The sequence below is a fragment of the Quercus robur genome, chromosome 2 (genome assembly GCF_932294415.1).
Source record: "Quercus robur chromosome 2, dhQueRobu3.1, whole genome shotgun sequence".
NCBI classification, from domain to species: domain Eukaryota; kingdom Viridiplantae; phylum Streptophyta; class Magnoliopsida; order Fagales; family Fagaceae; genus Quercus; species Quercus robur.
Window position 1 is genome coordinate 5,607,526 of NC_065535.1, and position 66,985 is coordinate 5,674,510.

At 34.6% G+C, this 66,985-nt stretch overlaps 1 protein-coding gene and 1 pseudogene across 2 annotated transcripts; both read right to left on the minus strand.

Moving 5' to 3' along the window:
• Nucleotides 1-14,534: 14,534 nt before the first annotated feature.
• LOC126693832 (mannosylglycoprotein endo-beta-mannosidase-like) lies at nucleotides 14,535-16,925 on the minus strand (annotated as a pseudogene).
• A 17,507-nt stretch (nucleotides 16,926-34,432) lies between these two features.
• LOC126711039 (phosphatidate phosphatase PAH2-like) lies at nucleotides 34,433-47,789 on the minus strand. Of its 2 annotated transcripts, XM_050411236.1 has the most exons (13): nucleotides 47,688-47,789; nucleotides 45,761-47,362; nucleotides 44,615-45,536; nucleotides 43,630-43,937; nucleotides 43,420-43,493; nucleotides 40,804-40,888; nucleotides 40,224-40,310; nucleotides 40,047-40,119; nucleotides 38,785-38,828; nucleotides 37,978-38,106; nucleotides 37,792-37,890; nucleotides 36,443-36,579; nucleotides 34,433-34,810 (listed from the first exon to the last, which is right to left on the minus strand). In XM_050411236.1, exons 2-12 carry the CDS (start codon nucleotides 46,970-46,972, stop codon nucleotides 36,523-36,525), a joined length of 3,090 nt encoding a protein of 1,029 aa, XP_050267193.1. In that variant the 5' UTR covers nucleotides 46,973-47,362; nucleotides 47,688-47,789; the 3' UTR covers nucleotides 34,433-34,810; nucleotides 36,443-36,522. The 2 variants fall into 2 exon arrangements, with proteins under 2 accessions (XP_050267193.1, XP_050267192.1); XM_050411235.1 differs by having other exon boundaries at nucleotides 45,761-47,779.
• Between the last annotated feature and the right edge of the window lie 19,196 nt (nucleotides 47,790-66,985).

A 66,985-nucleotide genomic window follows, 5' to 3' on the forward strand; every position in this document is an offset into this window, starting at 1 on the left:
ATGTACCATATATCAGTATTTTTTTGGGTGAGAATAAGTATTAAACAATGTACTATCATAGAACATTAAAAACCAAACAATCATATTATCTACAAGCTTCATGTTTCTAACAAAAGTGGACAAGGAAAGAAGGTACAACCAAACGCAGACAACCAAGAGTTGGCATAATGTAATTATGTCGTATCTGAAACATGATGCCAAGAAAGTGCATTCAAATGAATTTTTGCATTCTCATTCCACAAATTTCATGCACCAAAAATTTTGTGAACTAAGTCTAGTATAGAAAGAAAACTAAAATCACCTTTATCTTTTCAATAAACAAATATTGTGCATGTAGAAATTGCACTAAGCACATTGATAGATCAACTCCTCGCAAGATTTATTACATTTATTACATAGAGGGTGGTCTTTAGTTTTCTCAATGAAAGTAAGGGGTATGGGTGACAGTCAATTGTATAAGCACCTCCAAACTTCAAATTTGGAAATTTCCCCAAAATACATTTGGGATGAGCAGGATAATCGCAATCTGCACAGTAGTAAAACTATTGCTTTAGGTTTCATTCTTCTTCACAAATATTACAATAATATTCATCATAGTCATCTTCAAGAGTATAAGAAAGAATGAAGTTTTGCTCATGTTGTTTATACCTTGTAGAATGTAGTAGTGTAGTGCACTTGAAGTCCACAGTTAATTCACAAGTGGTACACTGAAATATTGAGTAAGGTTTAGAATCACAACTACAATTTTAAGGAAAATCATTACCAGAGGAGAGAAGAAGTCGATGCTTATGACCAAGGTGGGTAAGAATATCTGAGATCAAACTACATTGAACATCAAGCGCAAAATAGCAGCATGTCTCACACCAATAAGTGAAGCCATTTCATCTACAATGACATGCATCATAGATAAAATATTCACTTGGTTTCATTGAGTCAAGGGTGAGTGAGTGTCGATGAAGTGGGTGTTTCTTTGTTTTGGGTAATTTAGCACAAGATTCATGAAGAAAGAAGCGACATTTTACACAACTATAAAATGGAGGAAGAATGGCTTGTACTCACCCGTCACATTTTTCATCATTTAGAACCTAATGAGTAAGCTGTAAGTCATGCTCATGACTGAAGTGAATGATTTCTATGGCTTGTTAAGTTCTATCCTCCCCCACAATGCTTTTTTTCACTTTAAAACTTGCTAAGTCGATGAATTCATTGAGCTCTTCCTCATCTTTAAGTTCCAACAAATTCATGTCCTCCCTGTTTCTGAAGTCTATGGCACAATCGAGGTGAGCAACAAAATCACATTTAGAGCAACAATAAAGCCCATAATGCGTTTCAGCTTTTTTAACACAGAGTTGACAAAATTGGGAGTCAAATTGATGACGTTTAAGAGAAGAATATGTGAGGTCGAGGGGGTGCTTGTGACGTGCAACTTTGACTTTGCATGGGAAATATGCACATCTATTATGAATCCAAAAACCGCATGAGACTAAGGAACACAGATTTGGCACACCCTTGTCTTCTTTGCCACAAAGGTTGCAAGTGAACATGATTGATTTACATATGGGAGTCAATGGGTGGTCATGGAATTCAGCTTCAAGTTGTAAAAAATCGCATTTGATGTGAATATTAAAGTCGCAACTATAACAACGATAACTGTATTCCCAACAAAATTCTTTGCAAACTTCACATTTGCTATTTTCTTTCTCGAGATAGCATGTCATTTCATCAAAGAGAATAAGTGAATGAGCAGGGTGCAAGGGATGGTATAACCCATGGGGTAGCTTTGCACATGATTTATGATGGTAGAACTTCATTTCTTTGCATCTTGATTCTATGCAACTATAGCTAGGATCGAATACCAAGGGAGACGATTTCGTACCATACCAGCTGGTACGGCCGAAATATCTCATTCTGGCAACCAAACCAGTACAGGTGACCCTCCCATTTCATATTGGTTTTTATCCCGGACTATTTCGAGTGATTTTGGCCATTTCGGGGCATTTCAGTCATTCCGACCAAAATATTGATTTATGGCCAAAATCATTTAAGAACAGGTATTACCTCTTTGAAACTAATTTTTGCTTGCAAAAACCCATAGATCCATGACACTGAGACAACGACGAAATTTCGGCGAAGCCTACCTCTGCATCATGGCCTCGTTCTGTTAATTTGCATCTCTCATTCTTACTTCTTCTTCTTCTTTTTTTGTCTTCTCCTCTTCTCTACTCATGAACACCAGAGACAAGACTTCTCGGTTCTGAGCATTTGGCTTCTCAGTGCATTTTCAAAAAGTGTGGGATGTGTATATTCTTTTTGAAAGTAACGTCTGGTTGTGGTAAGGCATTGAATTCTATTCAAAATTCACGTGAGAGTTAGGTGGGATGTTTGACCTTTTACACTTGTTTGAAGTTTTTTTTTTAATTTTTAATTTTTAATTTTTAATTTTTAATATAATGATTAGATAATTTAGATTTATTTGTAATGGCTTGGGCCATTGTAGAAGGATAAAGATAATGGTGAATTGGGCCTAAATATACTTAAAGACATAGGATTTAAATTCAGCAAATATATATATAGGATTTTATATGTATAGCAGTAAATCCGAAACTGTACACCAGTATTGACTGATACCCGAAATATATCGTACGGCTAGCCAAACCAATACAGCCTCTGGTACAGTATTGACTTCCTTGCCGAATACTGGTTCTCAGCACCCATAACAAGGATGTCCTATTCTCTCATTTCCATTGAAGACCAACAGATGGTCAAGATGGGAAAAATGTTGAAGCGCCTTCCTCTATCACATGCACAGTCATAGACAACATGCAATTTGTTTAGAAAAATTAAAGGTCCTAATACAATAGGGTTGTGTGCTAACCGAGAACCCAAATTTATATTACAAAAGAAACTAACAACGAAAGATGTGTGAGAATAATGAATTAAGACAATAAATTACCACCTCTCCCAAAAGGCAGAAAATGTGTAAAAAGACATTGAACAAGTAGTTCAAACTAGGAAAAAGCAAAAATCAAATCTATATTTAGCCATAAAACTATATAAGATTTTTTTATTTTTTTGGACAGGTACAAAAATGAGTTGTAAGTCTAATGAATTAACCAAGGGCAAGAATAATATAAAAAATTAGAAAATGTGACAATGCACACAGTTAAGATAAGATAGTGGGGTTCTTTGAAATAACAACAATAATAACATTGCACACGCAATTGAGAAAAGAAAGCAGATTTATTTGAAACCATATTAGGACTGAGTTAGAGAAAAAGTATTACTGCTGAAACATGGATTTTTAAAGGTTTTGAAGAACTAAATTATTGAAATCAAGTGATGAGTGATGCTAACTTTTACTTTATATTTGATACGGTTAATTTTAATTAAAATGCAAGTTTTTACTTAATTCAGGTCATCTATTACAACTCAAAACAACAAAGTTAATCCAACAAATCCTCTCACAGAAAGTTTAGTAGTAAATGTAGTATGGGAATGCCAAAATAAAAGAGTATAGTCTTTTAGAGTTTCACATAAACCTCACGAGCATGGTTCAATGTTAATCCAATTTAACTATGACAAATGCAACAAGGTAGTATCTTAATTGTATTTGTATAGTTTTAATTGAATAAAGGCCTTCCATATGTGTCTCTTTTTTCATTCTATCACTCTCTAAATCTTTCTTTTCTTTAATGCTTGATCTATCACTCAATCTTTTTGTTTGTAAATATTGTGCCAAAAGTTTTTTAACTCAATGGCATTGCCAAATTTTCATCATGAAGAGAATTTAGGTTCAAATCCTCTCTTTCGTGCATGTGATATATAGGAGAAAAAAAGATTTGGTAACTTTTGCAAAAGAATGTAAATTGTCTAACTATTAATATGAGACAAAATGAATTTATTATAGGGATTAAGTTCAAATTAGACTTTGGATAACATTTACAAATCTTATATTGCTCCATACCTTTTTTTTTTCCCATAATAATAGTTTCTAAACTCATTTTTGGAATAAATTTATTTCTTACAACTTATCATACTTACCAAATATTAAGGTGAGCTAGTATTTGTTCAAAATTTCGGGGCGGTTAAGCATTAAAAATTCACTATTCTATGGAGAGCTCTTATAGGGTTTATTCTTAAATATAGTGAAAGTTTTTTTTTTTTTTTCACGGGGAAAATATAGTGAAAGGCTAATCTTATAAATTTAACAAGAAATGGCAACTAATTATTTTGAAATTTTGTGTACTTGACCTATAATAAACCTACAATAGATATGAGATAAAAACATGGATTCAAGAAAATGACAGTTTATAAAAAGCAATTGGGAGAGGTTTATGAAAGCTATATTAAATGTAACATAAACCAAACCATTTAGCAATACACTACAACAAAATGTAGCTTCAGTGACGAATTTTAGAGAGGAAAATTTTTTCCTCACAAAAAAGTACTATATAGCAACGAAATTTATATTTTGTCGCTATTTATAAAAAAATTAGTAATATTTAGTGACAAAAATTAGATTTCGTCGCTATATGTTGTGTTAAACTCAGACGCCAAGCGAAAAATGTTGGCGCCAAACTAAATTCAGCTACAACGACGAACTTTTTCGTTGCTAAAAGTTTAAGTTTTTTGCGACGAAAACTTTCGTCGCTAAAGGTGTTAGTGAGAACACTATTAGTGACAAAAACTATTTTGTCGCTGAATATAACAAATAGTGACAAAAATAAGTCGTCGCTAAAAATAAAATCATAAATATCAGTACATTATCAACGACGAATCCGAGTTCGTCGCTAAAGGTAGCCAATAGCAACGAATCCGAGTTTGTCACTAAAAGTTTTATACTAATATGAGCTTCAACCCTTTTTTTTTTGTTTCACTTTTCTCTTTTTCTGGTTTTTTTCTCTCTTTCCCTCACTCTCCCTCACAGCCCGCCATCGCATCATCTTGCCCATCCAACCGCCGATTAGGCTGTCGATTCGGCTCGCTGTCGCTGCTGAAGTCTAAGGACATCGTCGCCGATCAACCTCCAGCGACCCTTCAGCACCCACCCACACCGACCCTTCGCCTCCCACTCCTAATCGCCAACCGTTCGCCTTCCCTTTGCCGATTCAACCCCTAACCAACCCTTCACCTCCCATTTCCAACTGGCGACCCTTCGCCTTCCCTTCACCGATTCAACCTTTTTTCTTTTCTAACTACTTCAAGTAAAAGACTCTGAAATTATATTTATTTATTGCTTTTCTTTTTTGGTTTCTAAGCTAATCAAAATTCCATGTTTTGCAGCAAATTTGGGATTCCTTTTTTGGTTCAAGATGTTAGGATGTTTGGTTTTGTCACTTTTGTTTATGCGGAGACTGTCAAGCAAATTTTAGCCAAGGGGAATCCTCATTTTGTACAGAGAAAAGTCAAGGCTTGTTGATAGGTAAAACTTACCCTTCCCCCCTTTAATTGTGAGAAGATTCTGGCACTATTTTCTTTTTATTACTATTAGTACTTGGAAAATGTAAATTTTGAAATTTTTGGTGTTTTTAGCTGGTGGGTATTGCTTTTTCAGTGATTTTAGTTAAAAATAGACATGGGTTTTTTATTTTTTAGTATTATGTTTTTGTATAATATAGTTGATTGTGAGTGAAGTAAGGGACTCGATTGGTTTTGTGAGTTGCTTGATTTGGTGGGTCTACTGAGAATCTTGCAAATTGGGGTATTTTCTACTCAAGGGTTTTGCAGTTGAAGTCCCTAAAAATAAAGGGTCTGTGTGGATTTTTTGGAATTTTATATACTATCATGCATCTACAAGCTCTCGTTCACATTCCAAATTTGCTTGCTCTATAATGTGCAATTTTTTTTTTTTTTAACTTTATTGTGCTAGGATATGTTGTAGTTGAGCTGTATGTCTTGTAATTTAGGAAACTAAATGAACAATGGACAATTGTTTGGTATATTATCTTGTAAAAGGCTTTCATATCAACAAAATAGAGGGCTAGGCAGTAAATTTGCTTGTGTGTGACTCTTTCGTTAGGTTCTTTTTTATTATGTGGATGCTTGTGATTTGTATTATAATTATGGTAATGTTGTGTTCAGTCTTCATACTTTATTATGTGCAAACATTTCTCTTGGCTGGTGGCACAATTGGTACCATTAACATCCTCTGTAACATGTCCCATTTTTTAATATTTCTTGGCTACTTTTCTGGGTTTCTGAATTTGCTGATTTTTTAAATTAGCTTTTCATCAATTTTTATCTCTCCACATCCTCATAGCATCTTTATAGCTAGTGGTATTGCAATTGGTGTTGAAGTAGGGCCTTTTATTTTTTATTTTTTAATTCAGCACATACAGCATGGGCCTAAATCAGAGGAAAAAAGTCCTGGGAAGTTTTATAATTCAAACCAAAGGCAAAGTAAAAGCATTCTTTTATATAAGTAGAAATGTTGGGCACTCCTTGTAATAATTAATAGTTTAATTCCATGTTGATACCCATGTATTCCTTACAATCATCAACTAAGCTCCTAACTCTTCTTCATTAATTTTCACAGGTATAATTTTTTCTTTTTTATTGTTTCTGGTAGTTGCATCATTTTCAAGATTGAAGTACTTATAAATTTAACTTTTCTTTTGCAAGCTAAATACACATTATTTGCAATAACTTTGGATTTTTTTTTTTTGAAAGTTGTAAGCTTAGCTTGAGCAAAATAAGTAAATTCTAGTTAAAAACTTATAAAATTTTATACTTGTGATGTTGGAAATTGGATTTGTGTTGGTATGTTGTGTTGGAATAAGCAGGTGGCTTGCATGGTATTATAAGGTGGTTTAAATACATATTGGGAGTGTTTTTCATTCTTTTGAATTGTGATTGGGTATTGTTGATTAGATGTGATGAATAGTATATTTCCATACTTGTAGTGTTATAGCTGTGATGTTTGTGATTGGCTTTCTTGTGGGTTGTTGTGTTGGAGTAAGCGGGTGGCTTGCATGGTGTTATAAGGTGATTTAAATTCATATTGAGAGTGTTTTTCATTTCTTGCAAATTTGAATAAGTATTGTTAATCAAATGTGATGAATAGTATTTTATTTGACCTAGACAATTGTCGTGTAACCCAAAATAGTGGTGTATGTACCGAAAGGGACCATGAGAGAGAAATGCATGACTTCTATGGTCATGTGTGCAAAATTTAGGAATTAGAGTATATGTTTTACCATAAAGTTTTTTTGTTCCAGTGTAAATGGTACAATACTGGTACCAGTGGTCGAAGAAGAACGATAAGAACCAATGCACACAGCACGAGCATTGATGTTGAAACTAAGATTGTTCCTGAAGGTGGAACTTCAGGAGACGCTAATCAAAATGAAGAGCATGACATACCTGATGTTGATTTTGATATGGATTATGATATGTAGAGTTCATAACAATTATCTTAAATGTTATGTGTTTGTCTTAAAGTTTTATACTTGTCTAAGTAGTAATTGTTATTGAGATATTTTGTGCTTATCTTGAACTTGATATGGATATTGATGTGGTCATTTGTTGTGTTGAGTTAGTAGCAATTGTGTTCAAATTTAGCACTTGTGAATTGCTTGATATGGATAATGGTGTGGACTATGATATGTAAAGTTAGTAGTAATTGTTATTGAGATGTTTTGTACTTATCTTGAACTTGATATGGATATTGATATGGTCATTTGTTGTGTTGAGTTGGCAGCAATTGTGTTCAACTTTTGCACTTGTGAATTGCTTGATATGGATAATGGTGTGGACAATGATGTTAAGTTAGTAGCAATTGTACTTATCTTTCATGTCAATACATAGTTTCAAAAAATGCCCAAAAATGCCAAATACACTTATAAGAGCATCTGCACTAGATGTGCTAAATGTGCCAAATGCCAAATATTTGGCACATTTGGCACACCAAACACCAAAAACCCCCTTTTATCAGATGTTCCAAATCTTATAAAATTTGCAACATGCTACAGTATCCTCACAAATTTGCCACAGTACGGACATATGTGGCATATGCTTTTTTAATTTTTTTATTCCTCTTTCTCTCTTATCTCTCCGTTAGTCTCACCCTAAAACCCCAATCCTCTCCTCTCTCTCACCCCAATCCTCTCCTCTCAAACCCCAACCCTCACTGCTCTTCCACGCTGACACCGACACTGACACCGACGCCGACGCTGACGCTCACTTCCACGCCGATCTCTCTCTAGCAATGGTTTTTCCTTTTTTTTTTTTGGTTGTGGTTTAATGGGTGGGTTGGGCAATGGGTGGGTTTAGACGGTGATGTGTGGGTTCAGATTGTGTTGGCTGGGTTTGGTTCCGATTCTGTTGGTCGTTAAATCTTTTGTGGTTGGGAGTAATGTCAGTGTCAATGAAGGCGATGACGAGGTCAGAGTCTAGGTTGACGGCAATGACGATGACAGTGATGAAGATGGTGGGTTTGGAGTCTAGGTTGACTTGGATTATGAAAGTTTTGGGTTTGGAAATGGGTGTGGGTGAGGGTGTGGAGGCAGTGGGTTTGTCGGGGTTTGTGGTTAAGGTGGTGGTGGTGGTGGGGCTTTCGATTTGGTTTTGGTGGGCTATGGGTTTGTATTGAATTGTGTTTTGGGTTGTGGATGAAGATGGTGGTTATGTGGTGGTGGTTGTTGGTTGTTGGCAGCAGTGTGGTGGCTGTTGATTGTGTTTGATGAGTTGTAAATATTATTTTAATGTGTAGTAAATATTATTTTAATTTATAGAATTGAATGATAAAACATCTGATAAATGGGATGTTGTAAAATGATGTGGTAAAATAATGAAGTAGGCCTTTGGTATGGCAAAATGGCATAAATTATGCCACAACTGCTGTGGATGCTCTAATATACCGAGTTATAAGATGGCAAGATTGGATAGAATGAGGCAAAACCAAGAGAGAATTGATGCTTTGGGATTGAAGCATATCTCAACTTCTCTAAAGGATTCTGCTCAGTCCAATTGTGGAAAAGGAAAAAGAAGTAGAGCTAGTGTTGTGGTAGATGATGATTATGTATCACCTATTGGTGACGACGATAATGATGATGAGTCATCTAATTCTTTAATCCATAAGGTACAATAGATGTTTCATAGGGTACAATAGATAATAACTTTGTTGTTCCATTATTTGTAATGACTTTGTTATTCCATTATATGTATGTTTGTTAATTACAAATGGCACCAGGATGACTTACACGCTCACGAGGTGAGGCATCTATCCCAATGGTCCAATCTACGATTCAATCTACGAAAACACCTCCCGAAGTAAATCCTCTCGCCCAAAGTTCTTCTAATGCAGAGGCTACCGACGCATTAACTAGCACGACTGGTAATTACATAGAACATACTTAATTACAACTGCACCCTATCTTTACTATTGACATTATACTTAATGTACATGGAATGTATAATTTTTTAACATTGATAATGTTTAAATAGGATCTACTAGCAAAAATACCCGTGGAATAACACGTGGTATAACAGTACGGGCACTTGTTGATAAAAGTGGTAAGTTGCCAATACGTATAACTGCAGAGTATAATGCTCCTGTTGGGAAAAATGCATGCAAGCTTGTCAATCAAATTGGCGTACAAGTGCGAAGTACTTTGTCCAGTTACAACATTAAAAATTGGAAAAGTGTTTATGCTGCTACTAAAGATGTGGTGCTTCAAAATATCACGGTAAATTTACATTGATGGTGTCTAACTCGTCTTTGTTGTCACTAAGCATATTAAATTCATATAATAATATTTTTATAATACATATACACTTCATTTTACAGGATCAGTTTGAGCTACAAGGAGATTCCAACTTGATAACGAAAACATTAAATACAAATGTGGAAGATTATTGAGTTGCAACTCTAACAAGTTGTATCAGACTTATAAAAAGCTTGTACAATCTCATGGTGCTGACTATGCAAGAAGCCACCCGCCAAAGAATACCACACTTAAGTAGTAGACTGGACTCGTTGATGGGAAATGGACCAATAAGGACTGGCTAGTAAATTATTTATGCGTATATTATTATTATCCAATATTTACTATATTATGTTGTCAAGAAGAGGTCCAAAAGAATATTCTTAATTTTTTGAGGAGCAAGGGTTATGATGACACTCTTACCTATGGGAGTGGTTCATCTTCAAGTTAAAACACTTATTGGTTAGTACTTTATCTTCAAGTTAAAACACTTCATTTTTTATGTATTATTTGAAACTAATTTTATTATATTACACTTGAAAATTTATATTTGCTTTCTACAACTTATACTTTAGGAGTTGTGATTTTAATTCATTGGTGTGGCTACTCTTAATGCATTGTTAGAAATGTTTCTTATAACGTAGTTAATGTTTTTACTTTACGATTTTAATGTAGTGTTTTTATATTTGTGCATATTTCTTATTGGTAGCTTTAGGGGATTTACTTTTGGCATTACTTGAAGACATATGAGAACATCTTCCATTGGTTCTAATTATATTATGCTACACGTTTTGTATTTTATAAAACATCTTGAGTTATTGTATGTGTTGCAAACAATTATTGTATGGAAGGAGTTTGAATTGGATACTTGTTTTATTTTTTACTTATGGAATGTATGGATCGATTTTTTATAAATGTGTTGTTGAAATAAATGTGTTAATCAAATGTGAGGTTTTAATAATGTAATGACATGTTACAGGTTAATATCAAAGCCATGAAAATAATAAAAACAGAAAATAAGTTTTAGCGACGAATTTTTTTGTCACAAATATAGCAACAAAAAATTATTTTAGTGACAAAATATTTCGTCGCTAAATGTAGTAGAATTTTGTAAGAGATGGCTTTAGTGACAAAAATTTTCGTCGCTATACGTGCCTGGATTTTCTTAAAAATAATTTTAGTGGCGAATTTTTTCATCACTATATGTACCCGAAAATAGTTTTAGTAACGAAATTGCTTGTCACTAAATATGATTTAATAAACTGAAATGGTTTTAGTGACGAAATATTTTCATCCCTGAATACTGTTTTTAGCGAGGAAAACATTTCACGACAAAACGTTTTCGTCGCTAAAAGTTTTTTTTTTTAAATCAAATCGGACTTTTAGTGACGAAAATTTTCGTCGCTAGGATTTTTAGCGACGGGGCTACAGCGACAAAACTCGTTTCGTCGTTAAAAGTCCTTAGTGATGAAAAACTGGACTTTTAGTGACGAATTTTTTCGTCACTGAAAATACATTTTGTTGTAGTGATAATATATCTTGCATAAATATTGTGTTAATTCAAGTGCAATAAAATGTTACTATATTTAACATTTATATGACAAATTTTAAGCAAGTAAAACAATCTATCATTTATGAATAGCAATTAAAAAATAAACATGAACAAATTTGTAGAAGCAACTATTAATACTTACAATAAGAAGTGAATGCTCGAAAATATGTTAAAACACAAGAGCTGTTTAGACCCTCAAAGTAAAAATTACGGCTCTATAGATTTTACTCTAACTTATGCTAAGTTCGGAATAAAGTAAATACGAGCGGATAAACAAACAAACTACTCTATTCCATATTCAATATAACACAGTAGTAATATGAAAGCTAAAAGAGTAGGGAAGAAGAATGCAAACACAAGATAACACGCCGATGTGTTATCGAAAAGGAAACCAAAATACTTGGCGTAAAACCTGTCCGCCGCCCTCCAAGCGGTAATCAATCCACTAGACAATCAGTTGGGATACATGGGTTAGCAAGAGACCCTCCAAGCCTAATCTACCCGATGCACCTAAGCCCTCCAAGCTCCTATTCCAACAAGGCTTCTTGGAACCATGTCTTGTCTAGCTCTCCGGATCCCGCAATATGCCCGATTGCATCCACCAAAGCCTGGCTTCTTCCAATGCTTCCCAGCAACACCAAAACCTCACTGAACACTCTGAAAGGATGTAGTAAGTGTTTGGGCTATCAACCTCTCAATGGTATGGAAATGGAGAGGTAGGAGTTGAGGAAAATCCACAAGCAATTGTGTAGAGAATTGTGGGTATAACAATCTCTAACTCTCAAGGTTTGTGGCTACGGTTTTCTCTCTGAATCACTCCTCAACATCTATGGGTAATGTGGGTATAAATAGTGTAGGTATAGAAAGTGTGTATCAGAAATGACAGTCTGGCAAAATAGAATGTTTCGTGGGTGTCTCGTGAGAAGGCCTTACCCTCAAGATACTCGCGAAAACTAGCTGTCTCCATCCTGTCCTAACTCCTCGCATTCCAGTCATGTGCAGGGCACATGCATCACTTTGCAGGATGCTTACTCGCGAGATACCCACAAAAACACTTCAGTCTTCAATGCCTTGAGCTTCACTCTCTCTCTTTCTCACACACAACCCTTACAAATAAATCCCACATGAAATATAGGGTACAAAAAATTGAACATAATTACAATCAAATTTGGCATGGAAGAAAAGCCAACAAAACACATAGTTGTAAATTACAACTTTACAAGAAGAATTCAATTTTGGCTTCAAAATACACCTAGGAAAGCTGCCAAATTAGACTCAAATTCAGTTTTGTTGAAGTTAAGCTCATGTGAAACTCATCTCTAACTTCTACTATATATAGGATTAATACGCCAATGTAGAGAAAGCAAGTAGGAAACACAAGACATTTATGCTTACTTGCTAACTTAGACTTATAAGCCATGTAAAACAAGAGAAGCAAGCAATGGATTGCTTGCCAACTTCAACAACTTGTGTACCCTCTTTAATTTTATTTCTTTTTAATTCATTTCCAGACAAACTAACATTTACTTTTTTTCTTTTTTGTTTCTAAACATGTTATTGTTAACAGGCTTGTGCCTGACTCCAAACCTATTTTAAAATAGACCCAACTTGAATCCCGTTCAAGTTTCATTTTTCAAATAGAACAAGTAACTGAGGTTCATATTGGAGTTCAAGTTTCATTTTACACAAAAACAAGGTGATATCAAGTAAAGTGCATAGCTAAGCTTGCTTTTGTGTTTGCCATGGTTAGTTCCCCATGCAAACTTTCACCCAATGCCACTTTTTTTTTAGAAAGGTAAGCCAATGCAACTTAAAACAACAAATTCAATCCAACAAAATCTCCGGCTAAAAGAAAATCCAAGCAAGGAAGCTTAACTCAAAGCTAATCCGATTTAAGCTAAGAAATGCAACAGGGCAGCTTCTCATATCCTCTACTTCCTTTTGGTCTATCTTCATAGCATAAATTGAAAAATGAAGGAAGAAAGCAACTCCTACATTGGCCCTATTTACTTTGGTAACTCTAAAACTATCGATTTACTTTGTAAAACATCTGCAGATTCTCTAGAACAGACCAACCTCATGTTTTTCATCTGTCCCACTAGTAGCACGTTCCACCAAGGCCATATCAAAATCAACAATACCTTTGCCTAGCCGTGAAATTGTTCATATAGTAACAACTTCTAGAGTCAGCTTTCTTGGCCATGTTTTCAACATGCATTTCAATTTCATTAGTAGACCCTTTGGCCACGTTCCACCCTTTCTCTCTCTCTCTCTCTCTCCCCCCTTGTACACCCCACACAAAAAGAAGGAGGGGGGGGGGGTGTGGACAAATAAAAAACTCAGAAAGAAATTTCAGTTTCATTTATTGAACTCACGATTTTTGCAGCTCAATATGTGTTCTATGAAAACATCCCATCAGATATTATAATAAATTGAGTTTTAAAATCCAATCCAAACTCACAAATTAGAACTCTTATTAGTGTAGAAATTGTTGGGTGCCTTACCGTGTGGGTCCAGCCCACTTGCTTGCCATGCCTTGTCAAAGCTCATTTATGAGCTTGGTTCCAAGAGTCTTCAAATTCAGCTTTCCATTTAATGAGAAGTGATGCAAAGCTTCCAAAGTCAGCATGCCATTTCTTGGGGAGTGACTTAGGCGTGTGAGACAAGCTGAAACTGAAAAGAAGAAAAGAAAGAAAAAAGGGCCATTCGGCCAGTGTGTGTGACAGAGAGAAACACACTTGAGAGAAGAGCTGAAGCAAGGGTGTCATTCGGCCATTGTGAGAAAAACACAGTGAGAGCTTCAGGAGGTGCAATCCGAAAAGATAGGGAAAAACACAGTGAGGGTGTGAGAGAGTGAAAAAGAAAAATGAGATTTTTTTTTTTTCTCAAGTTACACACAAGGAAGATAAATTGGTGGAGTTCTCATGAAGTTTTTGAGTGCTACAACCATGGAGAGTTGGAGTATTCAGAGGAAGATTTTGCTACTGACTTTGTGGTGAGATTGTATTTACTCCTTGAGATTTATTTGTTGTATATCCAATTTATTGTGGACTCAAGTTTAGTATAAACTTGATAGTTGTAATCTCTCTTTCATAATGGATATTTTTAGGAGCTGCTCCTTGGTTTTTCCCTCTACACTAGAGAGATTTCCACGTAAGATTTGGTGTTTTTGTGTGATTGTGTTTATGTGGTGCTTGCTGGAATGATTTTTTTGTTTCCATAATATTGCTATTGTTTGGTACTCATTCATTTTAATTCACAAATAGACATAGAGGGGATTAGGATTTTTCCCCAACAGAAATTACCTCTATAAAATACATACAAAGATTCAGCTAGACATGGATTGTTTCCGCAGCGCAGAAAAAAGACATAGAAACCTGCCGTTCAGTCTAGGAGATGATCATAAAACTGACCTATAAGACCAGTCCAAGGGTTCATTGTCTTCCGAATTAGGACGCCAGTGTATTTACTCCACATCCAGGAAGTCCAACCCTCCAACAGAGCTCTACATTGAATGTAGTCAAGAGCTTGTTGATCATTTCAAGTTAGGTCACCACAAAAACAGAAATGAGATCATGCATAAGGCATCTAGAATAGATAGAAAAAGATTTTGATTTACCTTTAAAAAAAAATATCATAAAGATCCTTTGGAATTCTATAAAATTCAATCTGATCAACAGATTTTTCTGGCTTCGAATAGGGTATGTATTTATCGTATTTTCCATACAGGGTATAGAACTTCTTCCGTGTACCCACTAGGAAGCTTCTTAAACAATGGAATCTACCAGCCTTCTTGATGCATTGTTGCTCTAATAGTATCTGCAACAGGCATCCCAACAGAACCAACCTCAGGATTGAATCCACAGCTGTAAAAACATTTTTATGACATGCTTCAGGATATTGGATTTTATTAGGGCCATCAGCAAAGCCCCCTTTTCCATTCGGAAACCTATCCCACAAGGAACCTTGGATGTAAACGTGTCTAGGATCCTTCGACACTGGAGATAAAAATCTTCAGAAGATTTGCTGATTTCATTGGAATTTGTAAAATAAGGATGGAGTCTCAGGTCATTTTTCAAAGTTTTGTTGACGTCGTCTGGTGGAACATGTTCATTTCCACCTACCCAAAGAACAGGACCAGGATGGTTCCTTAGAAGCAAAACAGCTTCTCTCGCATATAGAAAGAAAAGATCATGATCCAGAGGACCATTTGTATTCAATACCGGATCACCTCGTTTGACAACGTCTCTAGTAATCCAAAACTCTTGCCACACCTACAAAAATCAAATCAACCATATGGAAGTCATTTAATAGTGTAATAACTTAGAATATTAAATCCAAAGTAGCACATTGGAATCCTTAGGTTTGGTTAGCCTCGAGCCTTGATTAACCCTGTAGACAGGCTTAGGTCTCAAGAGGATAAATCATTCAAAATAATGCAACGTAGAATTCACTCTGGTAGGAACATTTTAAGGCTTCATTTACTAAATAATCAAGTGCACCAAATTAAAAGTACCAAAGAATCCTAATGCAATATGCCAAACAGAACAATGTCAAATTTTGAGAAAAACAACGCTGAGATAGGTTAATGGCAATTAAAAAAATACAACTGAACTCAATAGAGCCATATTTAGAGTCCAATATTTCCATACAAATCCTACATTGATCCAATATATCCATTTAGCTCTATTTAGAGTCCATGTCCCCTGTTGAATCAGTTAACAATGGCAATACGAGACGGAATACAGAGTGAATGCATTCACTAACTTAGAGGACAAGATATAGAAAATTTGATTAAGACAGTTTTTAATATATAAACAAAGACCACTGACCTGACTAGCAAGGAGTTCATTATTTAAGTTTCAAAGCACTCAAGAACAAGAGGGTGGCCTGTAATAATATTAGGTCTATGGCAGAGGCAGTCAAAAAAGATAAAATAGACAATTTTCTAACAGAATGTTTAGCCCAAAATAGAGGTCAATGTCAAATGATCATGATAATAGTAATAATCCATGTAGCTGACCTGAGAAATTAGAAATCAAGCAGTGTTGAGTTGTACCGTAGAAAATAAAGAATTTTCTAGCAAGCATAGGCTTGCTCATGTCTTAATTTGTTCCCACAACATGAGTTCTACTTGTTTAAAATCAACTTTTGACACTTCATATAAAGGGAAATAGTTTGTGCTTGTGACGCGCTATTGCCACTCTATGTATTTTATAGTTTAAGGTAAAAACTTTGTGGACAATTTAGGTTAGAGAAAATAAATACCCTAATAATTTTGAAAAGAATTATAAAAACCAAAAACGCCAAAATTTATGGTAATTTTCATCATCATGGACTGATTTTAGCAATTTACATACCACCAACTTATAAAGTTACAAGAACACCATCACTATCGGGAAAGTACAGCAGACTAGCAGAGTTTAGTAGTTAGCTTTTTCCAGTTATGAAACTTTCTCTACAAAACTGATGCATCAATGTAGTCTTGGCAATTGGCATTTCTTGCATCTTATGCTGCAAGCATTCCATGACAATACCCTCAGTATAAAGTAAACTTTGGCATGGCCTTTTTGTGGTGGGCAAAAAAGAACAGCAAGCAAGTTTTGACCATCTGGATGCAGAATATCAGTGACATGAAGAGAATGCCTCAGAAACATCCCTTTTGGCATGGCCTTTTTGTGGCCATTTAAATATACTTCTACAGAATAATTTATTCCACAAAAATTCAGATCCAATTGTGATGAATATTTTAGTTTAATTAAAGTCTGAGAGTTATATATATATATATATATATATATAGAGAGAGAGAGAGAGAGAGAGAGAGAGAGATTTAAAATATTGCCTCCTTTAATAATTTAAGCCCACGTCCTAATTATATTTTAGCCCATGTTCTAAGTATATTAATGCCCATTCATTTTGATATGTGAATTGAAAAAAGAAAAAGAAGAAGAAGAGGCGTGAGTGAGAAAGGGGAACTGTAAAAACAAAAAAAACAAAAAAAAAAGCAAATCAAAACAAAACAAAAAGAACAAAATTTAGTTACAAAATTAGTTATAACCTTATGCTACAACCTTATTCAATATCTTTTTATTGAAGGTAAATTTTGACAAATCCACTATTCAATTACATTTTCTTTTTATATCCTTCATATTTACAAAATTTCTAGAAAATTAAAGATCAATAACTATGTCACCAATAAATTGTTTAAATTACAAATTTTTGTAGTTTAAAATTATGCATAAAATATAAGCTTATAGAACATATAGTAAATAATATTCGATTGACACAAAATTTGACATGTATATTAAAAATAATAAGAACATGCAATTAAACAGTTAGATTTTTCAAAATATATAGTAATATTTATTTTATTGAGTAAGATTATAATCTTAGATTACAATCAAATTTGTAACTAAATTTTGTCAAAAAAAAGACTATGCGACAAAGAGAAGAGGGGAAAGTGGCTAACAGCTGGGCAATTAAAAGTTAAATTGAAAAATAAGAGGTTGACAAAAATTTATCCACACAACTCTATTTAAAAAAAAAGAAAAAAGAGAGAGAGATAAGTTCTTAAAAACAAAAAAATGAGAGAGAAAGTTATTAAAAAGATGAAGAGACAGCGTGAGAAAAACAGAAAAATCATGAGAAAGACTAAATATAGAGATACAAGGTTACAGATCTTTTTTTCTTTTCTCTTTTTTACTCTTTTTTTCGACATACTTGTGTCCCCGCCATATCCAATATTAAAAACCAAAAAAAAAAAAAAAAACGGCTAGGACACATCTTGCAGCCTCCTGTGTAGAGAAATAGAGACGAAGGTCTCCATTATATATACCCCAAGGCTCCAATACCCAAAATCATACCACATAAGAATTAAGGTTCTTCAAAATCTTGCCTAGGGCTCTCCATTAAGTCTCCATAACATGGGCCGTCTCACTACTGTCATAGATACTAAGGGTGTGGCACCCCTACCGGCGGATCAGCTAAGGAACACTTTCAAGAAATTCGACACTGATAATGACAATCAGCTCAGCATTGAAGATCTAACGAAAGCCTTTAAATCCCTCAGCCTACTAATATTATGTGTGCTTTGTGCTTGCAAGCTTCAGCTTCTTCTATATGATGTAGAATCCAGAAGAAGCTATACCCTCCGCAACGTTTCCTCTAAAAATTTATATGAGGAGGCAATTCGGTTGTGTTGGTTTCCTGTTTTACTTTTCTTTGCCTTTCTGGTTGTGCCTGTTTTTCCTCGGCAGCTATGTAATATCCAAGTGGTAATAACAAGGAATATTGTGTGCTCACTATGTTTACGTGGTGGAAGCAGGATTTATATGGCCTACTAGAAACCTTATACACTGACCATTATCGCTCCAAATTCTATAGTATGCTTAAGCGCGTAGCAAGGAATTTTTACTTTTAAGGGTTAATTTGTTGTAAATTTTTTTTTTAAATCTCTGCTACAAAAATTGGTGTATTAATACAATAATCATATTTCAAAAATCTCTTTAATACAGAATTATCAACTTTGATATATTATCATATTCTCAACAATTATTTACTTCACTATATATATATACAAAAATTTTCATCATTGTTTTAAAAAATGATGATATAAAGAGATAAAATATATTACAATATAGCAATACAAAAATTGAACAACAAAATCTTGATAAAAAAAACATATTCATTAAACTAATTAGAAAGCCAAAAATTCATATGGTCAGATTCATATTATAATAAATAAATAAAAACAAAAACAAAAAACCATATCACCATTATCATATGTATAACAAAACTAAAATCTAAATGCCCATATGCTTGAGTTTATTTGGTTGTGTTGAAAAGAGAGTTAACGTGTTGACTTGAGAGAGGGAGGGCAGTGTAGGCTGGCAGATATGTTATTTTAAACAATATTTAGGTGACAAATAAGGGAGTACTTAATGATAATGATAAGGCCAATCAAGCTGCATATTCCTTTTTATTTTAATTCATTTTTTGTATTTTATGAAGCATCATTATTAATTGCTTAAGAAATCAAACAGTTGAAACAAATCATGACTAGTTTTGACCAAATTTTACCTTTCTTTTTAATTACTAAAAATAATTTGACTTATAAAATAAAATAAAAATTAAGTACGCAAGTCAAGTACTTAAAATCCTTGATAGAGTGGCCAAGAGTTTCATGCATCTCAGTGATATTACCTGCTCTTCTTTATAAAGAGAATTAGAATTCGAATTCTCCATCTCATTGTTTTAATTATTGGATTATCAAAGTAAAATTCTTGATTGAGCTAGTGCAATAACTATTGTAGAAGACCGTGGCATACTCTTTTAATTTTTTTCAAGGTGGGACTTTTTGGTACGTCTTTCTCACAAAACAAAGAATCTCAAATTAGTACGAGAAAAATATTAGCAACATTTTTACTTATAATTAGGCTTTCTTCCCCTTTGTATTTCATTTTTGAGGTGCAAAACTCTTATATTGAAAATTCATATAATACTTGACAATAAATTTTTTTAAATCTCTCTCTTAAATTTAAAATGAAGAAGTATTTCTAAATATAGTTGGGCTAACAACTTAATAAGTTGGGTAACATATATTCATTGAGATATTTAGTATTATTTATGCCACAAACCACCAATTGAACCCCATTCAACCACAAATCTGGTAACCAGCTCGTTTCTCGATTATTTGTTTTAAAACCTGGAGCATCATCCATTAAGTACACCTAAGGTTTATATTAAACCGCGATTGGAAATTTGATAGGATTGTCATTCTTTCCCCATAATGACCATGTATATTTATTTGATATGACAAGAATGAAGCATGTAAAAGACTAAAACACTTGCTTGACGAGATAGAAAGGTTGTTTGGTTGGTCTGGAAAATTCTATTTTCCAGAAATTGAAATCCGTTGACCGAAAAAAAATGCCTTTGACCACAGAAATCATTTTACACTTCCATTTTCCCTTCAAAGTATTTCCGGAGAGAGAGAGAGAGAGAGAGAGAGAGAGAGAGAGAGAGAGAGAGAGAGAGAGCGCGCGCACGAGAGGAGAAGAAACATTCCAGTCAGTCCGACGAGGCGAACTCCGAGCTCCAGTCCGCGCCGATCTCGCGAGCTCCAGTCCGACGACCGATCGGCGCGGTGCTTCGCGAGATCGCGCCGTCGATCGCGATCTCACGAGATCGAGATCGCGCCGTCGATCGCGATCTCACGAGATTGAGATCGCGCCGTCGCGAGATCAAGCCGGATCAAGATCGCGATCGACGGCACGATCTCGCGAAGCGTCGATCGCAATCTCACCTTCGCGAGATCGCGATCTCGGATCGCGATCGTTGATGATTTTTTTCCTGAGTTTGTCTTTTCCTTCTTCTTTTCCAAACACCAGAAAATATTTTTCGGAAAATTTTTTGAAATGCAACCAAACACATGAAAACATTTTCCTTTCCGGAAAATAGCATTTCCGGAAAATGGAATATTTTCCGGAAATGCTTTTACACGAACCAAACACAGCCTAAGTAACCGAAGTTTAAAAGTAAAAATAAAAATTAAACACGTGATATATTATTGTTGGTGGAGTAAAAAATAATACCAAAAGTGGTAAGAAGAATTTTGTACCATTTTTATTCCATATGCCAAGTATCGGGCCATAGTTATTCACTTTCAAATAATGATCCTAATTGAGAATGGATGGTATTCGCTTTTCTATTTTGATTAAGGATTCTATCTCATGAATGAGTGGCAGGTGCTATGATACTAAGGGGATAACACACATGCCAAGACCTTGAATGTTATCCAATGAGTATCTAAATCTAGACGCAGATAGACAGAAGGTAAAGTTTAAAGCCAAAATTTTTTAACATGAATTTTATAGTTTGATGATATTTTTGACTTGTAAGCATAAAGCTTGAGGTGAATTGAATTGAATTACTCTTAACAATTTTCCCCTTTATATATGGGATTTCATGCTCAAAACATAACAATAGTAATAATAATGATAACTTACTATACTAATTCATGCATGACAAGCATCAGGTAATAGTTTTTACTTTGGACTAATGATTCTATTATGTGAGGGTAAATGGGTTTCGCTTCACACTTATTACTGAAGATTTTATTTTGAGGAAGGCTGAAAGGGAAGGAAGCACCACACTAGTATTGAAAGTAGAGTGACAAGTCTGTTGAAATCATACCTGTGACGACATTATTGATGCTTTTAAAGTGGCATTTCAGTGCAATAGAACTCAAATTGACCCGCTTGGCTTCCAAATTTCGTTCCCATAATTTCTTGGACCCGACCATGAATGTTGTCCGATAAGCATCTTAATCTAAAATCAGTTAGCATAAAAGCTATAGCGAAAGCTATCGACTTTTGACACACACATGAACCACTCCAACAATTTTCCATTCACGTGAGAATTCGAATTCTCTGCCAACGTATTTGGATTCATAGATTCAAGTATTCTTTTGTTGTGGATATGGTTTCGTAGGAGGTTAAGAAAAAGGCGGAATTCTTATTTCCATATTAAAAGTTTCGTCTTTCTTATCTAGTTGCTTTTATACACCATATATTCTAAATGTTTGGACAACTTTGCAGATGCTACAATTTGATACCATGAGATATTTTCGAAAATTTGATTCTTGTGTTTGATTGTGACACATGTTTTCTTTTCATTTGAATGAATTTGCATGGATTGAAACAACATTATCAACACTAAATAGAATGAAAATTTCTAACATTCAAATATATTCGGGCTAGCTTCACATGCACAACGACAGTGACACTTCTTAATCAAGAAAACTTGGAATAGATCTCGTGTAGAGACAGAGACGAGGTTCATTATATATACCACAGGGCTTCAATACCCCCAAACTCCAACCACATAAGAAGGTTCTTAAAAAACTTGCCTAAGCCTCCATCCTCCAAGTCTCCATAACATGGGCCGTACAATATTTAAGCCTGCGCCCCTACCGGAGGATCAGCTAAGGAAAGTTTTCAAGAAATACGACACCAATAATGACAATATGCTCAATAAGGAAGAGCTAAAGAAAGCCTTTGAACACCTGGCTCAATTATCCCTGGCTTTCGTGCCGACCGTGGCCTCCTCCATGCTGATGCCAATGAAGATGGATACGTCAACGAAGGGGAGATGAACGAACTCGTCAAACACGCTGAGCGAGTCGGATTTACCGTTAAGAAGTAGAAATTCTTAATTACGTACTTAACAATAACTTGTCAGACATCATGTACTAATAATATGTGTGCTTTGTACTTGCAAGCTTCAGCTTCTTCTATGATGTAGAAGCGAGAAAAAGCTAGACCTTCCGCAATGTTTCCTATACAAATTTATATGAGGCATGGGCGGCTCTACTTGGAGCCCAGGGGGTTCAAATGAACCCCCTGCTGGCCACCAATATATATATATATATATATAAATTGACCTCTTTAAAATAAAATTTTAAACACCTTGATCATGGATTTTTTTTTAAGCCTAGCTAAAATAAGTTTGAATATGATCTTTTTAACAATATCTTAGCATTTTTAAACACAAAAAAAAACTCAATAACATACCAAGTTTGGTTTAAAACACTATTATTATTTTCGTGTGTGTTCTAATAAGTATTACTGTTTATTCAAAAAAAAAAGTTGGATTTAAAATTTGGGAAAAAAATTAATAAGTCTAATGGATCAATGAAAAATCAATGGATGAATGATTGCTTAGTTGTGTACATTAAAAAAATGTAGCTCGTAGGATTAATAATAAAGAAATCATTTTACAATTTCAATATATGAAACATCATAGAAAGCAATTATAAAACTTTATGTATTTCGGTTTTTTTTTTTTTTTTTGGTTTTGTTTTTTGTGATGACAATATATTCAAGTTTTCTTTTGTTTTTAAATTTTTTATAATTTATGTTTCTTATTGACCCCCCTAAAAAATAATCCTGGAGCCGCCACTGATATGAGGAGGCAATCGGTTGTGTTGGTTTCCCGTTTTACTTTTCTTTTCCTTTCTGGTCATGCCTGTTTTTCCTTGGCAGCTATGTAATATCCAAGTGGTAATAACAAGGAATATTGTCTGCTCACTATGTTTACGTGGTGGAAGCAGAATTTATATGCTCTTCTTGAAATCGTATACACCTAACAGAATCTGTAATCAGTATCATTATCTCTCCCACTACTATAGTATACTCATAATAGTCAATCCCATGATTACCTTATGGAGACATTATAGCTTGGTTTCTTACATGTTTCTTCTTGACTCACTCGATACAAAATAAGTTATTTAAATACAACCCACATTTACACTTGTTTTGTTACAAGAATTAGCCAACACAAACCTTAAGAATTAAAATAAAAACTTTTAAATATCAGGTACCAATATTAAATTCACCCAAACTAAAAAAAAAAATTTAAAAAGTGTAATTTGCATTTTAGTAAAATGGGAAAAGATCGAAAATGAAAAGTTCTAAAGTGGCATATGTTGTTTTAATCAATATTTAGTTGTCAAAGAAGGGACTCAATGATAATTAACGCCAATCAAGTTGCATGTTCCTTTTTATTTTTTGTATTTTATGAAGCATCATTATTATTTAAAAAAAAAAACCAAACAGCTGAACCAAATAAAGACTAGTAACCAATTTTTACCTTTTTTTTGTAATTACTGTTAGAGTTTGTATGTGAGCATATGCTACAAGTCGTTTATGAAAGTTCAAATAGTGTATAAAACACCCTTGAACGTTTAGACCCTCAATTACAAAATAACCAATTCAAGCTTTATGACAAATACTAAGTGTGCGGAAAATGAACACAAGCTATAAACAGAATTGATAAACAATCTAAGCCAATTAAAATCACATCCATAGCAGAAAATAAAAGGCAAAAATTAAGGGAAGAGAGATGCAAACACAAGGACAACACACGATGTGTTATCGAAGAGGAAACCGAAGCCCTTGGCGTAAAACCTCTTCGCCGCCCTCCAAGCGATCAACAATCCACTAGAAAATGTAATTGGGATACATGAACAACAATAGACCCTCCAAGCCTAATCTACCTGATGTACCTAAGCCCTCCAAGCTTCTTGCTCCAACGAGGTTGCGCCGAACCTTTTTCTTTTCTAGCTTACCGGATTCCGCTATAATCCATAGCAACCGCCATCCTTGGCATCTTCCAATGCTTCCCAAAACTCCAAAAACACTCAACACTCTAAATGGGTGTGTGTAGTGTTTGGATAGAAATCTCCTCTCAATAAGTATGACAATGAGAGAGGGAATGAGAAGAGACTACAAAAATTTCTCTCTAGGAATGAGTAGCTTTCTCTAATTGGGTGGGTGTTTTTAAGAAACCTCTCTTACGGTTTTTCTTTCTGAATAGCCACGCATATTTTGTGGGAATGAGGGGTATTTATACTAGTGTGAGAATGGAATGCGAAGAGTCAGTTTTTCCAAAACAAGGTTGGCTGGCGACTTGACCTCGCGACTTGACTGAGTCGCGAGTTCAAGCCGCGAGCTAACTGAGTGGCCAATCTGGATTTTTGTCCTGTAGTGCTCTACCTGGCATGACTGTTCAGCTCCCCTGCATGCTCTGCGCATGTGCAACTTTTGGCGGCTTGCAAGCCGCGAGCCTCCCGCGAGATCCAGCCGCAAGTCCCTGCTTCATTGCACAGTCTTGAGCATTTCTTCACACTCTCTCACATACTACTCTTACATGATTCCCACTTAAATACAGGATTTCTAAGTGCTGTATTACAAGCAAATTTGTCACGGAATAAAGCCAACACATGGTTAATTAAATTCAACCTTACAGTTTATGTATATATTAGAGGTTAGACTACAAGTAGGTTTTTTGTACAGTTGAGTTAGTTAGAGTATGATGACAGCTGTCAGTTAGTTAGATTTTCTGTTTTACTTTCCTGTCTCTGCTCTTCATATATAAGAGGTAGAGCTTCATTATTGTACATAACACACTTACTCAATATACATACAGATATGATTTTCTCTGTTCCATTAAAGAATTGTCTTCACCATTGATGAGACTTCATGTGTGTGTATGGATTTCAACAATTACTAGTTTGAGATAAATGTGCAAGGCATGTGCTAACCATTATAAAGATTATCAATTAAGATAAGAATTAGAATTCATTTAAAACACAGATTAAAAATATAATTATTTGAGCCTTGGAGTGCTAAGAAATTGCAAAGTAGATAGAATAGGACCGAAAAGGAACAAGGTGGACCAATAAGGGATAAGGGAAGGATTAAGTTAAACTTGGGGATTGATTTGGGAATTATTAACCCTATAATTGAGGTGGACACTCAGATAGTCATAACGCTCGTAATGGAAGCAACTAATGGTGCTTTTCATCCTTTTAATGCTATATATGGTTTCAAATTGCAGGATCTCGATAATCCAGTAAACATGATGAACTTGATTGGTATTTGGAAAGAGTGATAGTCGTTAGCGCTCTGGTGAAGGTGATGGAAGAATTTCGTTTGCAAGGCTTGACCAAATTTATGCCAAGGCGAGGATTTTTTACGTTTCTTGATTTGGATCCCGCATACAACAAGTTGAACACCAAACCAAATTTGACTCAATAGATGTTATCCATGACAACATGCAAATAGACCAACTCAACAAGTTGATTTAAGATAATTAGGAATTCATGTGGTGTACTAGTTGTGGTGATAGAGATTTATTTGAATATTTGTGATTTAGGTTTTGTGATAGGCCAACTCAACATATATAATTTGAGGTCTAAGGTGAAAATTTTTAGTACGACTAATTCACTTGAGTGATATATATTATATAAGGATACTGCAAATTTTACAATATACGCCTTTCAAAGCATGTCATTAATAAATAAAAATTGATTAAAACATTCATTTATTATTTTGTTTAAGTGACATCAATCGTATTCTTACCACATCTTTATAAATATTTTGTAGCATTTTTAGAATTTTTCATTCACTTAATGGTGATCTGGTTGGGTTTCTACTAATCCTTTTTTTTGGGGGGGGGGGGGGGGAGATGCTAAAGCCACCACAAATTTTTCTATTAAAAAAAAAAAAAGGATTGATGACACTTTAATAAGATAATAAATGAATATTTAAATTATTTCTTGTGATTAGTGAAATAAAAATATGTAAAACCTATGTAATAAAATTTGTGGTATTTAAAGCATCACTCAACTGTTTTGGGCTTTCTTAAAAGTAGAGGAAACAATGTACCACTCACACACATTTTAATAAATAAATAAATAAGAAAAATAACTTATTGCCACCTACTCTTTGGGGCTTTTTTCTAGTAGGGCCTCCTAGGCAATGGCCTACGCCTAGGGCTGGCACTGGTTTTATGAAAGCGTTTTTTGCCGCATTTGTAATTTTCATATTTCATTATAACTTTCTCCTCAATAACGCCACTTATAGACGTAAGCTTAAGCGAAACCATGTAAATCTTTGTCTTCCTAATAAAGTTTTTTTTTTTTTTTTTCCCCTTCTATTGTGTCTATATTGGATAAAGTTACAATAAATTCTTCTTTATTATCTAGTTGTTTTTATACCATGATAAACTTTTGGACCACTTTGCAGATGCTACATTAATTTTGATACCATGAGATATTTTCCACAATTTGCTTCCTTTGTGTTTGGTTGTGAAATGTTTTATTTTCATTTGAATGAATTTGCATGGAAAGAAATAACATTATCAACAGTTGTCCAAAATATTTTTTTTGAAAAAGAAGTATGAAAATGTCTTATAAAGTGCTTAGAGATCTAAGAGAGAAAATGTTCGAGCTGCGGGGTTAGCAGCATGTTGTAATTATCTCTCAAAAAAAAATGTCTTACAATCAAATATATTCGAGCTAGCTAGCTTCTGATCCAACCCTTCACACACACAACAATGACACTTCTTCATCAAGAAAAACTGGAATAAAACAGAGACTGATATCCATTATATATATGCCCCCAGGCTTCATTACTCCAAACTCAAACCACACAACAAGGTTCTCAAAAAACTTGCCTCATTCTCTCTCAATCCTCCAAGCCTCCTTAAAATGGGCCTTGTGGACGTAGAGTCTAAGTCTACTAATCCTATGCTCCGAACAGAAGGGGAGCTAAAGAAAATTTTCAAGCAACACGACGCGAATAATGATGGTCTCCTCAGCCAAGCAGAGCTAAAGAAAGCCTTTCAATGCCTCGGCTCATGGATCCCTGGCATTCGAGCCAGCAATGGGATTCACCATGCTGATGCCAACAAAGACGGGCAAATCGACGACCAGGAGCTGAACAAACTCGTGGAATACGCTATGCAACTTGGATATACCGTTAAGGCGTAGAAATCCTTAATTACGTTTACGTAGTTAGCAATAACTTGTGAGAAATCATGCACTAATGACATGGGTGCTATGTGATTGCAAGCTTCAGTTTCTTCTATTATGTAGAATCGAGAAGAAGCTCGATCTTCCGCAATGTTTCTGTATAAATTTATATGGGGTGGCAATGCGGTTGCGTTGGTTTCATTTTTACTTTTCTTTCTGGTCAGGCTTGTATTTCCTTGTCAGCTATGTAATATCCAAGTTGTTATAACAAGGAATATTGTCTGCTCACCATGTTTACTTGGTGGAAGCAGAATATATATGGTCTACTTGAAAAAGTACAATTTCAGAACTTATTTCAATACCATTATTGCTACAAATTCTATAGCTACTACCCAGCCAAAAAAAAAAAAAATTCTATAGCTACTAAAATTTATGAGTCCAATTAACGAATACCCTAAAACTCAAGGGCGGAGGCAGTAGGGGGCGAGGGGGGGGGGGGGGCAATTGCCCCCCCTGACTCTGTGAAAACAGCCCCAGAGTACTATTACTATGATATATATTCAGATATTCTTAAGCAATTGACCCCTCTGACATAGAAGGAAAAAAAAAAAAAAAAAAACAAAGAAGCAATCCTTAAAAGAATCAGACGCCGAAAAATAAGGGAAATGAACTTCCCTGACCCACCAAACTAACATATCATTTTTTCTAAATTTTTTATCCTGTCCCACTTGTAACGTTTTTTACCCGTCACTATTCAAGCATTTGAATTTCTTGCTTGTCTCATATATAAATAAATATATATTAAAAATATTTAATCTTCTTATATTGTACCAAAAACCTAGAGCCTCCAACCCTTCATTATATTTTTCTTCTCCTCTATCTTTTGGCTTTTTAACTGTTTCAAAATATGAAAATTTTGTTATAAACTCAAATTTTAGATACTTAAAAGGATAGATAAATAAATGTTGAATTCTACATATTTTAAGAATCAATTAAGATGGTGAAATATATATATATATATATATAATTTTACAAGTATTTACTATTTACTATACTCTTAAGACCATCAAATGAATCTATTTTTTAAGTTTATTTTAATGAATCAATTAGATGTCTAAACTTTATGTATTTACATTACTCTCTTCTTTTAATTGTTAATAATTATGAACTAGTTATTTTTGTTTCTTTATTTAAATGATACAAAACATATACTTGTAATTACATTTATTTACAATTGTTTATTTATTTTGTTATTATTAATTTGTTGTTGATTAACATATTTAGAATATTTTTTCTTTTAATCTTGCCCCCCCCCCTAAACTGAAATCCTAGCTCCGCCACTGCCTAAAAGTATTCTTCAAATACGGGACAATCAATTCAATTGAGCAAATATGGGCACATAAGTTACTTTCAGTTTAAAAATCCACTTTTTCTCAATAATTTTTTTTTTTTTTTTTTGCATCCCAATGCAAGTGAGGTCCAATCGATACTTTCTTAAGAATGCTTTAAGACAGGTATTATCCAAATTTTATAATTAGATTCTCGTGTCAAATATTCTCAGCTATTTTTATAAGAAAAATTTAGGACAACAATAGATTATGAATAATGGAGAAAAAGTAGTAGATTTATGTAAAAATAACAAACAATCAATCATAACCATTAAAAAAAATAGTAAAGTATATAATGTTAGAATTATTGTTTTTCATAGTTGTATTAAAAAGAAGAGTTTGGCTTACCTCTAATAGCCAAACCCTAAAAAGAATAAGTATTAAAAGGAAAATTTTGGCTTATCTCTAATAGCCAAATCCTAAAAAGAATAAACAAACAATGACGGAGGCAATCATAGGTTGCCAACATGGACCCATCACCACCACTAACACTAATTAAGATCACAACAATCTCCAAAGAGATTCAAGAAATAATGCCTCCGGACGTTAGTGGAATATAAACGCTGGATACAACTCTCAGTAACACTTGTTTTATTATATGAATTAGCCCATACAAATGTTGAATAAAATCAAAAACATTTAAATACTAAGAACAAAAATCAAAAGGGAGAATATGGCAGAGCTTAATATTTGAGTTCTGATCTTATCTTTTCATGCTCCTATGAAGAACCAAGCATGACAATATGAAGATATGATTCATGTGAATGCGTGTGCCTTAATTTGCAATTTTTTTTTTTTTAAGTGGCTATGTCACGCCCCAAACCCAACCAAAAGGGTTAAGCATGCAACAATAGCCGCACACTTCCAAGGTTTATTTTTTTTTTCCTGGGTATTATAGGCTAGCTACTTTAATATAGATCCAATAGGTACTCTAAGGTGATAAAGGGTAGGGGAAGATTTCGTAGTAGAATTGTGAGCAACAAGGGATGGATTAAACTTGGGGATTGATTTGGGAATTACTAACCTTATAATTGAGGTGGATGCCCAGGTGGTAATATCACTCGTAAGCAACTAATATTCATAAGCAACTAATGAATATCATGATATTCATCCTTTTAGTGCTATGGTTTCAAATTGCAAGATCCGGATATGCAATATGAACGTTTGTTAAGTTACGGCAGATAATCCAGTAAACATGATGGACTTGATTGGTATTTGGAGTTAGTGATAGTCCTTTGGGGCTTTGGTGAAGGTGATGAATAATTTTTGTTTGCAAGGCTTGACCAAATTTAAGCCAAGGTGAAGATTTGTTAGGTGTATTGATTTAGATATCCGTGTACAAACAAATAAGATTTAGAGAATTAAGGATTTTTGTGATGTGCTAGTTGCAGTGATAGATAGCTATTTGGATATATTTGGGATTTTATGCAACCTTTTTAATCTCAATATTTCTTAAATGAAACTTTCTCTACAGTAATACCACCCATAAACATAGTCTAAAACCAAACAACGTTTATCTTTGTCTCTGATACCATATCAAAATACCTAAGGGAGAGATTTGATGAAATGTATATTGTGATTAGATTAGATTAGATTGCAATCACAAGTCTCTGTTTATATTACAAGAAAAGAGAACTAACCGCCTAAAAATAACTAACATAACAGAAATCTAAAACTAACACTAACAAGTCACGCGCAGATCACGTATGCACTAGCTGAACAGATATTAAAAACTAAAGCTACAAGTCGTTTACAACTATAACTACTAGACTACAGGAACTTCATGCCGCTTAGCTTCATTCTTCATTTTGCAGGTAATTTTCTTTTCAATCTTCTCAACCTTCTGTGTTTGCTCAGTACCTTCTTTTTCTTGACTAGAATTCTGATAGGCACGGTGGGGCTTATGGTTTCAATAACTTTCTGTTAATTAATATATGTGGGATGGGAATTTGGCAAAATGAAAGATGAGAAAAAAGAAAAGACAAAAGAAAAATGGGGGGGAAAATTTACCGTATACCAAAGGTGTAACTTCAACAGTACCAATCTTGGTTTACCCATGTTAATTGTTATCATTCACCTTCACTTTCACATTGTACCTTGTATTGAACTAAGCTACAAATACGAGCGTAAAAAAATTAAAAGAAAGAGAACAAACAAAAGCATGCGATGATGAAGGTGTGAATTTTCTTTTTGTAGAGACAAGAAAACACACAGAGACAGGGAAAGATAAGAGGTTTTAAGTTCTAACCCTTGAGATAAAAAGGAACAATTCACCATCTCTTAGGCTTCACACAACGAGAAAGTACAGGAAGAGTGAAAAAGTAGAGAAAAAGTGAGAATCAACGGAGAAAATTAGTAGAGAAAATGAGAGGAAGTAGAGTATTATCAACATGCACAACTAGGAACTTCCTCTCTCCCATGAAACCCTCCTCAGCTGAATCTCTAGGAAAGAGACATTCAAGTGATGCCACTTTGTTTCGAGTCTTAAACCTCACAGTTTTGTGCAATCTTGAATTGAAGCAATAAGGTTGTGAGAGTTGGGGCTGAAAACCATGTGGCCCAACCCATGTTGTGAAGTATATGTATATGTATATGTATATGTATTTGAGAATATGTATGTATACTAAAAAAGTTAATCCTCCCCTCAAAAAAAAAAAAGAGTTAATCTAACAAAACCGGCAAAATTTGCCAAACAGTATAATATTAGAAAAATTTTAGACGGATGACATGCGTTTAATATTTATTAATTAGTTGAACTGTTTTTTGGAAATCGAGTACAGCAAAATTGACTTCCAACCAAAATCAAGTTTACTATACTCGACTTCCTTTTTTATCCATCTCAGAGCTAATTTTCGTTAGGAAGTCGAGTATATTAAACGCAATTTTGGTGATTTTGGTTAGAAATCGATTTTGCTATACTCGATTTCTAAAAAACAGTCCAACTAACTAATAAACTTTGAACGCATGCCATCTGCCTAAATTTTTTTCAGAATCATACTGTTTGGCAAATTTTGCCAACAAAACCTCTAGCAGGAAGTTTAGTAGTAAATGTAATACGGGGATACCAAAAAAGTCTTTTAAAGTGTACAAAAACCTCACATAAGCATAGTTCAACGCCAATCCAATTTAATTATGAGAAATGCAACAGGGTAGTAACTTACTTGTATTTGTATTGTTTTAACTGAATAAAGGTTATGCCTATGTGTCTCTTTTTTTTCATTCAATCACTCTCTTAATCTTTATTTTTCTTTAATGCTTAATTTATCCCTCCCTTGATCTTTATGTTTGTTACTATTTTGCCAAGAGTTTTAAAGCTCAGTGGCACTACCAAATGATCTTCATGAAGGCAATCTAGGTTCAACTCCTCTCTTCCTCACATATGATAACTAAAAAGAAAAAGGTTTGGCAATGTTTGCAAAGAAAGTAAATTATCTTACTATTAATCTAAGACAAAATAAATATTTGATAGGGATTATGTTCTAGTTAGACTTTGAGTAACTCTTACAAAGTTATATTGCTCAATATCCTTTTTCCATAATAATAGTTTAGGCCCATTGGTGGAATAAATTTCTTTCCTACAACTATCATGTGTACCAAATATTACTTCTAAATATGAAGGTGATTAATCATTAAAAAGTCACTAATTTATGAAAAGTACTTACTGGATTTTTAAGAAAAAAAAAACTGTAAATATAGTAAATGACTAATCTTATAAATTTAACAATAAATGAAACCGATTATTTTGAAATTTTGCATATGATTAACCTATAATAGATATAAATAAAAACGTGGATTCAAGAAAATATTGATTTATAAAAAGCAATTGAGTGATATACCTTTATAAAAGCTAGAAAAACACACATACATATAAACAAATTTGCAGAAACAAAGAGTAAAAAGAATTCAATTTTGGTTTCAAAATTCACCTAGAAAAGTTTCCAAGTTTTCCTCAATTTCAACTTTGTTATAACTAAGTTGATGTGAAACTTAACTAAAATTTCTATAATATATATAGGTTTATTATGTCGTTGTGCCAGAAAAGAGAACTAAGCAAGCAACGCAAGGAATATATGCTTAGTAGTCAACTTAGACTTATAACTCATATGGAACAAGAAAAACAGATAGGGCAAGCATAAACTTATAACTCTTGTGGAACAAGAGAATAAAGAACCATTGCTCCTTCACATGGGAGCCCCCACAACTTTGGAATTGTCTCCCCGCCAACCAGCATTTTAGTCTCACTGGTCACTGCATTATTGAGAGCCTAGCCTTGAAAAATGGGACTTCACGTGTGTGTGTATATATATATATATATATTTTGTTGTTTGGGTTCATTAGCTACTATTTTAAAATTACCAGATTTTTTTTTGTGTTCAATTCTCTTTTATTAAATCTATTTATTTTCTTATTTACATCCAAACTTTATAATTTATAATGTTAGAATTATGGTTAAGTGATTCAATTCACCATTTTCTAACGGCTTAAATTTTTTAAAGAATAGGTAATTTAATATAGTATCAAAAATTCCTATATTCGCTTTACCTCCTATTTAAAACTTAAGTTTTTGAAAAAAATCAGTCATTTAACACATTCCTCATGCTAATATTTACTTTTTCTTTCTACACATTATTTTTTCATTTTTGTTTCTATAATTTAACACATTCCTCATACTAATACTAATAATTTTATTGTCTCATTTATTTATAAGATTTTTATTTAATGCATCTCTATATACATAAATGAAATTCTATTTCTTGTGTCACATTTGGATGATGAATTTTGATGTGAAATTTACACAAAATTATGCTTTTTGGAAATTTTTAATATTAATTTTTATTGTTTATGTTAACAAGAAAGCAAATTCAAAAATTTTGTTTTAACAAGGTATAATTATTCCTCTCTAATAGAGTTGTAATAGTTATTTCTTAGTAAGTGTAATAATTTTTAAAATTAATATATTTCCAAATAAACAAACTTTCCATATGTATATAACAATTATGAAAATAAAAATCATCAAAAATAATCAATCTCTCTCAAATTTATTAAAAATATATATATATATATATATATATATATTTTAGAAAATATAATTGTACGAGTAAGATATTTCCTAAATATATCTTAAATTTTATTCTAATGTTACAACTCAACCAAACTTATAAATATGTTTAATCATTCCATTACAACACAATTTATTCCCAATAATAAAAACTATCATTCCTATCATAATCTCTATTCAATATACCAAACGTGTCCCAAGTGAGAAGCTAAAAATGCAAAAACAAAACTAACATTAAAGAGAACCATAAGTAGACCTGGTAAAATGCGCATTCTTCTTATGCATAATATTTTTCCTCTATGAAAAAGTGAAGGGAAAAAGATCATGTCACATGTACATAAAGTAATCAACTACAAACAGGTATCACCAATGAACCTTTCAAAAAAAAAAAAAAAGGTATCACCAACGAACTGATTGTGAGAAATGATTTGCATTTGAAGAGAATTTTTACACTAGAGTTTCAAATATGCCTAACTAATGGTATTTCAATATATAATTACATATTGGAATGATAGTAAATGACATGAACAAAATATACAACCCCACTCCTCTCTCTCTCTCTCTCTCTCTCTCTCTCCTCACCAAAAGACCAAAAAGAGGGTGGGAGTGGGGGAGTGGAAATTTTCCAAGAAGAATAAAGGTGTTCCAGATCCAACTCCTCAATTGAATTTTTTTTTTTTTTTTTTTTTTTTAAATAACTTTCAGATTGACAATAAATCAGCCAGTGAAGCAAAACTGTGAAGTATGAACAAAGTGGAGCTTTTGCCATCAGCCTTGGCCACATATAACCTGTATGATTTGTCAGCAAAGCATATTAAATAATGAAAAGGATAAAAGCTAAAACTTTGAGCAAGACATAACTTAGGATCATAAAAAGATGCAGTTGCAAAATTCTAGAACTTCTCTGACTTTACTGTCTCATGTTTTATGATGATTGTCTTACAGTTTCAGACACCCTTAACCATATTTAAACTTAGCAATAGACCCTGGACTAGATTAGTTTTCACTTGCCCACAAAATGAGAGGCCTTTTCCCTGTATAGATTGTTTCAGTTTGTTTTGAACCACATACTTGTTATAAAAGTGATTCTAAAATAAATTACAAGCTTTGGTTTTACAAAACCTTTTGGATAATGCCAAGAGAGAATCTCTAAGTTTGAAAAATCCATTTTGATAGTAAATATTAGGGTAAATTACAAAGTTGATCTCTATCCTTTAGTCCCTAACCTTTCAATTGTCAATTTTGTCCCTAACATTTTCAATGTCGTGTCAATTTAGTGCTGCTGTTATTATTAGATTGAAAAATCTGATGTGTCAAATGGAATAATAAAAAATTATTATTTATCATATGCCACATCAACTGCTAATTGTATCACTATTTACCACATCAAATTATTAAAACTAAAACCCAAATTAAAATTAAACACTCTCGTTAAGAAGTCCTTTGGGTTGGTTTTGGGTTTGATAGATCTAAAGGTTTTTTAGATTTGTAAAGGTTCTTTCCCAATTCAATGTTTTTTCTAGTAGAATTAGAATTGAGAGCAACCGAGTTCCTATTTATGAAAGAAACTAGTTTGCAAAGATCCAATCATTATTGGTGAAGAAGCCACGGCCTGTTGTCCTCTATTTATGAAAGAAACTAGTTTGCAAAGATCCAATCGTTATTTGAGCAGAAAATTTTCAAACTTTTAAGGTTTTTGCTCCTGTTGTCCTTTTTCACTTGCTCTTTTCTTGCTATTTTTCAATTTAGAGGCTCTTCTGGGAAAAAACCCAGGTGAAATTTTATAAAAAGAGCCATGGGATTACCAATAATGTCAACCTTTTACGGTTTTTTGCCTCTGTTCTCCTTTTTCTCTTGCTCTTTTCTTGTTGATTTTTTCCAATTCAGAGGCTCTTATCCTAGCCGAGCTATACATGAAACAAACTTGGAAACAAAAATATTAAGAAGTCCTTTGTGCTTTGATTAGATGTGTTTGGCAGCTAAGAAACTGAAAGAAAAAAAAATATTGCAAGTTGATTTTTTTTGGGTAAAGAGATGGAGATGATATTGACTAGGACTAATGAAAGAGAAATATATTTTAGTGAGATGATACTGTGTGCATATTTTAATTTGGATTTTTTTATTATAAAATAATCTAATGTAGCAATACAATTGGCAGTTGATGTGGCAACGAACATAATTTTTTATTATTCCATTTGACACGTCATTTTTTTCCATCCAATAGATAACAACAAAAACCAAATTGACACAACACAAAATGTTAAGGACCAAACTGACACAATTGAAAAATTAAAGACCAAATTGAGATATGCCGTAAAAGATAGGGACCAATTTTGTTATTTACCCTAAATATTAAAAAGAAAAGCCAAAATTCCATCCTGAGTTATTGAGAATTTATGCATAGGTAAGATTATAGTTTACCAGATTAATTCCAGAACTGCCATTTGTAATACCAAATCCATCTCCACATCAGAGGTGAAGCAAAACTGTGACTGATGTCTTCAAATATCAATAACAGTAGGTGGCAATCTCCAGTAATTCCATGAATTAAAATCCTCCTGCAATCAGGGAAGTTAAAAACCAAAAAATATGCAGTATTCCATCAAATACAAAAATTAAAAATTAAATAAAAAAACAAGACCTGAAAACTAAAAAATAAAAAAAATAAAAAATAAAATAAAAAAATAAAAATTCCATGCAGTGAGGATTGGGCGTGTAAAGTTACTTAAGCTAACATCCAATTCCTTCACATCAAAGACTTAGTTAAGTAGAGGATGGGCATGTACAGTTACTTGAGCTGACATCTAACTCAGTTTATACACTACTCGTGTGAAGGACTGAAAATTTGAAATCAAGACCATAATAAAAAGTAGGATTACTTTTCACATGAGAGAAATATTACAAGGAACTCCTGAACCTCATTGCCTTCTGCAACCAATGTGCCAAGAGCAAATTTCCAGGTGCAGGAAAAAGAAAACAGGGGTAGAGCAGCTGGATATGCTGAGTTCAATTTCTTACCCACTGCTCATCTGAAGGACCAAAAATTTGAAAACAAGACCATAATAAAAAGTAGGATTATGATGTAGGACAACCTAGGCTTCCCAACCTAGATTAGTCCTACTGAAGAACCTTAGGCTTCCCACCTAAGGTGTTTGGAATCACCACCAAACAAATACTATACAATCTCTGCAAATAATCTCAATAATAATAATAATAATAGTCTGTACCATACAAAAGAAATCATCCAAAGCTTTATATGCAGCTTCCAGGAATCACAAAGATAAGGATAAACTCTTCTAAACAAATCCTAAACAATTTCAAATACTAATCTGATAATCCTAAATAATTTCATATACTAATCCGATAATCCTAAACAAAGGATAATGATGAACTAATCCTAACCAAACTCAAATATCAATCCAAACTAAACAAATAGCTACATTAAAATATGAAATTATCCACGGAAAATCTAAAATGAAATATTGAAATAACTTTTGGTTATGCTCCTGCATTGATTACTTTTCACATGAGAGAAATATTACAAGGAACTCCTGAACCTCATTGCCTTCTGCAACCAATGTGCCAAGAGCAAATTTCCAGGTGCAGGAAAAAGAAAAGAGGAGTAGAGCAGCTGCATATGATTAGTTCAATTTCTTACTCACTGCTTTTCAAAAGTGCTCCTCAATGATTGCTACTTTAAGAATAGAAAAGAATCATACTTAATATATATATACACACACATGCACATGAAAAAGGATTGCAAGATAAACCTGCTCAGACGAGGACATTGGTGGAAACATGCCATTCACAAGAGCATGAAGTGTGCTATATGATCTGGTATCAACACGACGGTTAACAGCAACCTCACCCTGCAGACCAAATATATTAGAAACTTTGGTATAACAATATTAAAGGTTTAAGATTGCTATTTTTAAACCATGAAGGCATTAAATTACCTTGGGATTAATAATGAAGATTTTTCCTTTTGGGATTCCAACCTTAACATAGCTGAACTCATCAGTATCTCGGTTTCCAAAACCAGCATAGAATGGATTGCAATCAGAAGGAAACAGAGCCTTGATATCCTAGAAAAAAGGAGAACAAAAGCTCATTAAAGGCCTACTAGATGATTCGTCAACCATCCAACAAATGCTCTCTCTCTCTCTCTCTCTCTCTCTCTCTCTCTCTCAAACTGTCTACTTAAGTGTGCAGGTAGGCTTCAGATCCCAATTATAAGCATGTTTTTAGAAATTTTAAGGAAAATAATACCATGAGATAGATCATGGGTTGCCCCTGCTCAGGACCAAATTTAAAGTGAGAATGTAAAAAAGGGTATCCTATGCATCATGCTGTTTCTTTACACATGACACGAAGTTGAAACCCATCATGTGACTCACTGAACCTACATTTTCTTATCATAACTATAAAATGACTTCATGCACCAAGAGTCTGATAGACATTCCACAAAAGTTGATCAGCAAGCATAATGTCTTTCAGATAGTATCATGTTTCACAAAATAATGAATGGGCATTCATGGAGAATCTAGAATCTCCTTGACTTAAACAAGTTACTTCTGCCAAGAAATTAAGAAGACCTTTTTAAACCTAGACACAATAGACTCAATTTCTACTAAACGCCCAAACATTTAAAAATCAAATAGCAGAAAAGTTCAGGATGTTAATGGATTACATAACAAAAGAATTATTAGGAGAAGTAATAAGTTGCATATGTCAAAATAGATTAGTAACAGCAGGGGACTAACCTCTAGGCATGAGATCTTGAATTCATGAGGAGCCCGCCTGATAACTGAGAAAACAGAGAGGATTTCAGATCACAACTAAAAATAAGAAAATAACTGGTGGCCAGCAACTTCTAACATGCCCAAAGCATTGATATATGAAATCAAAAATGTGATAGAGAAGGAAGTATTAACTATGTATAGGCTGAAAAAACATTCTAATTGGTGAGTAGAAATTTAAATATGGCTATTTATCTGTGTAATTGGGAAGAATCTGATATCATTTTTTTTCTTTTGATAATGTAGGGAACTTTTCTAAAGAAGCACCATTTGGACTTGATTCTAGCTAGTACAACCTACAAACAACTGATCTCACCCGCTAAAATTTAATCTAACGGCATTCACCCTTAATGGGCTAAGCAGTTTAAGAATCTGATGTCACATTACCTTAATTCTATAAGGCAGTTCAGACTGAAAATTTTGTTATCAGGATTAGTCTATGAAGCACGGGTGCGTTTCGGGACTCGGGTGCGGGTGCGGGTGCGGGACTCGGCAATTTTTGAAAAAGGTGGGTGCGGGTGCGGCAGGACTCGGTGATTAAAAAATTATTAAAAATATTTTTACAATATATGTTTAATATATTGCTAAGCATACTTTTTCACATTATATAAACAAATACCAAATTTAAGAGCAATAGTAGATAATAATTAATAACTAAAACATGATGTTCATAACTTAAACATAATCCACAAGATTGAAGCAGCACACAGCACTCACAGAGAGCTCAGAACACAGAGAAGAGAGATGAGGGACGGAGCACACAGAGAACGGAGATGAGGGACGGAGTGAGAGAGGCAGTTTGGGAGTTTTGGACGAAGTGTGAGGGTCTGGGTATTTAGGTTAAGTCAAACGGTGCGTTTTGCACCTTTTTTTTTTTTTTTTTTTTTGAATTTTGGCCTGACACGGCCGTTTCGGCGGTTTCGGCCGATACAGGCCGATACGGACCGAGTCGGCCCGATTTGGGCCGCGTCGGCCCGATTCGGGAGCTGCCACGTGGCGGGACGCGGCACGGACGCGCGGTCTGCGGCGTCCCTCCAGCGTCGCCGCGTCCCACCGCGTCGGACGCGGGTGCGCTGGGCTGGATGCCGCGTCCGTGCATCCCAGGGATTAGTACAGGGCATACCAAGGGACAAATAAGATGCTTGAGAATGATACACAGCATAGATTGCAAAATGGAAGTAACCCTTGTTAATGTCCTCAAAAAAATTGCATATACCACTCGTTACCTTCTCGATATAAAGAAGGAAAAAGTCCATCAGGGGAAATAACAACAGGCCCATCCGGTAAAGCCTTCCCATCCTGTACATATTAAAACAAGAAAATAAACATAAAAATGGTACTTTCTTGATTTGGATGTTTCAACCTCAAATAGAGAATCAAGCCTCAATTTCTTTAAGCGTTACCTGCTTAAGGTTGAATAGAAATTGTCTAGTGTGATAAGCCTGTGAAATTGCACGTGCACTAAGAAAAAGTAATTGATACCCATTTTCCTGCAACACATGGAAAAGAAGGGAAAAAAATACTTAGTTCTGTGTACAACTATGTTGTTGTTGGACATGGTAACATAGAGAAACTATATACATTCTATTTTTCCAAAGACAACTCAAAATGGGAAAAATTAAGAAATAAAACATAAAACAGAACAGTAAGCTTTCTAAAGCCACAAAGAATAATGAGACAAAAAGCATTTTATACCAATAACATGAATTGCATTTGTAGGACGATAAAATTGTACACTGAATATCTTGGTGGAAGACAGGTTATAGCAAATAGCTTGCATTTCATTTGTTGGTGATGATACCATAGACTAAATAGTTTGGAGGACTAAAGATGTGCCTACCAATTGGACTATTTGGAGCCAACCCTACAAGAATTTTCCTAATGTGAAATTTGTGAGTAATGCAATATGAAATGTTGACTTCAACCAGTATATGATCTGAACAATACTAAGTATTCTAATAGATAGCATCATAAGCAACAAACCTTAATAGCTGAATATAAATGTGCAACGCCTGTTTGTGACCAATCAACTCCAACCAAAGGCATGAACTGACCCAGAACATCCGATCTGTAATAACAATGCAAGAAAAGAGGAATCAGATATGTCACTAATAATCCCAGCCTTCATCAAAGTAAGATTTTCAACAAAAGAGTGCTCAATTTATCAGCCAGATAATGCTAAAGCCACACACACTATAAAGCATTGACCAAAATGTACAAAAATACTAAGGGAGCAGGGTATTATGCGGCTCAGGCTTCTAGCACAAATATGCATGCGACAAACACAAGAAAAGAGAAAATCTTCATCTTCACCTTTTGTCACTTTATAGCTTTGTACATTATTCTTTCATCCATACTGGAAGTTACTACCATTATGCAGTCAATTTAACCAAACTTCACACTCAAATCTTTATCCTACTCACATCCAACACTAATCCCAGAGAATAACCAATACATAGGCAGGTTAAAAACAAGTATACTAAAAAGAAGAACACAATTCTGAAACAAATAAACAAATAAACAGATGGGCCACCATCTTTCCTTCCCTAATACATAAAAGCAACCATTGTAATAACCCATGTTTTACCAACCACCACGCAACCAACACAGATTGTTTAATGAACTATAACTCAAAATTTAAGGAAGGGAAAATAAAAGGCCACTTTGCAGGAGAAAATGCCCAAAACAGCCTCTAGACTAGATATCTCAACGCCTCCTTAAACAACACCCTAATGAAAGTCTTTACATAATTCTTCATTCCTTTCCATTGCATGACATCCTCCCTGCTCCTAAGCTCCACAGGTCACTATAACTTTGTATAGTAAAAAGAATGAAAAAATAGGTTGGAAAGTACCTAAGCTATTAGCCTATCCTTACTCCCATTGATACAAATGACCTCTTTGAACCTGGTCTGAAGGTTTTAAATTTCAAAAACATCAGTGATATTGGCAGGGTCCCGTCAAAACTATATCTCACCAATATCCGAGATATCAGCTGATATTTTCATAAAGGCCAGATTTCATTATTTTATTGTTTTGAAATTTTCTGATAAGTTTCCAATACTTTCCAATATATCAGCTGTAAACCTGAAATACCTCAGTTTTACCCTTTTTTGAGTTTTTCATATTTTTTTTGCAATATATCTAATATCATATATTGCCAGTAAGTTTGATATATCAGCCAACGTATTTGATATTTTAAGATAGATTTCTCATTTCTCATTACCATTACCATTACCACTATATCGTGAGCAACTGCCATACATCAGCAACATTTTAAACCATCCTTATTCTTACACAATGCTTAGAATCAACAACAAGGGTTTCTATTGAGCCAAAATTAAAAGAAGGAAATAATAATCCAACTTTTGCAAAATGAAGGAAACCCAAACTGCCCATGGGTAGACATTTTTCCAACTCCTATAAAAAACATTACAATGAAATGACTTCACCCAGACTCTTATTTGCTCCACACCCTTACAATGCCCAACGAAAAATAGCTTCTTTAGACTTGCTAAACCAATTCCAGGGCTGTCACGCTATAATTTGTCCCAAATTTTGCGAACAAAAATTGGTCATACCCAATGCACAAAGCTCCAATTTTGCAAGGTCTAGGATAGGTGATTGTATAAGTTGTATAAGTTGGAAGGAACATAATTTTACTCCTAGTACTGACAGTGACAGTTGAACCAAGGGAAAGCCACATATGGTAAATGAAGAGTTCATGCCTTTCCTAACTTCCTTCCAATTCCTAAAGGTCTATTAAATGTAGTCTACCAATATTTGGCGATAACCATGCCTAAATCCAGCACTCTTAGTATCAAACTTTCTTTAAAAGGGGGGGGAATGAAAGCTAAATGACATATATTAGCCTTCTCTAAACACTTTTACACACCTAACAATGCCTCCAAAAGTAGAGAAAATAGTATGCTACTCTTTTCGCAATTGAATTAAACTAAATGCATAACCAAGTTACAGTATGCTACTCTTTTATGGAGGATAACATATTTGCAGAAATTGATTCGGGGGCAAGAAAAAGAAAAGTGAAGAAAGAAGGCAAGGAGGGGTAAAGAGAGAGAAACTAAAATAATCCAAGTTTGATAAACTTAAGATTGCAACACATCATGCTAGGATGACATTGATGTATTTTATTACTCCAAATAAACTGAAGGCTCAAAAAGTGGACAGCAAGAAAAGGAGCTGGCGTTTGTTGTCTACAATGGAGGCCTTCGCCATCCCATTCTGTAACTTTACTTCTTTCATCCATCCATGAGGCTGTTAAAGGAGAAATGACAAGGGGAATACTAATTTAGGGAAGAGGAAGATACACCTTAACATTGTTCCTGATTTGATTGTTCAGTTAGGATAACTACAATAAGTATCTCAAAGTAACTATTTCCACTGCTTTGGTTCTGTAATATATATTAATTTTATTTGGCTACAATTAAATACCCTAGAGTTTTCTTATTTGCTAAAATATCACAAGAATGTAAGAAATTGAACTAAACAACATAGAACATGCACTTCAAATTTAGTCATTTTCACAAACAAGGCAACAAGAAAAACCCTATTTCACTAAACAGAAAGAGAAAACCCTTACTTTGTAATTGTCCCATCCACATCTGAGATGACTATACGAGTGTTCCATTTCCACAAATATATTCTGGCATCAACCTGTAGAGTAACATGAGTACATATAAGCACCCAGAAAATAGAAAATAACAACAACAACAATAATAATAATAATGTGTGTCTGTGGAGTAAACTACAGCTAGAAAAAGATATTTCCAAGCAAAAGATGCAAAAAAACCTGCTGTTTCCCCAGCATTGCAGTGGAGAATGTGAAGGTTACTGTGTTCTTCCCATCCTTCAAATTCAAGGATGCCAGTTGCTCAGATGTTGGAGTGATTGCCCTCAACATCCTTTTTACCATCTTTGGTTTAAGCACATTTTTGTCTCCATCCCTCCAGGTGGTGCTCTCTGAAGCATTCTCAGCACCAGAAACTCTGGCATCATTCGTGGCTGGCTGCATACCATTCCTGGATCTTGATCTCCTTAAAAAAGAGGACCAAATCCCCCAGCTTCCACCAGGGGATACACCGAATTTTGATGGATCTCCTGAAAGAGGTTTTTCAACTTGGTCAACAGCTATCATGCCTTTTGGTTCAAATATTTGTTCATTTCCAAATAAAACCATCCCTAACACATTATGACCAGCCACATCCCATGGGAAATATCAGCCACCAAATTTGACTACAAGCCTATCATCCTTAACAACCCCAGGACCTAGAGAGGTAAATTTATTTATATCCAATTTTTCAGCATCAATTGCTTGAGAAGCAGCATCAGCCCCCCATCCCTTCATACAAAAAGTGCTTGCAAAGAGATCTCTCTGCATGAAGCACAATACATGTGACTTTCTCTAATCTTCTGCTTATGGAACATACAAAAAATCAAATGAAATCGTTCAATTTGTTTTCCATTGCAATTATAGCAATGTCTTTATTTGGAGTGAATTACTCCGTAAATGGAAATTAAGTTGTTTCAATATGGACTTTGGATACAATGATATCACAGAAAGGAGATAATATCTTTTCTTTTTTTGATACCATAATGTCACCTTGAACACACTATGAGTGATAAGATGGAATAAGTTCAATTACATTTTTAAAAGGGGAAAAATTAAACTTTCATTACTCTTTGGGGAATTTGGACAAAGCACTGAAATGAAGTCATTTGTTTATTTTTTTCTCAACATGTAAATGCCATGCAAGTGCACATTCAATCTGTCTTACCAACTGCAGGAATGGCAAGTACATTTATAGGCTCCCCTGAAATCTCGGTGTTCTCAGCAGTTAATTGTTCCCCAGCCAATTGTGAATCTTTGTCTGACCTTATACAGCTTGAATCATCTTTACCCTGCATCTTTGAATTCAAGGATATGGATCTCGAGTCCAGTGAGTGTTTGAGAGGACACTGAACATCATGTGCATCTGGATTTTCAGTGTGAGACCACAAATTGGGCAATGATTCTACCAGCCGCCCAACTTCCATACCAGAAACCTTATGACTTCTAGGTATTATAATGGGGCATGATGTTACCTTTGATTTTTCTATCTCAAGATCAGTCCATGGATTCTCTTGAACAAACTTTTCAGAAGATGAATATGACTCATTGTTTTCATTGACTTGCCCATTCACTTCTTCAATGATTTCATGAGAATCAGGACTAAATGAGGCGCTTTCTTTATCTACGTTCTCTGGAGATATTGACTCCATGTGTTGTACCTCACTGATTTGAAATTCTTCAAGGTCATTGAAAGGAAACTGACCTTCCTCTGAACTCGCTGATGACAATGTACTTATTGATTTTGGAGGGAGACAGTCACCAATAGACTCCAAAGAAGATTGGAACTTGCTAGTTAATTCTTCATCCTTCTTCTCTTCTTCATCTTGAACTTGATGACCTGAGTTTCTAAAACTAGAAATGGTGCAAATGGTCTGTGACTCAACTTTGTCAGCTGGGTCAAGTGTTTGGTCTGGGGTGACCATTTGGGCATAGGTTTCTGGAACTGTCAGTGACTCTTCAAGATCCATCACATTGCATTGATGTATGCAAGAATGAGAAGGATTCAGTTGTTGAGAATGATTCTCAGGAACCTCCACTGTTTCTGTCTGCAATTCATCATCTTCAGCAACTTGAAGAGTAACTGTATCCTGATAAAGAACTTCTAAGACCTCAGTGTCAACAACTTATAAGTCTAAAACAATTCAAGAAACAAAATTAATTGATATGTAATTTCTATTTTAGTTCATAGCAGTTTTTCGCTGTCAACTATCTTTGTACCATTAGATAATTTGCAATGAGGCTTTTACATGCTAAAAAGCCTAATCTTGTTCAAATACTACTTTATTAATTATAAACCAGATGTTTGTTTTACCTCAGATGCTAGTTCAGTTGTTGGATGCAACATTTCAGCATTAATGTGGACTTCCCCATCTTCTTCACTAACAAGGTACATTGTTTCAGAAGTTTGTTCACTGGTACCATTCATTGCCACTATAAATCTCTCTGATGCTTCACAATAGATAAAGGATTGAGCCCTATCTGTTTCACTCTCCTCCTGGGAAATTCCACAGCCTGTTAAAACATCCCCTAAAACCTGTTCCTCATCAATATGCTTTCCAGGGTGTTCTTCAAGCTGAATCGAATATTGAACTTTTGCATTTTCATCAAGTTCGATATCCCCGTCAATCTTTCTTGATACCATAGAGACCGTCTCACATTTCTCTTCCAAAACATTTTCATCTGCCAGGGAATTTTCAGTAACTTGTTCTGGAGAGCCAAAGCAGGGCACTTCCATTCTAGTTTCATCAACAAAACTGTGTGTATTCTCAAAGCTGGAGACAGAAATGTCCCCCTTTTGCTCATTGTGGGAACCAGTTTCTTCATGTAACACACATTGGTCCAAACCATTTTCCACATTATTATCTACAGATGAGTTCACCTGACCTTTTCCATCATTGATCTGCACATCTTTCTCAGCTTTATCTTTCCTCGATTTATTACCACCAAGATTAGTAGACCACCTCACCTCCAAGAGGTCAGCCGCAATCTCAGCACGCTTCAATGAGTCAGCCCTTGCCGCACCAGCATCCCCATCTTCCTCCTTCATTGATCTCCGTCCAAAAACAAGCCCAAACATCCGTGACCGCCGTGAACCAGACCTTGTCATAACCTTCCCATTCCTCACATCAATCTTATCAACTGAATTTTCATAATTGTAACTTTTGGACTTCAATGGCCGCCTATCAATCTTGGTCTTGGATTCCCCATCTATCTCATCCCCAGAGGACAATGAGAATGGCACAATTTCCCCTTCTTCTACATCTACCTCCCTAAGAAAGTAAGCCTCCCCTTTATGATCCAAATACATGTGGAAATTAGCTTCCACTCCATTGACACCAATGTTGACCACCTTCTCCTTAGACTTCAAAACCCCTTGAAATTTCCCAAACCTGATATACCAAGGTGAGGACTTAAAGCTCCCATCTTGCTGTTCAACTACAATAATATCCACAGCTCCACCAAATGGATGAAATGGGCCAGACACTTTGGTTATGTAGCTACCTAGCCTCCCCACCGCATACATCTTTTCAATACTCCGGATTTCTCAAACAAACCCAAGTAACAAAATCTCAAAATCCAATCATACTTCAAATCTATCTGATTGCACCCCCACAAAAATATGTGAGGCTTTAAAAAAAAAAAATTAAGAACCCACCTTTATTCAATAAAGTATCCTAGGATTCAAAATTACAACGTACCCAGATCACAAAATCATAAATTTTTGAAAACCCAATTGATTATAACTCAAAAATTTCACAACTTTAGGCTCAAAAGTAATTAATACTTAAGATTAAAGATATATAAGAGACTAAGATCGTGGATTATAATACAACAACTAAACGTAATTAATTAAGTAAAGAATAATTAAACCTGGTTCAGACTCTGTCTCTCTCTAACTTTTTAAAAGATGACCCTGTGAAAAAGAAGAAAGGCTCACAACTAACAAAACCCAAATAGTTAAAACGAACCGCCAAGAAGAAGAGAGAGCAGTTAAGGCAAGCAAGCAAAAATAAAAGCATATTCGCTTTTATTTATTCGAATGTGCTAAACCCATCATCATTGAGATAGAGTGTCCCAGCTGATCAAAATAAATGACAACGCATTTTTCAATAGACTGATATTATTCCTTTTATATTTTTCTCATTCAAATTTCAAAGGATAATAATTAAGCTTAAGAATAGGAAAAAAAAATGAACGGCAAATTGGGTGTGAGAAACTGTGTGAGTCATGAAACTGACCTGGAGAGAAGAAGAAGCATATGGCTTATAGATTCGTAAGGATCTATACGGAGAGAGAGAGAGAGAGTGTGTGTGTGTGTGCGTGTCAGCGTGTATGTGTTGGATTTGGAAAAGTCTTGCAATGCAATGCATGGTGGGAGTAACACGTCATAGGATGTTTGAGATTTTTGAAGTTATTTAAAGTTAGGTAGGTGGAACTCAGAACCAGTTTGAATTAGGTGTGACCAACAAAATGTTCCATCCAATTAAGTTCTATGATGACATTGCGATGTCTTTGATATTTATTTACTGGGGGGAAAGGATTTGCTACGAACAAAGTTAACTTTTATAAAAATGCACATGTATTAATACTTTATATAAACAATATTTATATATAAATGAAAAATTTTATGTCAAAATTGAATTTTTCACCAAATAATCACTTGACTTATGTACATTTTCCAAGACTTGCTACAACTTTCCAAGTGTGAAGGTGTAACATGTATTTAGCTTTTTCTTTTCTTTTCTTTTTCTTTTTTTTTAGGAAATAACATGCATGTTATGATTCATGAATGGATAAGAAGTTATTTCGTTCTTATGGAAAACCACGCTACTTGTTTATCATAAGGACTGACTCAACAATTTTTATAAAATTGAAGTTTTTTAGTAAAATGGTAGACAAATAACATGGTTTACAAAAACCATATAATACCTTTGAATAGATGACTAAAATTTCCTAATTTCTAGGATGAAATTTGGAAAACATAGATTATTACCATTTTTTTATGGAGTAATTGCTATTTAGACTCTAAAAATCAGTCAATTTTTTCTTTTCTTATAAAAATTTTGTAAAAATATTTCTTTAAGCTAATATCTTTAGGGTCTTTCTTAACTTTTCCCTTCTTTTAATAGTCTTTTGACATGTGAAATGTTTTTGAAACCTTACTAAGAAAAATGTGAAACGTTTAAAAACAATGGTCGAATAAATCTGAAAATTTTAATGTCAAATACTCCATATATCATATCACATTGTTAATGTCAAAAATTGTAGGCTTTTAAAACTTATATGTGATAGTATATGAGTTATTTTTCTATAGTAAGTTGAAGATACCTTGTTCCAAGGGATTGAACTCAAGTTCTTCCCTGGGAAGAGCCGGGAAGTATCATTGCGCCAAAAGATTCTTGATATATGATTCCATATCATTCTCATCAGTATTTAACTTGTGGATGCCCAATAAATTTTATAATAAAAATATATACGAATGATACATAATCAACTATATATAACCACTGCGCACCCTTAATGCGGTAGTCACTCCACAAATATAAATGCTTGTGGGGTGTGAGAGATAAGGGTCGGAATTCAAGTCTCTAGGAAGGAGTTTCACACACATATACACTTAGATTATACTAGAGTAGAAATTATATCTTGTAAAAAATATATATATCTCGTTATAATAATGCCTAATATTCACTCCACTACAAAAAAAAATATCTCGTTATATTTATGTAGTGGAGTGAATATTAGGCATTATTATAACAGGATTAACATTGGACCTATTTCAAGCATTGACCCAAATGGAGGAAACAAATCCAACATAGACTGGCCTATTATAATAATAAGTATAGGTCCTTGGATTATTGGTCAGGCCCAATGCCCTTCCAAGCCTAGTGCCAATGTCATGTTTGAGCTACAGAGGTAAATCCTAGAGAAGGTAAACTTCTTCAAGGTAGCTTTCTGAGATTTCTAGATGATTCCACAACAATCTCCACATTAATGAAGGTCACTTGCCAGTCATCACCGCATTTAATGCAGAAGAACAAGCCTCAACAATTTAAAAAAAAAAAAAAAAAAAAAAAAGTTCTTAGAAGTCTTCTTTCATGATATATAACCAAAAAAGGAGAGCCTAACAATACTAGAAGTTATCTAGGTGGATGCTGAACAGTAAGAAGAAGCCCTAGAAAGCTCCATTCATGATGAAAATCCAAGAAAGAATAGCCCAATAAGATTAGAAGTTATCCTAGTGGACAAGGACAAAACGTGAAGAAAAAGGAAATGGCTCATATAAAAGGAAAGAAAGAAGAAAGAGGAGGACAACATAGAATATAGAAAAAGAGAGAGAGAAAGACATTGTAAACACTTTTGAGAGTATTATCCTTGTAACAGCATACCAAAAGAAATAAAGAATAATTCAATTTGATGATTTTGCATGTCCTTGTGGATCAATATCAACCCATAATACAAATTAGTTGTATTGCATGTCTTGCTTAGTATCTTGAATCACAAAATTAAGGAACATGTTCCTACAAAATAAATAAATAAATAAATATATATATATATATATATATATAGAGAGAGAGAGAGAGAGAGAGAGATGGGTTTAAGTTACATTTGGTGTAACTCTACAAAAGTTACATATTTTTTAGACCATAGATTTCAAAAAAATCACATCAACCAACTAAATTAATTTGAGAGAATATTATATTATTTCCTTTTTTACTTTGTTTTTTTCTCCTAATTAATTCCTCCCTAACCTTGCACAAGTGCCTATTCTTACCATACTAAGTAGCAAATTTGCTTTCTCATGGTCTTATTCTTAATGTTCTTAGGTTGCAAATCAGTGAGTTGAAACTGCCATCAATAATAATATACTAAGGATGTGATTCATAATAAGAGAAAATAAAATACATAATATTTGTGTGCTATGAAAAAATTAAGGTTTGAAGCCCCATGTTGAAAGCTTGTGTCTGAGGCAACAATACAAGCATGAAAACTTTTACTGTTTCAAACTTCAAAGTTTAAAAGAATAAAACTTTATTTCCAACTTCTTTATTCTTTTGAAAGCTAGTATTTAAAACTTACTGCCTCTTTGGCTTTTGCAACCGAATATTAATAATTGCTTTTGCTAGGAGATTTTGAGTTTATGAATCCACTAGCGTTTATGAATACAAATTGAAATCTGGTTTTTTTCTTTTTTTTCTTTTTAATGAATCCGCTAGCGACTATGAATGAGGGGTCATTGTTTTCAAATGCAAATATGACATCATTTATGGGAAAGGAAATTGAACTGCTGAAGTATAATTTCAATGGAGAGGATTATAGAAACATAAAGGTAACAGCAACAAAGTCCCTCAAGATTGTTTACAGTACAATTCCTTAGTTTTTTTTTTTTTTTTTTTTTTTTTTTTTTTTTTTTGCAATAAAATTAATCATTGTTTCTTTTAAAAAAGAAAGGAAAAGAAGAAGAAGTGGTGGCATGCCCGATTTACGAGGTGAAATTTGGAAAGGAATAAATAAAAGAGAGAAAAGAAAAAAAAAAAAAAAAAGATGCAATTAATTAGGTATGGATGTCAAAAGTAATAAACATTTAATGATGCATTTTTTAACTATTAGATCTTTTTGAAATCAATGGTTTAAAAAATGTGTAACTATTATGAAGTTACACCAAGTGTAATATATATAATAACAAACAAGACCATTACTAGGAGCAATGTAACATAATCAAATTTATTAAAAAAAATTTCCTAGAAAATATCACAATATTTAATTATAATTAGTTTCATGTTAGGTTACTTTGTTTTATTAAATAAAGCTCATATTCTACAGTCATTAATAAAAAAATATGTTGGAAATACTCAATGCAGTTAACACAAAATATACAAATTTTGAAGTCAATACTGTAATTAAGTAAACATTTCTTTCGAATATTAATTTCCAATTCCCAATCAACAACAGGTAGATCCATAGGGCAAATGAGTTCTAATTGATTTTAACTAATGAATAAAAATCAAATTAAAAAATATATAGTATAATGATGATTTGTAAAACTATGGATATTAAAAGACTCAAATGACAATATAAGAAAGAGTAAACAAAAAAGTAAAAGACTTCTAAATAGATTTGTATAGGTTGCTTTATTCCAATAAAATATTAAGTTATAATTGATCTCAACTAACAAAAATCAAATTAAAATAATTTAGAATATATATTTCTATAATGATAATGTATACAAATATGAGCATTTAAAAACTTAAGTGGCATCATAAAAAAAGGGTAAACAAAAAAGTTAAAGACTTTTCTTTTATTTTGTATTATGTAGCTTTCTAGTTGGCTTAATTAGTACATCTTATCATCAAATAAGAGTCCTAGATATACACACACAAACTCATAATAATTTCTATCTAATAAATTGATGATATATACACACATACAAAGTCATAATATAATGCGTTAATCTCATTAAATGTTAATATATTATAAAAGAGATTATGTCAAACATATAAGATATTCCTATTGTTATTAAAATTTAAGAGTGATCAACTCTACCTCCAAGAAGTTGGCTTAGTGGTTCCTAAGACCTCATGATATCTATGAAATTTTGGATTTGAAACCTCTTGTCAACATCTTGAAGCCACCCTCATAGGATTCTTATGTTTGCATAAAAATGTTAGGAAAAGTTAACTGTGGGGTCCAATAGTTTGTGGGTTCGGCCCGCTCGCTCATGGGGAGTTCACAGACCCCAAACTGAAGGAGGCCAGGGCCCAAACCCAAAAATAGTGGGCCTAAAGTGGCCCGAAGATACGTCCGAGGACCGCTCAGTCCTCGGAAGACCCAAAATCCCATTGACGAAAGTGGAATACAAGCAAATTTAAAAGATCAGAAAATATCTAGGGGAAATTGTCCTTAATACCCTTCATTGATATGACATTGCACCTAATAGAACCGGATTCCCAGGCTTTATTGACCATCTCCCACAATTTCGGGATTAGACTGATGGGACAAATCTCTGTCCTGGAAAAGTCGACCCTACACGTGGACGGGGGATAATAAACGTAGGCTAGTATAAAAGGAAAGGTAAACTAATAAGGAAGGGGATCCCCATCTCACTTCCTAAAAAATACTCCAGGAATGAGAATGCCCGGATAGTATATGCGCTCCACCATGGAAAACCCATCGACGGGTAACCGGAGAAAAACACTAGTACTCCTCGGACAGGATCCGAGGAGCCCAATCCCTCAATTTGTAAAGTTAATGGGCTTAGATAACCGGACTAAAGCCTTTTCAAGCCTAGGTTTATCTAATGTCCGGCCTGTACTAACGCCCCGTGACCCAACTCTAGCCTTTCAAGCCCACTCTCTACAAAATTTATTGTGAGGGATCCATCACGCGCGAGCCCAACGTCATCGTTGGGCCGCTTGAGAATCGTGTCCCTACAATTGGCGCTGTCTGTGGGAAGGCTTGCGCGTTGGCACGGGTGGCGCATGAGTCAGCTCTCCAGCAAGCAGAGATTCACGAGTTTTTCCCATCTCCGGCGACGTACAGTTGTTGCTCCGTCATAAGCTTCTGCTAGGGGCTACGCCTTGCACTGCTAACGGAGCGGGCAGATCTAGGGGTTTCCGGCCTCGAGCCAACTCTTCCCTCCCTGGCCTAGGGGCTGACCTTCGAAAAATAAATAAGTATAGAGAAAAGACTACTTAAAAAGAAATCTTACAAGTTTTGGACAGAACCAAGGCCTTGCATGGTCCTCGGACCCAAGCCTATGGGGAAACCAAGTACAAACAAGAAATCTTACAAGTTTTGGACAGAACCAAGGCCTTGCATGGTCCTCGGACCCAAGCCTATGGGGAAACCAAGTACAAAAAAGAAATCTTACAAGTTTTGGACAGAACTAAGGTCTTGCATGGTCCTCGGACCCAAGCCTATGGGGAAACCAAGTACAAAAAAGAAATCTTACAAGTTTTGGACAGAACCAAGGCCTTGCATGGTCCTCGGACCCAAGCCTATGGGGAAACCAAGTACAAACAAGAAATCTTACAAGTTTTGGACAGAACCAAGGCCTTGCATGGTAATCGGACCCAAGCCTATAGGGAAACCAAGTACAAACAAGAAATCTTACAAGTTTTGGACAGAACCAAGGCCTTGCATGGTCCTCGGACCCAAGCCTATGGGGAAACCAAGTACAAACAAGAAATCTTACAAGTTTTGGACAGAACTAAGGCCTTGCATGGTCCTCGGACCCAAGCCTATGGGGAAACCAAGTACAAACAAGAAATCTTACAAGTTTTGGACAGAACCAAGGCCTTGCATGGTCCTCGGACCCAAGCCTATGGGGAAACCAAGTACAAACAAGAAATCTTACAAGTTTTGGACAGAACCAAGGCCTTGCATGGTAATCGGACCCAAGCCTATAGGGAAACCAAGTACAAACAAGAAATCTTACAAGTTTTGGACAGAACCAAGGCCTTGCATGGTCCTCGGACCCAAGCCTATGGGGAAACCAAGTACAAACAAGAAATCTTACAAGTTTTGGACAGAACCAAGGCCTTGCATGGTCCTCGGACCCAAGCCTGTGGGGAAACCAAGTACACAAAAGCACCATCGGAGTTCCGTACTTCCCAGTCGATTGCTCGGATGGATTATTTCGAGATCATCAATCTTGGACGATGTTCACGCGCTTATCACAGAATATTCAACTGTTATCCCGGTTAGTTTCCTAAGTTTGATTTACTATGAATTATCGATATAATGCCTGATAGTATTGATAAATTGGAGTTAGCTAGATTATGTTTCAAACTATTTTGCTCTAAATATTCTGAAAGAAACACACGCATGGGGCACACTCACTCACAAAGTAGTGTAGTCAAAGGAACAGTATCCAAAACAAGTAAAGAAATTTCCATTATCACTAAAACAAAGAAATAGTACAGCGTACAATGAAAAGCTGGAATCATTTTGCGTTAAAGCTCATTACATAACCGAAAAGAAAGGAAGATACAAGAGAATAAAATGAAGCTGAGGAAGTAGGTCAGAGGAGAGGTTGGCTACAGCCCCAAGACCTTGTTCTTCCTCAATGCTTTCACTTGCCCACAACTCAAACAGCAAAAGAGACCCAACTTGAACCTGACACCGTTGAAGGAAAGGTGCAGGGAGTTGGAGGTTGAGGGGCTTTCTCTAAATATACGCCTGCCGCAAAGCAGAGGCGCTGATGGTAGAAAATCTTTCTTCTGACATACCAAAATTCTGGCATGAACAGAACCTGCTTCGGATTTTGACTAAAAGAGGGAGAGACACCCTTCCCCCTCGGTCGAAATGGAGTATTCTCCTGAACCTATGCTTCCTGTGCCCATACCGTACTACTCTGAGTCTCATAAAGGCACGGTGCATCTGCGGCGGAGAAAGTTCTTCCTTCCCAACCCTTGCCTTAAACATGTTGTGCTAAGAGAAGAGAGCTCCAGATGTGGGAGTTACGATATGGGAGAAAACTAAAGGATTTGTGCGTATATAAAGCAACTTCCTCTCCCTCCTATTTATTGGAAAAGACAAGGTGGTGGCAGTCAACTCACGCGGCATCCCCAGGGTGCGCTACAGACAAAACAGTTCTGGCTCAACTTCCAACATCAACTGCAACCACAAGATTAAATAAGCCTCGTAAAGGCGCGCCTCGGTCATTGTGACATCAGAGAGTACCGCGTGGCCAGAAGTTGCAGAAATATCTCTTAATTCATGGGCTAAGTGGATTCGCGGCCCAGGCCCGCTTTGCGTGAGGGCCCAGATACTGTGGCCCACGCCGAGAAATAGCCGTTGCCAAGGATGACCCCTGCTCGGCGCCTTGGGAAATGCCTGATGAAAGGGACTTGCATCGTCCTCGGACCCAAGCCTATGGGAAAACCAAGTACAAAAAAGATATCTTATAGGTCTTGGACAGAACCTAGGGCTTGCATGGTCCTCGGACTCAAGCCTAGGGGGAAACCAAGTACAAAAAAGATATCTTATAAGTCTTGGACAGAACCTAAGACTTGCATGGTCCTCGGACTCAAGCCTAGAGGGAAACCAGGAACATAAAAAAAAAAAAAAAAAAAAAGAAAAAAAAAAAGGGAATATCCTATAAGTCCTGGACAGAACCTAGGACTTGCATGGTCCTCGGACTCAGGACTCTTGGGAAGCCAACTACTCGGATGGAGAAGTTTCTCGGCTCAAATATCGTGAAATGTTAAGGCCAGTGTGTTAAGAAGATGGCGAGACAAACTGACGATCGTTAGCCTAAGGAAACTATTCATTGGGAAGGTGACATGTCCTCGGATAACTACTTCTTACACCTTATCGAACATTTAGTCCCCACCTCGACTAATTTTAAGGTAAGTCTCGTTCTTAACTGGTCGGATTGTTATGTCGAATAATAATTTGGTTAAAGTTATTATGGCGTCTTTTTATTAGCGAGTATTTTGGCCTTAGTTGTTATTGATTCTAATGCTATACTACTGTGCCGAGCAGAGCTTGCAAATTTATTAAAACATATAAACAGAACATGCGAAATAGAATAACAGTAACTTTTATTAATATAAAAAAAAAAAATTTTATTACAACGTACAAGGAATGGCTTAAACAAGCCTATACAAAAAATGAACTGCCGAAGCAGTAATAACATCCGTAATACAGATAAGTAAACCGTCAGGTGTCCTTTAAACTCGCCTTCAAAGTCTCTCTGAAATCTCTGCCTCAGTACTGCTCATATCAGGAGAAGAACCTTATGTAGAAAAGATGAAGGAGAAGGAAGAAAAATTGGAACACATGGAAGCACTTCAGCAAGCTCTTGTCGCTGAGGAATGCAAAGGAAAAAGAAGATGGAAGACATGAGCAGGAAGGAGGAGAAGAAGAGGGAAGCAAAGAAAAGAAAGTAAAAGGTGCAAAAGAGGGAGAAGGGGAATCAAAGGATGGCGCCAGTGAACAAAGAGAGGAAGAAGTAAGGGCGTTTAGTCCCCGCCTCACTCCTAACTCTTAGCACACTGGAGCCATATTAGGTATGCTCATGAGAGAGCGGATGGAGATGACAAGGGAGGTTTTCGACTCAGTCACACCGGAAGTGAGATGTGACGAGTCCCTGCTTCGGATTTTGGCTAAAAGAGTGGGGAGGCAAATCTTGAGTCTTCGCCACCCTTGCCCCGACCGAGCCATCTCAAGTTTTATTAGGACATGGCGTTTCTGGGAGATAAAGGGTTTATTCATGGCTGACTACTATGGCGGATGTATTAGGGGATAGGAAATGATCAGATGGAAGAAGTGAATTTTGAGAAGGGCCTGAGGGATTCAGATATGAGAAAATCGCCTTGTCTTCTCTCTTTATATAGGGAACGAAGAAAAGGATATATACCACGATCAGATCCCCAGGGAAATCTATAAAGAAGAACACGCCGTTTCGTTCTCCCACGCCATCAGTAACCGTTAGATCTGGGAGGTCTCGTAAATGGGAAAATATTAAAGGCACGCTTCAGATAACCAAACGGCATAATGGCAACGTGCGCAAATTGAGGGAGCGTCTTGTAGACCGGCGCATTCCTCGGGGAAGTGAAGAGTCGCAAACGTTGATCAAGGACTGAATTGGATGAACTGCAATAAAGGCTTGATATTACCAAAACCCACCTTTCCAACCGAGACGTTGGACAGCAGGGTTTTGAAGGGCTAATGTGGGGTCCAATAGTTTGTGGGTTCGGCCCGCTCGCTCATGGGGAGTTCACAGACCCCAAACTGAAGGAGGCCAGGGCCCAAACCCAAAAATAGTGGGCCTAAAGTGGCCCGAAGATACGTCCGAGGACCGCTCAGTCCTCGGAAGACCCAAAATCCCATTGACGAAAGTGGAATACAAGCAAATTTAAAAGATCAGAAAATATCTAGGGGAAATTGTCCTTAATACCCTTCATTGATATGACATTGCACCTAATAGAACCGGATTCCCAGGCTTTATTGACCATCTCCCACAATTTCGGGATTAGACTGATGGGACAAATTTCTGTCCTGGAAAAGTCGACCCTACACGTGGACGGGGGATAATAAACGTAGGCTAGTATAAAAGGAAAGGTAAACTAATAAGGAAGGGGATCCCCATCTCACTTCCTAAAAAATACTCCAAGAATGAGAATGCCCGGATAGTATATGCGCTCCACCATGGAAAACCAATCGACGGGTAACCGGAGAAAAACACTAGTACTCCTCGGACAAGATCCGAGGAGCCCAATCCCTCAATTTGTAAAGTTAATGGGCTTAGATAACCGGACTAAAGCCTTTTCTAGCCTAGGTTTATCTAATGTCCGGCCTGTACTAACGCCCCGTGACCCAACTCTAGCCTTTCAAGCCCACTCTCTACAAAATTTATTGTGAGGGATCCATCACGCGCGAGCCCAACGTCATCGTTGGGCCGCTTGAGAATCGTGTCCCTACAGATATAATTTCTCAAAATTTTATGTACTTATTACTATCTATTTATTTTATTATTATTATTATATGGGTTTTCTATTAATTTTATTTTATAAAAAAAGCATGCTTAGTAATATATAAAATATATAAATAAAAATATTTTAAATAATTTTTTAATCGCCACACCCCACTGTACCCGTATCCTACTTTTTCAAAAATTACTGAGTCCCACACTCACACCCGCACCCGAATTCGAAAACTCACCCATGCTTTATAAATTTCAATTTATTTCCAATCACTGGTTATATAGTCCATGTTTGCAGAAAATATGTGATAATTACTTTAAGGAACCAAACAAAATTCCAATTTAGTTGGAGAAGTCATTTAAAAGTACATGCAGAGGAAGTTTGAACACTATTCTAAATGGTATGAACACTAATATATATATATATATATATATATACTACACTCATAATACACGCTTTGCGCGTGCAATAATGTACTTTTTTATTTTTCATGTTTTTTTGGTTTAGTGTAATAATATTTAAAAGTGATATATAAATAACCGTGTGATTTTTTTTTTTTTTTTTAAAGAAAGAGATAAGATAACGTAGAATAATGTTTAAAAATGAGATAGAGATAGTGTCCTTAGTTTTAGGCTGAATGGAAAAGATAATTTAAAAAAAAAAATTAAAACTTAGGAACAGTAAATTACTCTTTTAACTAGTTTGGATTTTTTTAATTTATTATTATTTAACTAAAAGATAGGAGTATTTTAGAGAGTTTAAGAATTTGTATGAGAGTATTTTAATACGCAAAATGTTGAAACCCAAACAAAGAATCCTGTTATTAATACTATAGATAAATATACACACACAATTGTTTAGATGACATGCTTTGTGAATGGTTTTAATAAAATAGATGTTAGTGGTGAGGCCATGTGAATATAATATACTCCAATCACAACTTATTACCTTCATAGCTGTGAACAATTTTGTTTCCAGTATTACTTACTTAGCTTCCTACTACCACGACAGCAAGAAAATAGAAATTGATGACTGGGAAAAAATTTCTTAGCATATTGAATTTACAAAACGATGTTACTCAAACAAAATTGAAATTAAAGCTTTAATGATATATTCTAGCTTCTTCAAAATAAAGATTTACTCTAGCAAATTGAACAAGTTAAGAATGCTCTTGCATTTGAATGAAAGGGCCTAGTGCAGAGGGAACAATATGTCCCAGTTGGGCTTAGCCCCATGTTTGTCAATGACCAGGCCTTTCTAACGAAAGCTGGTAGATGACTTCAGGCCGGGATTAGTTGGCCCAAGCCAAACAGCCCATTCACAAGTTTCTTCATGCTTCAAACGATGAAAGCATAATTAAAAAATCTATTTTGAATTCACAACCTACATGACAGGGAAAAAAAATATAGATACAGAACATGAGAAGTGTTATGTCCACAATATTTTTACAATATTTTCACAATAAATTACAAGTGGTTAGTTGTTATTGGTTCAAATTTAAATTTAGCACTGAAATTACTTTTTTTAACCAAACAATAATTCATGCTAAAAAAAAAAACTCAACAATAATAACCAGTAACAACCTGCTATTTAGAATTTGTTGTAAAAATGTTGTAAAAATGTTGTGGACATATCATTTCTCTATAGAACATAGAACATAGGTTTCCAACTGAATTCAAACACTTGGTTGTATTAAATAATAAGACACAAATAATGTGCCAATGGGAGCTTGGTTCAGCTGGGTATGATTCGTTTGCTCTGCCTAACACGCTCAGGTTCGATTCCCGCTACCAGCAGGAGTCTGTTGGTGGGCATCACATCCTTAAGCGTGTGTGCTCTGCCCGGGAGTTTAATATAACCATAAACACCCCCATTTTTCTTTCTCAAAAAAAAAAAGAAAAAAAAAAAAGAAGAAGATACAAATAATGTTATTTTTCTAAGAACAATCAAATTCAAAACGACTAAGGGCCTGATTAGTAGGAGGGTTTTTGTTTTTGTTTTCAAAATAGTATAAAAACAATTTTCAAAAAATTAAACTTGAAACTAGTTTTCAGATAATAATTTTTATATTTAACGAGTTTGGCTCCCACTTTCAAGAACAATTTTCAAAATACTAAAAACAAAAATAATTGTTTAGGAGACCATTTCTATTTTTGAGATTTAAAAAAAAAATTACAAAAAGTAACATGTAGAATCTGTAAATTACCTTTTTTTTTTTTGTAGATAATGATAAGGGAATAGAGGTTATCAGGTTTTTTTTATTTTTATTTATTTTTATTTTTTTTAATGATAAGTTTCAAATTTGAAGTGTGAGAATTCTTTTTGTGATAAAGATAAACTCTTAAATTTAAGAGATAAAAGAGTTTGGACAAATATGTGGGGTCCACTATTTTCAATTTATTTACATCTATGTCATTAAAAATATTTTTAGTATCATGAAAAAACTCCTTAAGTTGTTTTCAAAATCTTGTTTTAAATTAGGAAAATAGGATACAGTTTTTTGAAAACTGTATTTAGAAAATATTAGCAAAACAATAAATTCAAGTGTGGAACCCACCATTTTATGGATTATAAAACAAAAAAAAATTATATTTAAATACCCTTACCAAACAACCCCTAAGTATTTGAATTTAATTAGGGAATTTAAGGGCACGTTTGATAAGAGTATTTAAATATAGTTTTTTGTTTTGCCATCCATAAAATAGTGAGTCCCACGCTTGAATTTATTGTTTAACTAATATTTTATAAATACAATTTTAAAAAAACTATATCATATTTTCCCAGTTTAGAACAGGATTTTGAGAATGGCTAGGGAGTGCTTTCAAGATACAAAAAATGTTTTTAATGACATAGTTGTAAATAAATCGAAAATAGTAGACCCATATATTTGTCCAAACTCTTTTATCTTTTAAATTAAGGAACTTATTTTTATCACAAAAAGACACACTTCAAATTTGAAACATATCATTAAAAAAAAAAAAAAAAAGTACATGATGAGCTCTATATCCTTATCATTATCCACACAAAAAAGAATCTACAGATTTTACACGTTACTTTTTGTAAATATATATATTTTTAAAAAAATCTCAGAAATAGAAATGGTCTCCCAAACAATTATTTTTTGTTTTTATTATTTTTAAAATCGTTCTTAAAAGTGGGAGCTAAACATGTATAATATAGAAATTATTATCTGAAAATTAGTTTCAAGTTCAAATTTTTGAAAATTGTTTTTATTTATATTGTTTTGAAAACAAAAACAAAAATCCTCCTACCTAATGTACCATACGTGCAATATTATACCTAAGTTTTATCCCAATTTTAAATATACTAAATATACATATTATTGTTCTAGCTATACTGGCAATATGCTTTTGCAATTCACAGTTTAATGAAAAATTATACATAAAGTAATGATATAATTGCAATGAAGTAATAATGTGGCCAGAACGTTAGTCGTGGGCATTTAATGCGGAGGTGACAGTTTTTCCTTGAATTTCTCCTCCACCATGCTCCCATGGCTGACCCACTGTACCTGTCTTTTTTCTTGAGATGCCCTGGGAGGCTGCCTTTGATGGCGTGCTGCTCTTCCCTTCTATGGTCTCGGTTGGCTGAGAATAGGATTGTTCTCAGCGATGTTTCTTGGCAATTTGGACTTTCTTCGTTCGTCCTCAGGCATTTCTTCCTCCTCGGCGTGGGCCTTAGGTTTAGTATAAAGTGGGCCGGGGTTGCCAAATTCTTTGATCCCACAAGTATGTAACCCCAATGGTAGCCCGTGATTAGGACTCGTCAATGGGCCGGGTCGGGCTGGCCCGGCCCATTTTTACTTGGTCCATGGGTCTAATGGGCTGGGCTTAACGAGCTGTTGACTAGTTAATGGGCTGGGTCGGGCCGGGCTGGATGGAAAAACCTAGCCCATGGCCCTACCTATGGGCAATGCCCACTTGGGCTTTAAACTGACTTTTGTATTGTTCAAACGGTAAGAATTTTTAAAGGAAATTTCCTTTAAGAATGCTTACCGTTTGAACAATATTTGATTCTTCAAATATTTAAATATTTGAAGAATCAAATATCAATTCTTAAAGGAAAAATTTGAAGAATAAAATATCAATTCTTAAAGGAAATATATGAAGAATCAAATATCAACTCATTAAGGAAAGAATTTCTTCCAACCAACGGTAAGATTTTTTTTTTTTTTTTAAGGAATTTCTTGGAATTTATCAAAGGAAAGAATGACTTTCTTTCCAGAGGTACAGAGGTAGGGTAACAGTCATCTTAGTCACTTTGTTTTAAAAATCAAAACTACTAGACTAATACCAAAATATATATATTTATTATGCATATTGTATCACAATCATTTCAAGTATTTAGTGGTTAGGTGTGTGGTCTTAAAGTTTTTGTAATGTCTAAAATTCAATCCCTCACCTACCCAACCCCAAATTATTTTGTTATAAAATTTGGGCAATGGGTCAGGCTAATGGGCTGGGCTAACGGGCCAGCCCATCGGGCACCCATGGGTAAAGAATCCAACCCATAGCCTGTCCCATTGGGCTACTGGGCTGCCCATTGGCTTCAATATTATCGGGCCGGGCCGCCCATTAGCCTAGTGGGCTAGCGGGCTACTGGGCCAGCCCATGGGTCATGGGCTATTTGATGACCCTTACCCGTGATATTGTAAAATTTTGGTAATTCATGATGTCCTACAAAATTGTAGTCTACAGTCTACATATTTTTGAAAATTTCATATGATATATAATTTCTTTATATAGTTTAGGGCAAATTACACTCCCCTTCCTTGAGATTTGATAAAAATAACACCCCCCCCCCCCTTCTATTAATATTAGTAATGGAATATTCTAACTTTTTAAAAGATTCTCTTTACCTAAGTTTAACCATGGTTAGTAAATTTGCATAATATAAAATAAAATAGAATAATTAATGAAAAGAGCATATTATGTTTATTTGACTGGATTGTGTGCCACATTGATCACCCCTGCTTGTGTCCTATATTTTAGGGCAAATTACACTCCCCTCCCTTGAGATTTGATAAAAATAACACTCCCCCCCCCCCTTTCTATTAATATTAGTAATGGAATATTCAAACTTTTTAAAAGATTCTCTTTACCTAAGTTTAACCATGGTTAGTAAAAAAAAAGCGTTCGCATAATATAAAATAAAATAAAATAATTAATGAAAAGAGCATATTATGTTTATTTGACTGGATTGTGTGCCACATTGATCACCCCTGCTTGTTTCCTTGGCACATGACATGGAAAAATTTTATTAAAAATGTAAGCATAAAAGTCAAAGATGTGATAATTCAACTAATTATGAGATATAATAGTAAATTGGATGATGATTTGTTTGACCACAAGCAATCTAAACAACTTACTAGCCTATGTTCAACCACTTTTGACCCTCCCTCTTGATGTTCTTGCACATTATTTTTGCTCTAAATTAAAACACAAAGTATATTCACAAAACACTCTTCCATCAAAAAAGAAATTCTAACAACTAATTTCTTAAACCAAACATATACCAACTTACATTTTGTCCTTTCTTCTCTTTGCTTTTGTCTGCGCTACCTATTGCAGCTTCCTGGCATGTCCTCTTGTTTTGACCAAACTCTTTGCAAGAAGTACACCTCACAGAGTCACAGTGCATGACATCCTTGCTTCTTGTAGCCCTGGTGCACGTTCACCTTGCTCTCTTTTTCTCTTCTTCTTAGGTCTACCAATCAACTTTTTCCGTTTTGGAGGAAGCACAATGTCTTGGCTTGTTTCCAACTCTCCCTTAGGTAACATATCAATATCAGGCATTGGGTGAAGGATTTGGCTATAGGCTCGAATGTATATGCTTGTGGAGTAGAATGGATCACAATAATCTTGAATGTCTGCCCTTTTGTATGTGATACATTTTGCTACATGCTTCCAAGAAAAGCTACTAATTTCCCAAACACCACAAGGACATTTTTTGGTCCGAAAGTTTATTGCAAAACTTGTATAACCATCCATTGCTTGAAACTCATCATCGCCTATTGATATAAGTTTATAGAAAAATCATAATTTTAACCAACTCAATCTTTTTCCATGCTTCTAGTGTGACCTTTGTTTCCCAATTGCATCTAGTTATGTATCGCTCATGTAGCTTTTCCATTAGTTTAAGCCTCACTTGCTCCACCAATGTCAATATTGTCTTTTCACACAAATTATCAACCTAACTATTAAAAGACTCTATCATGTTGTTTGTGATGAGTGGACTATCAGATCTTGGGTCAAATGCATGTCTAGCCCATTGTGACTTAGGTTTTTCACCCAACTAATCAAATGCTTCCTTGCATAGCTTTCTCAAAAAGGAATAGATTATATGCTTTTACTGCAGGACAAAATTTATCGAACTTTTAACACAGGTGTGGTCGCTATTGTACACCTTAATCTAAAATGTAATACCTTCAGTAGTAGGAGAAGAAAAAACATAACAATTGCAACTAAGGTCAGCACAAATTGCACAAACCCTAGACTTCTCATTTTTCAATCTCACAATCTCAACACCTTCACCAATCACATAGTCCCTCAATGTTGCTCTAAAATCATACACCTCTGAATAGCATTCCTTTTTCAAGACTTACCTTTTTGTTTTCATTAGGGACATGTTGTTTACCGTACAACCCTTTCTCAACATGACTCTTTGCAAGAGAAACTCTAGAAGTTCAAATTAATTATTTTTCTTCATGCAAGTTAGGTGAGGTGTCAATGGCTATTGGGTTCTACTGTCCAGCTCATTTTTACATTTACTTCTTTACTGCCAAGTATTGTCACTTTGGCTAAATTATTGACAAGTAGCATCCACTTATTGAATTGCAAATTACCTTTCAAGCATTATAGACACAAGGGAAATAGTTTGGGCTTTTTTCAAATACTTGAACTACTTTTCAAAAAACAAATTTTTTAGTTATATTAATTTCAAAGTTTAGGACATTCAACAAATATAAAATCTTCAAAAAAATATGAAGAAGAAATAAGATAATAGAGCATGAGTAAATATCCAAAACATTGTGTAACAAACAAACCGAGCATTTTCAAAAAACATCCATCAACTGAAATGTCTTTGAACTTTGAAGTAAACCCATTAGCAACAACAAAAATCAAGCTTTTTCAAACAAAATTAAAGCTTTACAATTTTTTTGTGAATATTATACCATTTGTGCACATTACAATCTATCTACACATAAATTCTAAAAATCCATGGCTTAGTTATGCTAAAATACAAGAAATTTTGTGGGCCTTGTTGTCATTTACTTGGTTATTTAGCTTTTGTTGTATTCACTGTGGAATCATTGTTGGGCCATGGGATGGGAGGTTGTAGGGGACCAGCAAAGGTGTATGTGTTACTATGAATTTGTAAATAAAAGTCTTCAACATCAATTTAGGATTTCAAAGAAGTGGGAAAGGATGAGCAGGAAGGTATGACTACCGAAATTTTGGGTTTTGTAAAACTTTTAAGAGTAAGTGGAGGGTAATTTTGGAAATATGTTCTTAACCAAAGGATAGGTTAGTACACAATGTTTATAACATCAATTTAACAAAGTTTAGTTAGATGAATGTCAAAGGGGAAAAATGTTTTTTCCCTTTAAGTTTGGGGGTGAGTGTCATTTTCCCAAACTTCAAGGGAGGGGAGTATTATTTGCCCTATATTTTAAAATGAACAAAAGTTTTTTTTGGGTTTCACCCAAAAGCCAAATCCAAACACAGTTGCCCTTCCACTTCTAGCCCCCTACAGCCAAGTCACCAATCTAACAAGGGAAGAATAAAGTCCAATTATTGGGTTGCCCATGATGATTTTGTAGACATGTAAAGATATTTTAACCTCTAATACTCCATATTTCTTCATGTGAAATTGGAAATACTCCAAAAATTGTGTACATTATTTTGTTTTTCTTTCATTTTGGCTAAATAAGTATTTGTCAATTGCTACAAGTCAAAGACAAAGAGTCCGTTTGGTAAAGGAGTTTGAGTAATGTTGTTTGTATATTTTTGAAATACGTGTGGGTGAAAAAGTGTGTGAAAATGCGTGTAATGTTGTTTAAAAACTAAAAATGAGTTGTTTAACAACTCTACCAAACGGAGCCTAATACTTTTGCCTTGATGTTGATTTCTCTTCTCATTTAATATTTAAAAGTAAGTAACATACTTTTCCAAAATTATAATTTTGTCAAGAGGACCAGAAAATAATATCAATTTTGACTTTCATGAAAGAAGCAACCCATTATTTTATAAGCGACCAATTAGGCTAGGTCTTTTGTGAGTGATTATTAAATATTACGAAAGTATATTCTTTACTCATCACATGATGTTATATTTTATTATCGTATGAATGTATGATAAAATTTGTCATTCATTTGAGGATAAAAGATACCACTCCCATCTTTCAAAAGAATAAAAAGATAATGCTTCCAAGAAATTCAAAATTTTGTCTTATAATTGATGTATAGTCGATTAGTCAATTATTTATGATGTAAAATAAATTATTCAGTTCTCTAGGAAGATGACATCATTGAGACACTATTTAAGTGCAAATGGGTGCATATATAAGCACTTTTGAGTTTAGATAATGGGCGTCTTTAGAACATTTGTTAATAAGCAATTTTAGGAAAGTTTTAATATTACTTTCATGAAAAATATTTTTAAAAAAATGTCAAAATTTTATTTTTATCTTTTTCTATAATTTTTTTTATTTTTTTTATTTTATAAATCAATGTCTTTAATCTTTATGGCATCCGTTAATGTAGGGACACGATTCTCAAGCGGCCCAACGATGACGTTGGGCTCGCGCGTGATGGATCCCTCACAATAAATTTTGTAGAGAGTGGGTTTGAAAGGCTAGAGTTGGGTCACGGGGCGTTAGTACAGGCCGGACATTAGATAAACCTAGGCTAGAAAAGGCTTTAGTCCGGTTATCTAAGCCCATTAACTTTACAAATTGAGGGATTGGGCTCCTCGGATCCTGTCCGAGGAGTACTAGTGTTTTTCTCCGGTTACCCGTCGATGGGTTTTCCATGGTGGAGCGCATATAATATCCGGGCATTCTCATTCTTGGAGTATTTTTTA

Excerpts from the sequence above, each read along its gene's own strand:
- LOC126711039 (XM_050411236.1), bottom strand. The coding sequence starts at position 46,972 with ATGTATGCGGTGGGGAGGCTAGGTAGCTACATAACCAAAGTGTCTGGC. Across the intron at positions 45,537-45,760 it reads CAACTGAACTAGCATCTGAG|GATACAGTTACTCTTCAAGT; the intron begins GTAAAACAAACA and ends GTTCTTTATCAG. Across the intron at positions 43,938-44,614 it reads ACTTGCCATTCCTGCAGTTG|GAGATCCATCAAAATTCGGT; the intron begins GTAAGACAGATT and ends AACCTCTTTCAG.